At 35.1% G+C, this 72089-nt stretch overlaps 1 protein-coding gene and 1 pseudogene across 1 annotated transcript; both read left to right on the top strand.

The window, feature by feature from the left end:
• Positions 1-12937: 12937 nt before the first annotated feature.
• LOC132285125 (annexin D5-like) lies at positions 12938-20097 on the top strand. Its single transcript, XM_059787292.1, has 6 exons — positions 12938-13078; positions 16616-16761; positions 16933-17151; positions 18443-18658; positions 18741-18830; positions 19782-20097. Exons 1-6 carry the CDS (start codon positions 13003-13005, stop codon positions 19983-19985), a joined length of 951 nt encoding a protein of 316 aa, XP_059643275.1. The 5' UTR covers positions 12938-13002; the 3' UTR covers positions 19986-20097.
• A 17590-nt stretch (positions 20098-37687) lies between these two features.
• Positions 37688-42261, top strand: LOC132280963 (annexin D5-like; annotated as a pseudogene).
• Positions 42262-72089: the final 29828 nt, after the last annotated feature.

Genomic DNA, 72089 nt, shown 5'->3' with positions numbered 1-72089 from the left:
TCACTGATATGCAATAAAAATGTACAATGAATTCCACTAATGATAAGTGTAAATACACAATAGCAAGAAACTCCATAATAATCAACCACATATCCAACAACCATAAAATCTGTCTCGGTACAGTGAGTCTAAACTTATTAGTCAGTTCACGTGGTTCCATACATGCATATAAATAACCAACCACATACTTAACAACCATAAAATTTATCCCGATACAATGAGTCTAAACTTATTAGCCAACTCAGGTGGTTCTACACATGCATATAAAAGTAATAATGATTACAATTTAAACGCCGTAATAATTTCCATAAGATGCACACATCATAAAACATATTAATGATTAATATCAACAATGGCTTATAAGCTAATTAAATTTCAATTAACATCCGTTATATTTTAATAACAACTACGGCATGATTAGTATCATGAATAAATTTACAATTTAAAAATAGTCCATCATAAAGATATCCGAATACTCATGGTGATTAAAATCACTTAATAAAATAATAATAATGATTTATATCATTAATTAAAATAATATTACATTTATAATTACATAATAATCACAAAGATTATAAAACTACTTAACTATAGGTACCAAGCAAAACATCACTCAATTAATTTTAAATATCAACATTAGCATAATAAAATATTTTTCATAAATAATTCATCTCGTTTTAACAAATTTCACGACGCTATCTCACTAAAATAGAAATATCTCCTAGTAGGAAAGGAATCTAAAAATGAAATTTGTACCATTGAAAAGCTAACGAAAAATCCTTAAATTTCAACTCAAGAATGACCTAATTTGGAGTTAAAATGACTAAGTTATGTCTGTTTCAATTTTGTGTCACAAAACAAGCAAAATAATAGGCCCAAATAAAATTCTATAACACCTTTAAATCATTTAATTCCAAAACTTCTAAAAATATATATATAAAAAAATATAGTCTAAATAATAACATGATTTTTTTTTTGACTGCATAAATACATAGGCACAGATAAATAATAGCATTATTTATCTCACTCTTTCTACCTCTCCTAAATACTCCCCTCTTCTATTTAAACACAAATAACTTCCAACCTCATCATTTAATTCCCACATCATCATTTATTCTTCTTCCTCTTCCTCTTTTCCCTTTTCTTTCTTCTTTTTTTTTTTTTTTTTCCTTAATTCCTTTTGGTGCCTCAAATGGCTCACCAAGGCATCCATGAAAAAGAATACTAAGTCTAAACTTCTAAGCAACTTCCCAATAATTACAAACTTAACCCCAAAAGTTTATCTAATTACATAACACCCAAACTATAATAAAAATAAAACATTCAAGTGATAACTTTAAACTATATAAAACAAAATCTGAATAATTAAATAAATGTACCAAATAATTAATCGAAAGTCTATAAAATAAATTTTATAAAAATATGAGGTATTACAACACTGAATAGTAAGGCGCAATGGTATCTACAGATAGAAGAAGACGAAGCAGCACACCAACACAGATTTTTGACGGCCTTAGTTTTACAAACCCGGTGCGTCTAATGTGACCCGAAGGATGACCGGAAAACGGATCTGAAATGCGGAAGCGAAAAACAAAACCAAGGTCTCTAGAGATGCGCGTCATTCCTAAGACACAAAAGTGGCTTCCTATGAAACTGTGAACTCAGAAGAAAACAAAAGCGTAAACGAAGTTTTGAAAACGGTTAAGTTAACCCTAGGGGAAAAATTGTTTTTTAAAAATAGAAGTGAGTGCTAGTGAGTGCTACTGAGTACACCATTAGAAAGGCAATGAAAAATTAATAAAGTTAGACTCAAGAATTGCCCGATCCAAAGTCCGGATGAAGGAGATATGCCACCTCGAAGTTTTAAAAATAAAACTGAAAATTTAAAAGTGCCCAGGGGAAATGGCGATCGATCACAGCCTGCAGAGATTGATGCGCTGCACCAGATTTTTTTACGGCTGTGACTGATTTTTGATACATAAACGATTTTTTTTGAAAAAATGCTGTGAAATAACCCCCCTAAAATCATGTTTTCTACACAACCATGACAAAACCAATTCTTATTTTTTAAATGAAATGACCAAAATTCCCTTATATGTATATTTTACAAAAAAGGCTAAAATGCATGAAACTTAGAGTGTCCATTTCATCAAATATGATGTTGTGTGCAAAAGTGAACATGCACACAAACGTAATATGCATTTTTAGACGTGTTACAATGGCCTACAGCCTCAATACATGCCCAATACAAAATGTCACATGTCAAACCTCTAAATTCATAAAATTGCTTTCATAGGTAAAACTTGAAATCAAAATGCATAAGCGTAAACTATAAGGTGTTTGGCCCTTGGCCACACATCATACATATAAAAAGGATCTTGAATAGTGTGCTTAGGCACACTTTATATACTTTAAAGTAAAAAGGACATATCAAAACCAAACTATGTCTTACAACTTCAAAAACAAATTTTAAACATGATAACACTTGCATGTATACAAAATTATATAAGGGGTATCCAAAAGAGCATAAACCAACTAGGGATGTTGTGCATCCCAAAACAAAGTCTCTACCTAAAAAATATCTCAAACAATTAAGATGAGTAAACAAGTTACTCGTAGGAAGTGAACATACGTATAACCTAAACTTTTAATAGTTTTGCAAGTTTAGTATAAACCGATCCATGTGATTCATGCCACCTAACGTTTATGTCCAAAGTGAATCTATATGATCATCTTTAAACTATTTTAGAACATTTTAACGTAGACCACAATATTAATGCAATTTAAACAAATTGGAGAACCGAATATACAACAAGAAGTTACAACTTCGTAATGTTATCAACTTGAAATGAATTGCGAAATCAACAAAGTGGATATACTTGGACATCATGCACGCCGGAATAGAACCAACGAAATTGGTTACTTTTGGGTTACTAACGCATGGGTAACCTCCCTAAGTGCACACTAAATTTGGGGAGAACTCTTACCTCCCGCACTGGAGTCGTACTCTAGCCTTGTCACAACAACGACGCTCCAAGAATCCAAAATCAACAAGTAATACACAACGTATACTAAGTATACAATGCACTTAACCACTTACCATGCACAAACCAATTGGAATACACACAAATCATACCCTAAGTCCTCAACTAAAGTGGTGTGCAATATGCCAAATCATGATGTATATCAACATAAACTATAACTATGATATCAATGCATAAAATTCATATATATAAATATACAAGAAGTTCAAATTACATATCAAATTCATAATTTGTATTAACATAACTACAACAATGACATCAATACATAAAGTTCATTTATATAAATATACAATAAGTTCTAAATCCATGATTTAAACTTAAATACAACATCAAATACATTATTAAATCATCAACAAAAAAAAGGAATTTAATAATCAAATTAATGGAAATCACTAGATTTCAAAACATATCCAAATGAAGCAAGCTTAATATATGTTAAAGATCAAGTCAAGGCCTTAATTAATATCAAGTCTAAAGTTGATTTCATGCAAGATACAACTATATACAATCTTAAAATTTAGGGAAAAACATGCATACAAGTTATATAAACCCCAAGAACACATAAAACACTAAGGGTATAAAATGAAAACACCATTTACCTCACTAGAGAATTGAATTTCTAGAATCCACAGAAAGCAAAGGCAAAATGGAAAATCGGACAAGGTTTTGTAGAGTAAGATAAGGGGAAGCTTTTGTCTTCCAAGACTTAAGCTCTAAGGTGAGTGGAGAAGGTTCAAAAACAAGGTCAAAGGTCTAGGGTTTTAAGAACACTAATGGAGGCAAGGTTAGGTTTTAGAGAGAAAAGGTAGCAAAGAGACGAAGTTAGTAGGATTTCATGTACTTCTCCACTCACTAGGTGAACTAGCACTACCTCTCACACAAACGCAACGCATCACCACCCTCCACTTGTCAACTAATTAAGCCACCTCACTAGATCACATCTAAAGCCTACACTTGTCACCATCTTAAGCCTCCTCTCAAGGCTTAATCAAAACTCTACACTTGTTAACATCCAAAGCCAACAAGTGTACCAATTCTAGGGCAACAAGTGGGTGAATCCTCACCCTCCACATGTCATCATCCAAGGCTTCCAAATATCACCAATGAAATGATGACAAGTGGACCATTGACTTGTCACACTTTTTAAAAATTACAAAAAGGTCCCTACTCCAAATATCTCACAAAATAAATTACAAAATGGTTCCTAAGATGAAAAATAATTACAAAAGTTAATTACACATAACACCAATAAAGGCAAAATATTTACTAAGAAATTATGCATTCATACTCCTACGAAGAAAAGTAAATATCTAGTATACTTTTCTACAAAAGTAAAAATACGCATTTCATGAAAATCAAATGTAATGGATGCATGCAAAGTCAGAGTTGAATCTGAGCACAAACCGTGAGGTTACGCGAAAAGAAACGATAAACGGGAAAAGAATGAAAAAAGGAAAATGCCAAAAAACTAGAGAGAGAAGATGACACGGTCCTCACAAGAACAATACCAATCCCCAAAAGAAAGAGTGTTGGAAACTATTCCCGAGCACTTAAGACGACCCAAAGGGACAAAACTCAAACTTAGAAAAGAAACATCAACGGAAAAAGAAAATCCGTAAAAATGAGAAAAAGAACTAGTCATTACAGATCAATATTGATCAGTGTAAGCAGCCAAACACATATCATTGCCACCAAGCAACATGTGACACAGTAGCTCAAACCATATGTGATACCCACCAATTTCCGAACGAAGGTTGATCAAGTCATCGCTTAAAACTCGGGGGATATCAAATAATTAATATTTAAAACAAACACATACAAAATGAAATAAGAATAAAAAAATAATAATTGTTAAAAGGAAAACTAAATAATAAATATTAAATCCTTAAAATAAATCAAATAATAAATGAATCTCCACAAATAACGTAACCCTCCAAAAACAACCATAAATAAAATCCTCCAAAGTACAACTCGGGAATCCGAATATCATGGACCTCTAAATAAAATCCCATAATTGAAATACATAATAAAATCTAAATAATAAAGTCTAAACAATAAATGAAGTCTAAGATAATGTCCTACATCGACAATCCGGAAGAGTGAATATGGAAGTTCTCTGATCAGAACGAACGAACTCTAAGTCAGGAACTATCGTGGACCTAAAAAATAAATACTAGGTCAGACCCACAAACAAACTATTTCTACTACAACCCAATCAGAGAACCGATAAACGATACAATCTTATCTTGGTAAAGTCGGTTAGTGGTTTTCAGTGTGGGTTGTGATGGTTTTGGATTGAGGTCAGAACGACATTGCATTTTCACGACATTTTGCATACATGTTAGTTCATGGTTTTATAATTAATGTCGTTAAGAATGATGTGTATTGATTATGTTTTACGAAATTCCTAAAGAACGACTCCGTACTTACTATTTCCATATTATTTGGTTGTTGATTCAAGGGAGTCTAAAGTTGATGTTTTAAGCATTTCATATTGAGCTGTTGTGCTTACCCTTTTATTTAACGTACATTTTCAAGACACGGCAAGGAAGTAGTAGACGACGCGCCTCCATAATTGTAGTCGTAGACAAAGAACTCTTTTTTTGCAAACTTTTGTAATAATGTTTGACTTAGGATGATCCCTTTTTTTGTAAATTGACTATTATTCATTAACACTAAGTAAAGGCATTGTAATTATGGTCATGAGGTCCTATTTTGTAATCACTATTCTTTTGGACATCATTTTAGTGAATGACTTTAGCCACGGATATTATGAATGATAATTTGGCTATAAGTTTTATATATGAGGAAACAATGGATCAATGTAACTATTTTTTTTTTTTTACAAATTTGGTGTATGTCAAGGCTTGGATATATTTTATTATTCATGTTCGTGAGTTGGGACAGGGATAGAATGGTCAAAATGACCAATTTTGATCAGGGGGAACTTTTCGAGTAAAAAAGGGTGTGATCAATCACATGTTAGGATGCAATTGGTCGACATAGAGCCCATTTGGGTAGAAGTTGGGTGCGACCGATCACAAGTTAGGGTGTGATTAGACGACAAAGAGTCATTTTTGAGCATGAGGTGGATGCGATTGATCGCAAATTATGCGTTCGATCACATATAGGTAGTGATCGATCAACAAAGGGCAATATTTGGACTTTTTCAGGCTATTTTACATGACTTGTTCAAAAGGAGACTAATTTGGATTCAGAACCTCAATGCATTTTCTTCATTGATGTTATTAATAATTAAAGAACCGTAGTAGACCTAGAAATTGATATTATATTGCATAATGACTATGGTACCCTTAGATATCCTCGGGTTAGGGTAAAGACCCGATTAGCAATTCAGACCTACAGGTTTAGATCATTATATGAACATTGAGGTGAGAGCTCAATTCGAGCTCGAGCATAGTTCAAACATGCAATTTCATGGCCAAGTTGAGCTCAAACATACCACTACTCAGCTGTAATACCCCTAATTTTAAAAGGATATTTCTGGTATTTAATTTTTGCTTTAATTGCATTTTTATTTGATTAAATTGTTTAATTGTTTTATATTGTGGTGTTTTAAGTAATTATTTGTTTAAATTGAATTATTTGTTTATTTGAGTTATTTGTTTTATTTGGGTTATTTGTATTATTAAATTAATTATATTATTTATTTGTGATATTTGAATTAATTAAATTAAGTGCTTTAATATTATGTAATTTAAACTGTTTACATTAACTGTTTTGATAGCATTAAGGTTTTATTTTACACGGATGTCGCCGACTTGGTTAGAGAATGGATTTTAGGGTTATGTTTCCTGTTTCTAAAGGAATTAGAATTAGGTTAAAGTCTAGTGGTGCCTATATATATATTCATTATACGGTTGTTTAGGGTTACACACAAAATCATATTTACTTATACTATGAGACAGAAAGAAACAGAGAGCGAAAACTAGAAAGGTTACTAGATAGGTTCGAGGATAATTAGACGAGGTGTTTCTGGGTTGAACCAAAACATTGGAGGAGCAGACTTGCAGTTTAGGACACAAACGTATCATACAAAAACTGTGGAATTAGAGTTTCAAATTTGAGACTCAAAGGTAAGTCTCTGTTCTTCTCTTTCCCATGAATCTGTGTTCTGTGCATGCTTAGTTAGACTCCAGGAATTAAACTAAGTCTTAATTGCATCATTAATACATGTTAAATCAGTTTCTAGCATCATTGAATTAAATCTGTTTTTCAATTGTTACAAGTTCAGTTTATATATGGTTGTTGTTGCTTTAAACACTGATGTGCATGATTAATTAGACTCCAAGAATTAAACTAAGTCTTAATTACATCGTTTATACATGTTAAATCAGTTTCTAGCAACATTGAATTAAATCTGTTTCTCAATGTTACAAGTTCAGTTTTTTTATGGTTGTTGTTGCTTTAAACAATGATGTATAATTAGATCCTTAGTTGTATAACTCTGTCTTGTGATCAATCTGAGATGAGGATGAGACCTTTAAACATGTAATAAAACTGAATTTAAAGATTGGAAAGCACAGGAGTTAAAGCAGACGAAGCTAGAACGGACGAGGGCTGCTAAGAGGAGGGAGAGAAGGCTCCCAAACCTCTTGGAGCCGGCTCCCAAAGGGGAGAGCCGGCTCTTGGTGTCATGGAGCCAGCTCTAAGAGCCTAGAGCTGGCTCTAGGTGAAAAAACATGGAGCAGGCTCCCATTTTAAGAGCCTGCTCTTTCTTGAAAAGCACTGTAATGTGCATTTTTAAAACTGTTTGGGTTTTCAGGGTTTCTGCAATTAATTTAAATTGTTTTAAATGATGTGTGGGACTGTATAAGGCTGGTATTATGGTGAAAAAATATAAATTATAACTGGATTAAAGATTAGAGCAAGATGAACCTAAGAGAAGACAGGTAGTTTGTTCACTGTTTTATTAGTTTTATTTACTGGAACTGAGTAAGGTTTTTTATATATAATTTAATTATATATAATCATATATTATTCAGTGTTATAAGTATGGTGAATTAATTATATTTAACCATACTTAGTTGGATTTAATTGATACTTAAATTGCTAAAATTATATCGGTTTATCACTGTTTTTGGAGGATTTGAACGCTATGGATTATTTTGACAATTTAAATAATTGGAGCGTGATTTTTAGGTTTTGGAGGGAATACCTAATGCCATTATATTTGTATTGAACCATACAAATGCATGTTTCGGAGAACTGTTGATAAATTAGTTAAATATTATTTTTATCAATAATGTGGATTGGAGGACTGTATGCACCGGTATGGGACGGTAGTATACTAGGGATGGATTAGTTCAGATATTAAGTCCTACCTAAAATGGATTAAGGTGTGGAATAACCATAGAGGTTAAGTCCAACCCTTATTAGTGTTAGGTCAGTAGATAACTGAATGACATAACTTGGTTTTCTGGGATGGATCGTAATACATATACCAAGCCACTACAACAGTTGGATGATATCTTGTATTAGGATTGACACAGACTTTATATACTTATTGTATGGTACCATGGTATGAGTTTAAGTCTCAGGACCATGGTTAAGGTGTGTATATCGCCTAGGATGGATAGTTGGACAGAGGTGTTGTTTCCTGGTAGGTCTAGGTACACATGATCACGTAATGTGTGATTTGCATGGTATCTCTACTGAGACTGAGACAGACCTATTAGACTAGTGAGCGTTCTATAGTGTGTAATATATACATATATGGACTACTCTAGATATTGTTGAGTCTATCTAGGATGTATCTGCGTATCGGATTCTTGTTTGGATCGTAGTAGATCAGGACTTGCATGTGGGCTTGACCTACTCTTTTATTTTTCAAGTGCTCGTCAGTTCTAGGGTTAGAGCTTGGTCGTGCAGAGCAAATACAGACTTCTATTCCGCCGACTACGTAGGACTGCTTACTTTTTAGCTTTGGATCGTATTTCAGTTATTTCATTTGCAGTTGGGATTTGTATTAGGGGTCCACTAGATGGATTCCCGAGTTTTAAATTAATTGGAGATTTTGGAGTTTGGATTTTAATAATTATATTTTGAGGATTTTTCATTAGAATTCATTTTCTGCCATTATTATTTATTTCTTATTCTTTAAATTTTATATTCTGTGTTCATTAAAATATTAATTGTTTGATATTTCCTTCGGGTTTTGGGCCTGGGCCTGATCAACCCGTGTCTTGGATCCAAGGGGTATCACATCAGCTCATTTGCAAACCTACTCTTTGATCATTTAGATTTTTAGGCTTTACTGTTTGGGGTCGTTGTTGGAATAAAAAAAGCGCATTACGGTCAACAAAAAACACGCTAGGGGTTTGGTGACACATTATAATAACTACTTTTCATAATTAAATTGTTTTTTTTATTTATAGTAATATATATTTTTAAATATTTCTATTGTTAATTTTACAATAATATCCTTTAATATGATGTTACCATATTTGATAATAATAGCTTAGTTAAGGAAGGAGTGTAATTGTCTTTATAAAAAATAAAAAGGATAAAATTGTCTAATGAAAAAGAGTTATTTAAAATATTCAACCTCTACTCAGAACGCAGTTTTAAAAGCTCCAAATTCTAGCTTCATTCAAAAGCTTTATCGAGCTAAATTTAGTAACTATTTGGGTAAAATACAGTACCACCCCCTGAGGTTTGCCAAAAAGACATTCAGAGAAAAGTTTGCCTATTTTGGGACAATGATACCCCATGAAGTTTGATACATCTACCAAAGACACTCCAATGGTAATAAATTGACATTTTTACCCTTTGACTTTTATATTGACTAATTTAAATGTTGAAATGACCTTTCTAACCTCAAACGTCCCATAACAATTTCTTTCCTTCTCTCCTCTCTATTTTCTCTTCCTTGGCCCCCAACACCAACACACACTGTCACACATACTGTCACACACACACACACAAACATAAAAAATAAAAGTGGAGTATTTAAATATTGTTAGGGCATACTCATAACATATGTTCTAATGCATCCAACAACCAAAATCCATATTTTGTAGATATAATTTTCCTAATCTCTCAGAATTTGACAAACACAGTAGATAGGAGGGATTGGACATAAACATTGGAAAATTTAAAACCAAAGCCAGAAAAATTACATCTATAAAAACAATGAAAATTTCAAAACAACTTGCATCATTAAATCAACCCACCAAGTTATTTGGAGAATTGAATAACCATAAAATGGCCAAAAGTTAAAATTTGGTTCTGCTCACGGGACACATCAAAATTATTAAATTTATTAACCGAAAAAAAATCAAGTAATTGATGTACTGTATTATTTATTAAATAAGTATGAATGCATCATTTGACCATAATGGTCAAATGATGCATTCAAGACTATATTGACCATTATAAACAAATGATGCATTCATACTTATTTAATAAATAATATAGTACATCAATTACTTGGTATTTTTTTTGGTTAAAATTATATCTACAAAATATAAATTTTGGTTGTTGGATGCATTAGTACATTTGTTATGATTGTACCCTTGTAATATTTAAATATTCCACTTTCATTTTTTATGTGTGTGTGTGTATGTGTGACATTATGTGTGTGTATGTGTGACATTATGTGTGTTGGTGTTGGGGGCTGAGGAAGAGAAAATAGAGAGGAGCGAAGGAAAGAAATTGTTATGGGTATGAGGTTAAAAATGTCATTTCAGCATTTAAATTAGTCAATATAAAAGTCAAAGAGTGAAAATGTCAATTTATTACCATTATGGTGTCTTTGGTAGATGTATCAAACTTCAGGGGGTATCATTGTCCCAAAATAGACAAAATTTTCCCTGAGTGTCCTTTTGACAAACCTCAGGAGGTGTTAGTGTTAAAAGCACTTTTAATGGTTACCAAACGCATTTAAACACAATTTTTCAAAATAAAAGACATTTTAAGCAGTAGAGAAGCAAAATCCCAAACAGGCTCTAAGTTCGGATGATGAATTTTTGTCAAAATAGGGTAGCGAGGGAGAAATATGGTGTCCAAAAAAAAAAAAAAAAAAAGTAAAATGACTTGTAAAATTAAAACATCCCGATTTTGTCAAAATATTTATATTGGTATTGTCTTCTCTTGTCTATTTAATTCTGAACAAAATAAAAGGTGTTATTTGATAAAATAGAAAATCAACTATTAAAAATTTTAAGATCTGCAAGTTGTAAGTAGTAATTGTAAATTGAGATTTTTTTGATATTCTTCTTCTTCTTATTATTATTTTTCTTTTTGAGATTTTAATGTTAAGTGAAATTACTGTCATTTTAAATTGTATCTCATTTTAAGTGACACTTAATTTTTATTTTTTTTATAGGAATATTCATAATGCATTATCAAACTCATTTAATCATATAAGTAATAAATAAATTTAGAATTAAGTAAATAAAATTATCAAACGACAACAAATGCTATTATCTATAACTTAACAGTGTATTTACACCTTCCCAAAGCAAATGCTGTTAGTATATACTTATCTATAGAGAGCGAGCGGCGGCGGCGCCCCGGGGGGGGGGGGGGGGGGGGGGGGGGGGGTTGGTGGGGTAAAGACCTGTACCACATAGACTAATATTGCGTGTGTGTGTATTTTAGGGTAACATCTCTTTATTTTTGTCTGTACCCAATCAATTGTAAGTTGTGTTACATTTATCTTAGGTGAATTGTCTTTTCCCAAGTAGTGGAGAAAAGAAAATCAAATAAGAAGAACTGATTATCCATTATTTATTGCGGAGGGCAAGAAAGTGTTGTTAAAAAATCATATTCAATAACCAAGGCTGATAGCTCTGCCCAGTACATATAGTAAATAATGAGGGTTTACTTTCACTTAAAAAAATATATATATATATATATTCAGCATTTATAGAAAAGCCTATTATCTAATTATAATATTTAATAAATTTGCATATTATATAATAAGTGTAAATAAAATGAAATAAAATTTTAATTAAAAGAAAATTAATCACTACTCCCTCCATCTAAAAAATAAGTGTCATATTTTCTTTTTTTGACTGTCCCAAAATAAATGTCATACTTCAAAATCCAATACACTAATTTTTAAATATTCCTCATATACCCTTTGTCTTGAAATTATAAAAGTAATTAATAATAAATTTTAATTAAAAAAAAATTAATCACTACTCCCTCCATCCCAAAATAAGTATCCTATTGTTTTTTTTTTTTAGCTGTTCCAAAATAAGTGTTATATTTCAAAATCCAATACATTATTTTTTAAATATTCCTCATATACCCTTTGTCTTGAAATTATAAAAGTAATTAAAACTTCTTAAAAAAGATTTTATGGACCCCACAATTCAAATTTGAAAGTCCACTAGATTAAATGGTTGGGTGAAGACAAACAACTTTTGCATTGTACTCATAAATTGTTAAAAGGACATATTAGAAAATTCATCTCATGCTCTTATAAAAAAAAAAAAAAAACATAAAAAATAACACTCTTAAAAAGTTATATTCTAAAAAAAAAAAAATGACACTCTTTACGAGACAAAGGGAGCATATATTTAACTTTCAAAATTAAATTTTTTTTTTATATTTTATTTTATATTTACAAAAAATAAACTCACATAAATTTTTTTGAGTCCACACTCCAACTTAAAACTATTCCCTCCTTTTTAGAATGAAAATGAATTGGTTATGCCATAGGTCTCTCGGAATAAAGTATAGTTTTATGAAACTGCATTTAAAGTCTATCACGAGGACAAATGCCGTGTACTAACGCCTATATTGAAGTCAAATCGAATAATTTAAACAGTGGTTGGTTTCTTAGTTTTGGTGGTATATATATATATATATAATGCAATTCAAATAAGTAATCTGCCATCCTATTGACTTGCCAGACAAAAGACATCGGTGAGAGAGTTCAACACAAACACACACAGAGCGAGGGAGAGAAAAAGAAGAGAGAGAAATGGCTACTCTAACCGTTCCTCCTGTTCCTACTTCCCCACAGGATGATGCTATCCAACTTTACCGCGCTTTCAAGGGTATTTCTCTCGACTCTTCCTATCTTTAAGAAATTTTATGTTTCTATTTGTTGGGTTTATACCATTCTCTGATTCAGTTTCTTCTACTAAATGATTTTAATGGTTAGGCTTATTAATTTCTGTTTATCATTTCTTTGCGTTGCCTCTCTATCATCCATGTTTGGCAAAATTGCCGTTTTGTTAATTTTCTTCTGATCTGTGGTTCAATTTGATTAATAATTTTAAGAGTAAAGGGCAAAAAAAAAAAAAACTTAAACTATGTTTGAATTTGCAAATAACCCCATTGAAGTATATTTTGTGCATAATACCCTTTGAACTATTACATTTTGTTGCAAAATGCCCAATGCCTAGACTATATTATAATGCCCTTTATTATTGAATTACACTTAATTTTAATTTTTCTTATTGAAATAACTTATGAAAAAAAAAATCATATTAATTTGATAATACATTCTCTATTAAATTTACATAAATTTATCTTCAATTTTTGAAATTAATTATTTGATTAAAAAGCTTAAGTAGAAAATTTTGTAACAAGTTAATTAATTTCTCAACTTTTCCTGACTATATTGCATGAAAAAGATTGTATTTTTTTTTTTATTTTAGTTATATTTATTAATTTTTCATCAATATATTGTTTGAAAAAGAAAGTATTTTTCAACAATAAAAAGGTGTAACTGAGTATAATAAATTTTTTTTTAGATAAGAGAAAAGATAATAAAAATAATTTAATAATCAATGAGAAATGGTAAAATAGTCTTTTGGAATGAGTTTGTCTTTCATTGCAACAAATCTATAATTTAGGGGGTTATTTGCAAAATGGCAATAGTTGAAAGGAGGTTTTTGTAATTTACCCTAATTTTAAATAGATTGTAATAACTTCACTTTTTTCTTTTGCCCCTTTCCCCCTTTGCAATGATCTTAGCTACCAGGATTTTTCAGGAATGTCATGGTTTATGTCATAATTGTTTCCCATACTCGATTCATCTCCATTAATTATGTATATGTACCTATTGTGAAGCTTTACATATGTTTATGCATAATGGGGCGTGTTCAAGTTACACATGTAAGAAGAACTACTCTTGCATACTTCTTTTTTTTTTTTTTGTTGTTCAAGTCCAATCGTTAGATTACGTACCTAGTGAGTTGGGCATATGATGTCATTTTTATATCCTCCCAATGAAAATGCACCACATATATATATATATATATATATATATATATATATGTTTTACACAGGGATTTGAACCCTCAACTTTTTACTTAGGACGGTAAAAAAGTTTACCACTACGTTACAACCCATGATGAAAGATTAGTATTTGAAAATTGATCTTGAGCAATGTTATTGGGAGAAGGGTTTTGATAAGCTGTAAAATGTTTAGTCACGACTCTTTAATTCAGTGAGATGGACATCTTTTATTAAATTATTCAGATGATGAATATGAAATTATGTTGTCTCACCTTTTAACTCTATCTACTTTTTTTAACAATTATGAATGCCATGTCTGTTAAGAGTGCAATGATCTCCAAATACATAAACAATTGAAGACAAATTCTCTAATGCTTTATTGTAATCTTCGACATAGATACACACACACATAAACTTGTACTTGCGTTAGACATTTTGCATCTTGAGCCTCTTTTGGATATCCATTATTAAAGTTCTGAGCATATGTATTTTTCTTGGAATAGAATTTTTTGCATCGACTCTTTCATGTGTGTACAAGCTTGAATGAGAGCTTCTCATGTGAAGGATTTATAATTAAATCAGTCAGGATCCTAACTGTAAGTTCTTGTTCAAGTATTACAAGTGTGTGGAAAAATGAATAGTATTACTTTTGTTTGCAATGAGGTTAGGAGTGAATTAATTTAGTCCTATTTAGAAAATTTGTCATCGTGCCTTTGGAAGAGCATTTAAGATCATGGCAACAGGTTGGGCCATTTGTCTCAACTTTCCATGTATTACTTTTCTTTGTCTTCTTTCCTTTCTCTACATGCATTGGATTGAGCTTAAACAAATCAGTGGTATACTTGTTTAAGTTTTCTCTTTATCTATTTACTTATTTACTTTGTTCCTTTCCTCAACCTGAGGATTTATTTTCCTATACTAATAACATTACGGGCTGACCCCAAGTAGTTGGGGGAAAAGGCTTAGATTGTTGTTGTACCAATAACATTACGGATTGATTCTTATCCACCACCCCCACCCAAAAAAAAAAAGAATATATATATATATATATTTATGATGGGTTGGATATTAAACCCCTTGACATGCCACACGCGTGAATTGTTGACTAGTTCTATGTAAAAGATAGAGTTGTTTGTCTGGCTTGATCTCATTATAAAATTATTTTGTGATAGGATTTGTTGTTTGAGGGAAGTTACATCGTTGTTTCCCTTTAACCTCTCTTGGCAGATGCACTTAGTGATGTTGCTTAGTTGAAGTGGTATCAACTTACTAACGGGCTAGTGGTCTAGCGGTATTAGCCTCTTATTTCCCAAAGGGAGGTCATGGGTTCAAATCTCAGAGGAGACAAGTGTATGTGAGTACCAACTAAGAAAAAAAGAAAAGAAAAAAAGCGATATCAACTTCTCCTTCCAATGGAAGGTTGAGGTTTCGAGTCCCCAATGGGACAAATTTGGGTTTTTTCTGCACTATTTCGCCCTATATATAATAGAGTCTTGTTAGTGATGGGGTAAGAACCCTTGGCTTTGATATAAAGTTTGCCAAGGTCCGTCATCTAGACCTATAGAGGGAGTGTAAGTTCTTGATGGTAGCTTTAACAGATTTAATTACTCTTTGAATTTTAACTAAATAACCCAAAATTCAAATCTAAATTAACCGGCCAATCATTCAACCAGGGTAAAATAAACCATAATAAAGTGTGCACAATGGAGGACCTAGTCTAGCAGAACAAAATCCACTACACGAAAGACGTACTTAAACTAGGCTAACAACTCATATACCCCAAACTGCTAGTTATCTCTTGATACAGATTGATCTACCAAACTCTCCACTCAAGTCTCCAAGTACACAGCTCCACTCCATCAACATACATAGCTCCTTATGAATTTGCTTCTTCAATAGCAATTATGATCTCTAAACTAGTCGTCCATTCCAATCTTGGTTGATTGATTGTTTGGTTTTGAATAAGATTTTTTGGTGTTGAACTCTTCAGTAAGATTGACGAATGCTTAAAGAAAAATATGCACTGAAATATGCTCAAATACTATCTAGCTTATGCCTCTATGTCTATATATGGTTAATGAGATGAGAATTTCTGGACAAACCAAAGTTTGTAGAGAGAATGGGTTTTAGTGTTTTATTCTGAAAAAAAAAATTGAGGAACATGTCAGTCAACCACCATGAACCCAGCCAGCCTTCGATTGATAACTTGATACTAACTTATAAAACTCTATCTAAGCTAAAAAAAATATATACAGACTCTAGTTCTGATCAAGTCCTTTGACCTAACGGTTATATCATTTAATAACTTTTTCCTATTTATTTTTTATTTTATGTTTTAACTTCTGCAGGATTCGGCTGTGACACTGCAGCAGTGATCAATATTCTTGCCCATCGTGATTCAACACAGCGCTCACTCATCCAACAAGAATACAGAAAACTGTATTCTGATGACCTTCTTAAAAGGTTGTCTTCAGAGCTTAGTGGCAAACTAGAGGTATCAATATGACTTCTATTGCATGATTTAGGGGGAAAAACCCAATGTTTCTGCTCCAATACAAGTAATTATAGCGGTTACTTGTGCATTTTGTTCAGAACAAATTTATAAAGCCTGATTCTTTCCCCATCCCCGAAATCAGCATCTAATAAAATCTTTTCTACCTATAAGACTGCAGTTTTACACTGGATGCATGATCCAGCGGGACGCGATGCAATTATATTAAAGCAGGCATTAAGTGGGGACTTCTTGAATCTTGAAGCTGCCACTGACGTGATATGTTCTCGGACTCCGTCCCAGATACAGATTTTTAAGCAAGTCTACTATTCGATGTTTAGAGTTTACCTTGAACATGATATTGAAAGACAGGCCTCTGGGGATCATAAAAAGGTAACCTACCCTCTTCTGGATTAATAAAAAGGTATCACTAAACTTCATATTGGATTAATACAGCCTTGTTGCTAAACCTCTGCACATATATATAATAATTAGATAATTTATTTACTCATGTTTGCCTTTGTGGTTCACACTTTGGGTTTAAAAAAATTTACTGGCTCCTTTTCTTCTTCTTTTTTGTCTGTTTAAGAGAAGGTAAGACACATGGATGTGTATGGATTTCTAAGAAACTAATAGGCTATAAGCTAACCTGTTATTCGTTGAAACACACGTGTCATTTCTCCAACAGGGATATAGCTTGAACATGGTGAGTTCACAAAATATATACATGGGGACGCAGTTGTATGCATGTGCTTTTGAGTTTACATTATTGAATATGTGCGTGCGCGCGCGTGTTCATTTTGTTTGCACATGCATGTACAACCATAGAGTAATATGATGATATATACAATAGGCAAGTACCCGAGGCCTAACTGGTTTTGTATAGGTACTGCATAGAAACTAGTAAGCTATGTTCTACTTTTATCATTAAAATTTATTGGTAATTTCATTCACTTCTAAGCAGTCCCCATTTTCAATTGAAGACAATTATCTTGTGTTATAATCCTGCTAATTTGGAATTATTTGCACGAAATAGTCGCTCTTAAGGTTTGGCACATCGAGTTTCTTGCATTTCTCACAGTTGCCACTATCCTGTAACATAATTTTGTAATAAACCTGTAACTTATATAAAACACTGTTTAATTCTGTGTAGTTTTGGTTATAATGATGAAATCATTCTCAATATCTCACCATCTCCGCTTAATTTCTGAACTCCACCGTAATCTTTTGTCTATAAATTACTTACTAACCAAATGTCTTATGCCGTGTAAACCATGTGATGCACATATCATACCATTTAACTCTCCATTTTTTGGCCAAAAAACAATTTGCAATAGCACCATTGCCACCCCACCTCTGACAACAGCTAACATCCTCATCACAGCCACTCTGCAGCTGTTACTACCATTACCACTACAAGCACTAACCCCGTGCATGTCAATTTCAACTTCTCATTCCTACCATCACTGCCTCCACCATCAATTACTACTAATTATTTGTACTCTGTTTCAATTTTAGTGTCTTCTTCTTGTCAGCAATGGTTGTATATGAAAAAAAAGGTGAACTACAACACTGGTCACTATTTTGATTAATTTTTAGTGTCTCTTGTTTTAGAATTTGACCTTCTTTGTGTTCTTGGAAAAAAGATGAAGTTCAGTGATATCTTCAAGTGAAATACTTGTAGCTTTTGCTTGCATATGTGAGCACGTCACGTTATGAAGGCACTGAAGTTGATAAGGAGATGGCTGAAAAGGATGCAAAGGCTCTCTTTAAAGCAGGGGAGAAAAAAATTGGAACGGATGAGAAAACTTTTATCCGCATTTTTAGTGAACGGAGCCGAGCACATTTGGTTGCTATCAACTCTGCTTACCATAACATGTATGGGAACACGCTGAAAAAGGTGTATATCCTTGTCGTCCTTGCATCATTCATTGCATATGAAATTCTTTTTATGATGCTTAAACACGTTGAAATTATGATAGGCAGTGAAGAGCGAAACTTCAGGGAAATTCGAGCTTGCCCTTTTGACCATCCTAAAGTGTGCAGAGAATCCTGCAAAGCATTTTGCAAAGGTACTTTTCACACATTCTTAAAGTGTTTTTTTTCTTCCCGCATTTGGATACTATGAATGTATATTCAGAATTGATCTGGAAAACTGGCAGTACTTATGAGTATTTGGAGGGTAAAATAAAATGGCCTTGTATTTCTAGGGCGCCATTTGTTGCCATGAAAATGTTTTCTAGGTTGTGAAAGAAAAGCTTTAAACAGTGGTACCAGTTGAGACTGATGCATCTTAATTTATTGATTAGTAGTGGTCAGACAATTACCAATCTTGGGTTTATCAAATATCAATAAAGAGTGCAAATAATTATTCAGAAAACAATTTCCTGTGACATGTAGACCTACAATCAGCAGGTTTAGTGAGGTTACCATTAAGAACGTAATTTGCTTACAAAATAATGATCCAATATAAACAAAGGATTGAGTTTAAGCCAAAAGGAAATAGGTAAAAGAAAAAGCATTTTTGACTTTCGGGAAGAAGATAAATGATTTTTTTTCTTTTTATTATATCCTCCCCCAACTGAAAGCTCTAGTAATTGAAAATTAGGCTGGTTATTTAAGCTTTGGTCCTCTCGTATAGTTCTCTATTTCTAAGTAGCTTGAAGGATCAGCATTTGCCTTATCTATAGATAAATGTTTATTTTTCCCTTTCTTCTTCTCTACCGGTCTCAAACCTTGACCTAGAGCTTGGGAGTTAAGACCCAAAGTCAGTATGACATGGTAGACCAGAATTTGACTGATATTTTCATCAAACAGCAATGGTGCAACCATGCAACACTGTTTCTCAACTTTAAATTGGTTGAAACAATAAGCTTAATGTCTTACTTTAGCTAATGTGTCGAGATTATAATTGTGAACTTGAGGAGGATACATGCACTCTCTCTTCCAATATTTGGAGTTTGTTTTATAACCATAACTAAACGAAAAGTTGCATGCATCTTATCTCTTCCGAAACTTTGCAGGTACTACACAAGGCAATGAAAGGCTTGGGCACTGATGACACGACACTCATAAGGGTAATCGTAACGAGGACTGAGATTGATATGCAGTATATAAAAGCCGAGTACCACAAGAAATACAGGAAGCCATTGAATGATGCAGTTCACTCAGAAACATCGGGCCATTACAGGACATTCCTTCTCTCCCTTCTGGGTCCGAACCATTAAACGTCACATGATAGTTATGTGCTGCTTACAGAGGACAGCAATGTGCCACTCCATGGAGTTAACTTTCAATTTGAATACACAAGTTATTACAGACTCGTTGCTTTGTTATGCATTTGTGGGAACTTTGTGTAGTTGTCTACTGCTTATAAAGGACAACAAAATGCAACTCATTGGAGTTGTGACCTTTTAAATTCAAAACAAGAAGTTTTTTTAACAAACTCAATTCTGGTTTAGGATTTTAGTTCCTTCAAATGTTTCAATGCTCAAACTATGCTTTTTGCCGCGAAAAGAACTATATTGGCCACGAAATTTTCTTGTGCCGGAAAACCATACCTTTTGCCATAAAAATATTTTGTTGAACAAGAGCCATAGTTTTATCACAAATATTGTCGTGGCAACAAATTCTCAATTTTACTACAAATTATTTTTTAATTATTTTATATTATTTTTTTGTGATGTAAAAAACTTAACGTTAGTTGCAAACAAGTCTTTGTGGTAATAAGGTTTTTGTATTTTTGTTTTTTGTTCACCGAGTAGAAAGAGAAAATGCTCAATTTGTTTCGAAGTAAAATATTTTTCTCAGAAAAGATTTTCTCTTTTCAAGTAAAATGTTTTTTATTTTTTATTTTTTGGTGTTTGATAAAGGTTTAGGTCGAGATTGAGACCGATTTCATTAGGTGGGACATGTAAAATAACTTGTAAAAAATTAATGGGCAAATTATTTTTGTTAAATTTCAAATTTTTTTTTTGGAAATATTTTACGACAAAAAAAAAAAAAAAAAAAAAAAAATTACATCAAAACAAACAGAACTAATTAAGAATCAAATTTATTTGCATTCCACCAAATGAACTTCATGTTTCACATTTTTAAAGCAAACAAAAAATTATGTTTCAGAATCACGCCTTCACTAAGAAATGTCATAAAATCATCACTAAATGCAAGTATTGTATGTTGTCCATAATCTAGAGTTGAACTAAAATCATAAAATTCTCTACTGCTACAGTTCTCCTCCTACTTTGCTAAGTTTTAGCATTAAAAACTTCGTATTTTTATTTTCTTCCAGATGTAAATTAACCCAGCTTCTCTCTGCTTCCAGTATAATTCTCTTTCTCTAGACCCCCACAATTGATGAAGCTTGAATTCCAACAATTTGTAGTTACCAAATCAAAATTAGTTGTATTTTTGTTGATCCTAAAATCGGCTGGCTAAAGCCAATTCAGAAATTGTATAATGCGGGTGTGCCAGAACCAACAATGTGGTTCGAGTGTGTGTAGTCAACGGTAGTCTCTTTGAGAAATTGACTTTCAGGCGATTATAGGAGAAAGAGAACGTAAAACTCCTTCATGAGTTCAATGTGTCGTAATTAAAAGAACCTTAACAATGTGAATGAAATAGCAACAATTGTGAGAATAGAAAGGGGATAAGAAATAGATATAGATGGAGATAGAGAGAAAGAGATAGAGAGAAGGACAGCTAGAGAAAGAGATAGACAGAAGAGATGAAGAATAGCAAGATTGCTAAATGGGGAAAGTAGAGTTAGAGAGGGAGAGCTTGAGAAAGCAAAAATAATATTAATTTAAAGATTCTGAGGGTGCTGGACCTTTTACAACGAATACTTCTACAATTATTTATAAAAATCAGAAAGTCCTAAAATGGGTGAAAAATCACCTCCAGTGAAATAGTGCAATCATTTCTTCCATTTTTGTGAATGAACAATACTTACTGTGGTGGGTAAAAAATTGTATTTGCTTTATACAGAATTTTCGAATATATATATGTGTGTGTGTGTGCGCGTGCGCGCGCGCACGCGTGTGTGTATACACTGTTCAAATATACTTTTCTTTCCTACCTTATTTCTTCTTCCCTCCCTCCTTCATTTCAGCAACCCATTTGAAATAAATTGAAATCCTGCCACCCAGCTAGCCTTCTTCTCTCCCAAAATATCAATTAACCCAGTTTAGAATTTGATTTATTTCCAAATAGATTTTGATTGAAATCTCACCACCCAGCTAGCCTTCTTCTCTCCCAAAATATCAATTAACCCAGTTTAGAATTTGATTTATTTCCAAATAGATTTTGATTGAAATCCCACCACCCAGCTAGCCTTTTTCTCTCCCAAAATATCAATCAACCCAGTTTAGAATTTGATTTCTTTCCAAATAGAAGTAGGAAGTAGGCTTTATTCCCTCCCAAAATTTAGATTCTACAATTTGTTTCGAAATAGAATAAGCGATTCTATTTCCAAATTGAAGGTCATCTCAGACTTTTCAAAATCAAAGCAAGAGGTATGATTTCTTTGTTTCTATTTTTGCCATTCATTTCTTATGGAAATAAGAGGATTTTCTTAAAAATAAAATCTGAAAATTATAGGTGTATCCCAAATTATCCTCATTTGCTGCATCACAATATTTTCCTAACATATATCCCAACGTATTTGTAAAGTGGTGCATCACAACATTTTCATAAGGTATATCCCAACATTTTAGTACATCCCAACTTATTTGTAAAGTGCATTCTAACATTTTCCTACCACTTATTTGTAAGGTGCATTCCAACATTTTCCTAAGGTGAATCCCAACATTTTCCTAAGGTGCATCCCAACTTTTCCAACCTAGCCTTAAACCTTCTTCCATTCTTCTTCGTTTTCCCTTCCCTTCTTTTTCATATTCGTTTATTTGAAATTCAAACCCTAAGCCTCAGACCTTCCTTCTTCCCTTCTTCTTTGCCTCAGACCTCCTTCTTCCCTTCTTCTTCTTCGCGTCAGACCTTCCTTCTTCCCTTCTTCTTTGCCTCAGACCTTCGACCTTCACTTCTTCTTCTTCGCCTCAGAACGCCATTCTTCACTTCTTCTTCTTCGCTTCAGACCGCCGTTAGTACTATTTTCTTCCCTTTTAGAGAGAGAAAGTAAGACAGCCGTGCATAACGTATTTGAAAAAAATAATATTTAAAGTTTATATATATATATATATATGAAATACAGTATTTAAAGCTTTAAAAAGGGGTGGTAAAAAATTAGTTACCTAATTTTTTTAATTGATGTGGCACATTCTCAGCCACTTATTTCAAATGGAGGAAATTGTTGCACTATGCAACTGGAGGTGAACCTGGTCCTCCTAAAATGAAAAACTTCCTAAATATAAGCTACTGGATTACAATTGATTACCAAATTTATTCCATGTATACGCTTTCTTCTCCACAAATTCACCATTGTTAGTTTGAAAAATATGATGATATATCTCCTCCTTTATCTCCCGCAAGATAAGGATAATAACACTTTTACTTGATCCAAAACTCTTATCTCTCCACATAATAAATCCTTAATTATCTCCTTTAATAATTTCAATTATCCCTTCGTAACCCAAATCGCGTATGTAGCTGCTACATCATCATTCAAATACATAGCACAAATAAGCAATTAATATGTGTAGTAATTAAAAGAGATAAACAGTGTTAGGAATTTAGCAATTCTAATATTGTAAGTGGTAAATTTCATAAAACAAAACTTACTCTTATAAGTTAATGATTATATGCTTAGTGAGTGATATAGAAATAAAATAGGTATATGAATTGAATCTGAAGACAAGATTACTTGAAGAAAGTTACATTAAAAGGGCAAAAGGTCCAAGATCTTCTACAAATAGCAAATCAATCAAAGAACTTCTACAAAGGGCAATTCAGTGCAGAGTTCCTTTACAAAGGGTAAAATAGTTCAAGAACTTCTACAAAGGGCAGAATAGTTCGGAGTTCTATCTAAAATGGAAAAATATTTCAAGAACTATCATAAGGGCAAAATGATCTAGTGTTCTACTATGAGGGTCATATTAGTCCGATGATCAATTACAAAGGGTAATGATGTAATCTTCTCAAGTATGAGCTTCAAATGTAAGAATCATACTTGAACTTTATTTATCACCATTTAGGTTCATGCATACATATTATTCATGATCATATGCTATTAGGTGCATGGTATTCCTATGGTATTTTGTTTATTTAATTTAGATATACATTTTGAAAAAATGATTTTCATGATAAAAATATATATGATATTTATTTTAAGTTTCTAGATGATAGGGAAAAATAAACCTAACCTACCTTGACCTAATAATAGAGGCAACTAAGTGTTGACCAGCCACTAGACCTCCTCCGAGGTTCAAACGATGATATTTCCATTGGATAAGAATGATAATATTTCATTATCAAGGATAATGAAAGATGACGTGGTTCAACAGGGTAAGGATAACCTTGGCACAATTTGAGGAAGTCAAAAGGGTTAAATCATATTCCCGACAAATCTGGCAATAAACGGATCTCTCTGATCTTGCACAAGCGGATCTCCTCTGATCCCGCAAATGAACTGAAGGAGAGCAACTATAAGAATGAAATCCTACCAATCAATAAAGGTACGACAAGAAAACTATTATTAAATCCATGCCTTTTGTTTTAGACTTCCGGTGACTGACTTGATCATCGGAGAGCTCTTGGCAGGCACTACACCGATGCCGTCAAGATTCATCGATCTTCTACTCTCTTCTTTGTAGGAAAACGGTGTTGTATCAGACCACGTGGATTTCTCCCCCAACAGTTGGAGTCGTCTGTGGGAAATGATGATTCCCTTAAATCAATAAATTACTCGGTTGGGTATATGCACTTGCGGTCCGGTATGGTAACTGGAAAAGAAACATTGTTACAGGGATTCAGTCAAAGAGAAGGGTCGGGTGAAAACCCAGACGTCCCGAATGACCAGGAACGGCTTGCAGCGTTAAAAGTACAGGTCTAAACTCTGAATCAGGGTATGGACCAGTTGATCCAGCAAAATGCAGAGATCCTACAACACTTATCCCTGCGGGACCACCACCTCAACAAGAATTGTTCGACCCAAATCTTCCCAATCTGAATGATGGGGGACAACACGAGGAGGACCGAGAAAATGATCCTCCTTACAAGTTCGAGGCAGAATAAAGCCAAGTTGGAAACCGACACAGAGAACCTCCTTCCCCGCCTCCGCGGAATCTCCAGCTTCAAACAGGCACGATCTTCTGTGTTAAGGAAAAGATAGAGAAAGTTACCTATTTTGACCTACAGATCGAGGATCTCAAGGTAAAAATGGAAGATGTAATGCAGGCTATAAAAGGGAAAGGTTCTGCCGCCGTAGATGACCTAGTGTAGAGGACCAACTTGCCGTTCAGCCCCGCCGTTATGAAATGCCCCCTGCGTAGCAAGTTTAGGATGCCCTCGTTCGACAGCTTCGATGGGACCAAAGATCCCCTCGATCACCTGGAGACCTTTTAATCTCTTATGTATTTACACGCCGTGCCAGATGAAATCATATGCCGAGCTTTTCCCACTACACTTAAGGGATTGGCAAGAGTTTGGTTCAACAAGCTGAAGCCAGGAACCATCAACACCTTCGAAGAACTGAGTAAGCAATTTGTGAGCCACTTCATTACAGGTCAGAGGCATAGGAGGCCGGCCACCTACCTGCTTACCGTGAAGCAACATAAGGGAGAGTCGATTCGGGAATACATCACCTGATTCAACACAGAGATGTTATAGGTAGAAGAAGTGGACGACAAGGTGGCTTTGACCACTTTCATAAGAGGACTCCAAACCTCCAGATTCTTGTTCGCATTATCAAAAGAACCTCCCACCAACATAGCAGAGTTGTTAATTAGAGCGCAAAAACACATGAACGCTGAAGACGCCATGAATGTACGGAAGGGAAATGAAGGAGAGGACAAGAAAAGGTCAGCCCCTCTCACCAGGGATGAAAAGGATACCAACTATAAGAGATCATTCTTCAGCCAAAGCGATATAACATATTATGAGAAGGACTCAGATAAGTATACCGACTAATAATTGTCTCACAGTTGGAATTAGCCTTATCAAGTCATTCAAAATAAAGACTGGGGACATCTCAGTTCATCATTTTAAATGAAGGGTAGCTCTCTCACGTGTTATTTTGTTTTCTAATAAAGTCACCATCACCAATGAGATGGATGACCCTCAGGTTTTACGTAATAAAATATTTCGTTTTCAGTTACCTACCTGTGTGATAATATTAAGCTCATAGTAATCTACTTATCTTATTAAAGAGACAAGCTGAGTGAAACTCGTATTAATCTACTTCCCTTATTAAAAGGACGAGAGATCGACTACACCTTATTAAAGGTTTTCTCGTTAAAGGGACCAAGGGCCAACAACACATTTTTTCCTCATTAAAGGGACAAGAATCCGACTACTCCTTCTACACAGAAAGGTGAGATCATTAAAGCTTCCTTCATTTATTAGAGAGACGAGACGACTACCTCTCGTATTAAAAAGGTCACCCTCCTTCAGACTACACCTTTTTCCCCCATAAAGGAACGAAGGGTCAACTTCATCTTCTTTTCTCGGTAAAGGGACGAGGAGTTAACTACTTCCTTATTAAAGGGTGAGCTCACAACGCTCGAGCAAATCTACTTCCCTTAGTAAAAGGGGCAAGAATGTAATCATCAAGTATGCTTAGCTTAGTAGGACTTAGCATTCCCGACGCTTGACAAAAATCTAATTCCCTTACTAAAAGGGCGAGCTGAGTGAAGCTCGTCAAAACTAATTCCCTTACTAAAGGGATGAGCTGGTTGAAACTCGTAAAACCTAATTCCCTTATTAAAGGGACGAGCTGAGTGAAACTCGTAAAATTTAATTCTCTTACTAAAGGGACGAGCTGAGTAAAGCTCGTTCCATTATTAAAGGAGTAACGAGCTGAGTGAAGTTAGTAAAATTTATTCCCATGTCAAAGGGATGGGCTGACTGAAACCCATAAAGTTTCCAACTAGTATATTGAATTTTCAAAAGAAAAATTCAGTTTTCCATCATTAAGAGTCATTGACTATGTGTTTGAATCCATGCCTTTCCAAAATAGAACCTTGATTTGGTATCTGTACTAATTCCACCATTGGGAACAGTACCCAAGGGAAGATTACCCAAGGGAAGAATACCCTAGGGAAGAGTACCCAATGAAACATTACCCATTGAAAAATTATTTAAGGGAATAGTACCTAAGGGAACATTACCCAAGGGAAGAGTACTCAAAGGAAGAGTACCCAAGGGAAGATTATCCAAGGGAAGAGTACCCAAGGAAACATTACCCAAGGGAAGAGTACCCAAGGGAAGGTTATCCAAGGGAAGAGTACCTAAGGGAAGATTACCCAAGGGAACATTACCCAAGGGAAGAGTACCAAAGGAAACATTACCCAAGGGAAGAGTATCTAAGGGTACCAAAAAAAAAAATAAATAAATAAATAAATATTCCCTAGGGAACAGTACCCGCGGTACGATTCCTGAGGGAACAGTACCAAGGGCAAAAAAAAAAAAATACTATTCCCGAGGGAACAATACCCGTGGCACTATTCCCGAGAGAACAGTGCCAAGGGCAAAATAAAAATAAAAAAAATACTATTCCCAATGGAACAGTACCAGCTGCACTATTCCCGAGGGAACAGTGACAAGGGCAAAATAAAAATAATAATAATAATTTCACATTCTCAAAGCTAGACGAGCAATGTGATGGCCTAAGTTTTTCAACCCGGTGCGTTAGTGATGATCCGAAAGTTGACCCGATGACGGATCCGAAATGTGAAAGCAAAAGATAAAACCAAAGTCTATAAAGATATACATCATCCCCAAGACACCAATGTGACCTTCCATGAAGTCACGGAACTCAAAGAAAGGCGGATGAGCAAACGAGAGTCAAAACCTGTAAAATTTGTTAATAAAGGGCAAAATGGTTGATTTAGAAATAAAAAGAGAAACTTGACTCTAAACAAGTCAAACAAGGTGAATATAACCTAATCTAGTTATTTCACAACATTCTAAGAGGCTCTAAGAACTTTGGCCAAGAATTCCACAAGATACCCATTCCCGGTTTAAACAAAAGCTGACACTATGTCACTAAAATATGAATAACTCTCACTGTAATTTGAATATAAGAATAGCATGGGTACCATTGGAAATCTGACTCAAAATCTTTGAGTTTAGGCTCAAGAATCACTCCATTTGGATTAGAAATGAAGAAGTTATTACTGTTTGAAGTCGGAACAACGATGTTGAATCAAAATCTGGAAGGCTGATGAGTGAAGGCTATTTCGGTCGACCGAAATGGAGTTTCGGATGACTGAACTGGACAGAAACTTTCCTGAAAACATATCTTTGAGGGGAGGTTACTTCGGTAAACCGAAATAAGGCATCAGTCAACCGAAATGACCCTAAACAGTGATTTTGGCCACTGGAATGAGTATTTACTGTGCAATGAAGTTTTCAAAAGCCATCAGTCGACCGAAATGGTATTTTAGACAACCAAAATGACTTGAAAAGTTGCTGTAAGACTTGTTATGCACAAGAAATGTTGAGGCTTCACCCAAGCCTCAAACCCCAACATGAATTTGGTCCAAAAACAAGATTTTAAGCCATGTAAGCATGCCAACAAATGTATTTTAAGTATTGAAGTGTGTTACTATGGCCCATGGCCTCATTATATAACATTTACTCCAAATCACATGCCAAAACTTCAAAGTTAGGAAAAATTACATCACAAAGGCAAGACTTGGAATTTAAATGCATACACTTGAACTTTAAGGTTTATGGCCTTTGGCCTCATGTCATACATATCAAATAGGTTCCAAATAGTGTATCTAAGTACACTTTACATATCATAAGGCAAAAAATGCATAATTGAACCTAATTAAGCATTACATCTTTATAACAAAACTTAAACATGCTAACACTTGCATATGAACAAGAATACTTTAAAAGAAACTTCAAATCTCCAAATCACCCAAGGCAAGTGCAAATCTCAAAATCTTGAATCATGTACCTGAACAATACCCCCGGTAACTTTGGGGTGAGTGACGTAAAGCTACTTATAGCATGCAAAGACCCAATGTTTTACAAGTTTATCACATTAAAGTAAAACAATTCAAGGGATCATGCCTCTTAACGTCTATGTCATGAGTGAGACTCAGGAATCATCCTAAGCTACCTTATATCATTTATAGCATAAAACACATCCTTCATTCAATTTCAACAACATAGGAGCATGTTATACAAAGTAACAAGATATAGATTCTCAAAGTTATCAACTTAAAATCTAAAAGTATGAAAACAACTAAATATAACAATTTAGTATAATTAGAATTTCTAATGCCACACATTAAGACATAGATTCTCAAAGTTATCAACTTGAAATCTAAAAGTGCGAAAATAACTAAATATAACAATTTAGCATAATTAGAATTTCTAATATCACACATCAAGACATAGATTCTTAAAGTTATTAACTTGAAATCTAAAAGTGCAAAATTAGCAAAAGTGGATATACTTGGACATCATTCGGATCAGACCGACATAGGGCTACTTTTGGGCTACTAACTCTTGGGCAGCCTACCCAATGCGCGAATAATTGACTTAGAGGACTCTTGTCCCCGTACTAGAGCCAAACCCTAGCCACCAATTCTAAACAATGTCCCAAGCGATTCCAAAATCAATAAGTAAGTTCATAATTTATACACAATTTAGATAATGCACGAAATCACCTTCCATGCACAAGTAGGTTAAAACTACACAATCCATGCCTTAGAGTTTCAATTCTAAAATGGCATATATAATGTCAAATTTAAAGTGTGCAATTCATTACACAAGACGACAATATATTCAGTATTAGAAACATGCTCTCATGAATATAAACATAACAACCATGTTATTTAATGCTTAAGACATAATCAAGTGAAAACACAACAAGTCTAAATCCATGATTTATACATAGAAATAACTTCTAAAACATAATTCAATCCATGGAACAATTAAATAGAATTTAATTAAATCATGATAATTAAATCTCTAATTTCTAAAACAACTCTAAATGGCCCCAAATTAATATATGCTAGTAAATAAGTCCTAGTCATTACAAATATCAAGTTAAAAACTTAATTAAGCCAATAGAACCACTAAATAGATTTTAATTAATCCTTTTAATTAAAATCTCTAGATTTTCAACTCTCAAATTAAAGTATGTTAAAAGACATGTCAAGACTTAATTTAAAAGCATATCACAAGTTAATTTCATGCAAGGTACGTCCATGATAATTAAACTTTCACAAAAGATAATTATTAAATAAAAAGTGCAATTCCTATTAAAATAATTTCAATTTCATATGTGAACAAACATATCAAAACATAATTTATCATCATACCACAATTCAATTCTAAGCTATATACATCTTTGTAAATTAAATCTTATATAAAATAATAAATATTAATAATTTTCTAGATTTGATACAAGGCATGCAAACAAGTTGTAAAACTTTCTAAAATCATCAATACAACATTAATATGAAACTATAACATATCCTACCTCCATTTGAGATGAAATCTCAAATCCCCACCAAAATGAAACCGCTCCGAATCCGACGATACTTCGGGGTTTTGTTAGGGACAACATGATGAACATAAAACTCCAAAGAGAACATACCAAAATCCTAACTTGGCCTCAAACCCAAACTCAAAAATGGCCAAAAACGGATTCTAATAAGGGAAAAAGATGCGCGTAGTCAAGACAAACATAAAACACAAATGCATTACGACTTTTTAACAAAGGGAGGAAATCCAAAAGAAGCGAGAGAAGGTGGCAGCCCATGGCTGCCATGGAATCCGCCCAAGAGAGGGAGGAAGAAGGTGAAAAAGTGATTTTTCACTTTAAGGCATTTTATTTATAGTAAAACTCTAAAAGTATCCCGAACGGGCCCCGCTGGGTCTGGAAAAGTGAAATTTGAGCAGACCCGCTCAAACGACAAAACTTCGTGAATAAAAAAGAACCGAAATGAGAAAATATAAACAACGAAAGAAACGGCGTCAAAAACTGAGTCTCAAGCAGAAAGTTATGTCCGAACAAGTTCAGATGTAACCATAGCCAGAAACTCTGAAATTGGAGAAAAATGACCAGAAAGGAATTCTAAGAGTACACGACTCGACGAAAAGTAAAAATGAATCTCATATGAGGATCCAGGCTCAAAACAAGGCATTTAGCAATAACTTTCATTAATTGCATAATGATCTTTCTAAAAAGTGAAAACTGCACAACTAGCCCAGAATGAAAATATCTTCTAAAAATATTTTCTTAAAAACTCCTGAAATAAAATATCTTCAAAAGATATTTACGAAAAACACCCCAATAAAAGAAAAAGTTTTTGAAAAACTATGTATCCATGCCCCTATAGACACCGAGAGCAATCAGAGTACTTTTCTGCAAACGTAAAGATACGTATTTCGTGGAAACCACTTAGAATGAAGATATATGAAGTCAGAAACCAACTCCGAACACAAAAAGTGAGGCTATGCCAATAAAGTGACAAACGAGGAAAAGTCAGAATAGGGAAAAAGACAAAAAGTGAATAGTGTCCCAAAAGTGAAAATATGGAAATGACTCGATTCTCAGAGGAAGTTGTCAATCCAAAGAAAAAAGTTTCAAATACCATTAGAGAAAAGATCAACGGAACAAAAATATTCGAAAAAATTTGAGAAAAGAAAAGGAAGGAAAATGACCGGGTCATTACAAGCAAGCTTGGGAATGAGGGGCAATTGATAGGGAAAAATAAACCTAACCTACCTTAACCTAACGATAGAGGCAACTAAGTGTTGACCAACCGCTAGACCTCCTCCGAGATTCGAACGATGATATTTCCATTAGATAAGAATGATAATATTTCATTATCAAGGATAATGAAATATGACGTGATTTAACAGGGTAAGGATAACCTTAGCACAATTTGAGGAAGTCAAAAGGGTTAAATCATATCCCCGATAAATCTGGCAACAAACAGATCTCCTCTGATCTTGCACAAACGGATCTCCTCTGGTCCTGCAAATGAATTGAGGGAGAACGACTATAAAAATGAGATCCTACCAGTCAATAAAGGTAAGACAAAAAAACAATTATTAAATCCCTACTTTTCTTTTAGACCTTCGGTGACTAGCTTGATCGTCGGAGAGCTCTTAGCAGGCACCACACCGGTGCCGTCAAGATTTATCGATCTTCTACTCTCTTCTTTGCAGGAAAACGGTGTCGTATCGGAAGGCGTGAATTTTTCCCCCAACACTAGAGATTTGTACTAAATATATAGTAATAAATATATATACATATATGTCCTCTTAAAAATATATAGAAGGTAAATATTGCTTAAGATTAGTTTTGCTAAGAATGCTAATACTTTTCATATTGATATTTTAGCATTTTCTTAAGCATGAAGGAAAAGTTTTCTGAAAGATTGCATCCATACTATTTTGTTAAGTTCTAAGTTACCTTATACACTAAATATAAGTATGCATGAAGAAAATATATTTCTAGAACCTTCTAGCACGTTACACAATCTATTATTAAAACACGTGCTAAATTATTTTAGTCGATCTCAAGTCAAAGAAGTCAAAAATAGCAATTTGAAATTGTCTCAATCGAACCCCTGCACTTCTCGATAGACTAACACCTTCACAACTTTGATCGACAGACTATCCCGAGGACATCGATCAAACTATGCACACTTTCGATCAATCGAATGCTTAAACAATAAGATCGACAGAAACATTTTAAGTATTAAACTTAATTTCCTAATTGAGTTTACTTTATCTTTTTCTAATATTTTACTAGGTCAAGATTAAAATATTTTCCAGAAGAAAAGATACGTACATGATAAATTCCTCTAGAATTATATTTTCTTATATTGTATTTTATTTTCAATTTGTATCTAATATGACTTGAAAAATAAGTGTACTTGGAGACCAAGACATTTGAGTGGGAAGCAAGTATTGTTCTCTATATATACAAGGTTTGAGAATACAGACTATGTGCTAAAAAAATATACCTACGACCCTAGAGTGCTTACTATCGCAAAAAACGTTTGTTTGTTTGTTTATTTATCCACAAGTATTCCGTGTGAGAGTTCTACTTGTGTGCATCCATAAGAGAGTTTGTATGAGAGATATTTCTTATGCTAGTTGACGGCACCACATTAGATATATAATTTACACCATATATATTTTGTGATTTTATTTTTGCATCAATCATATATATCATACACATTGCATTACATATATGGTGATTGTGATGTATTCATTATGTTGATAATTATTGTTGCAGTATGACCTGAAAGTTCAACATTAACACAAGGCCGAGAAGTGCATATTCTCATAGCTAAATCATACTAAAAACAAGTGATGGATAGATTGGTTGACGGAACAAGTCCGAGGTGAGGAAGCTATGTGTGATGGGATTGATGTGGATCAATGGGATCATGTAGCGGTTAGATGAGTTGGCTGGAGGATACTTGAAGATTTTCTAAAGTGCTTTGGTAAGAGCCAGGTTGGATGAGACAGGTGGAGTAGTCAACTGCAATATGTATGAAAATTGAAGGTTTGGTATCTTGTTGAATATGGAGGTTAGCTGGTGTTCATTATGTTGAACTGGACTAGTTATAATCTCCTTCTTTATAGTGATTTTCTTGGCTGTGCTAAGTCCCGGGATTTTTTAATCTACCGTTAGGATAAGTTTTTCTTCATAAATCTTGTGTGCAAGTCTCAATCTCTATTTACTTTATCGTCCATATTAATTGCTTATATATTCAATGTGAATAATATATGCTTGAATGTTCAATATGATGAAATCATCACATACATGTGCTTAAGGGATAAAAGCAAGTAAACTTATTTGAATAAATAGATTATTTATTTAAATCTGATTTATATATTTAAGGGTTGAATATTGAATATAAAGAATTCACCAATTTACATTTGAATTAATATATTTGTGATATATTATTTTCCGCATTCAATAGATAATAATAGAATTGTGTGAATTTATAGGCGAAGTCAACATGTGATTTATGTATTTAAGGGTTGCTTATTTAATTGAATATTGAATACAAAGAATTCACTAACTTACATTTGAATTAATATATTTGTGATATATTATCTTCGCATTCAATGGATAATAATAGAATTGTGTTTATTTATAACCAAGTCAAAACATAAGCAAAAAAGTGAAAACTGACCTATTATTAATATATAGACTAAAGTCATTTCTGTGTCAAAAGGATAATATTAATATATAGATTAAAGTCCTGTACCTGTATCTGTACCTGTACATGTACCAAATAGACTAATATTATGTGTATATTGATAACAATAGAATTGTGTGTATTTATAACCAAGTCAAAACATAAGCAAAAAAGTGAAAACAGACCTATTATTAATATATAGACTAAAGTCCTGTACCTGTACCTGTACCTGTACCAAATAGACTAATATTATGTGTATATTGTGTTGCTTAATGGATGTTATGTGTTGCTTAATGTACTCCCTTTTCTTTTTTTCTTTCTTTTTTTTTTTTTTAGGGTAACATCTCTTTATTTTTGTCTGTACCCAATCAATTGTAAGTTGTGTCACATTTATCGTAGGTGACTTGTCTTCTCCCAAGGCAAGGAAGTATTGTTCAAAAATCATATTCAATAACCAAGACCAATGACCCCTTTCCAAAACAATTGCGGATCTTTACTTGTTGTAAATAATGAGCGTGTTTACCTAAAAATATAAGGAAAAAAAAGGTTGTACTCAACATTAATAGAAAAAGCTATTATCTAATTTATTGTATTTAATAAATTTGCGTATTATATAAGTGTAATATAAAATGAAGTAAAATAGTAATTAAAAAAGATTAATTACTATATATTTAACTTTCAAATTTTAAAAAATAATTTTTATTTTATTTTAAGTTAACAAAAAATAAACTTACACAATTTTTTTTTTTTTCAACTTAAAACTCTTCCCTCTGGTTAAAGTGGAGAAGTAATACCATAGTTAAGTGATCGGAATAAAATATCACCTCCATGTTATGGGAAGGTGGGAGTATAGTTTTATGAAACTGCATTTAAAAAAGTAGTTGGTTTCTTTATAGAAGTCAAATCGAATAATTAAAAAAGTTGTTGGTTTCTTTGTTTTGGTGGCATCTACATGAAATATATATATATATATAATGCAATTCAAATAAATAATCTGCCATCCTATTGACTTGCCAGACAAAAGACATCGGTGAGATAATTCAAAACCAACACAGAGGGAGAGAGAGAGAGAGAAGAGAGAGAGAGAAGAGAGAAAAAAAAACCTGAACTATGTTTGAATTTGTAAATAACCCATTGAAATATATTTTGTGCATGATACCCTTGAACTATTACATTTTGTTGCAAAATACCTAACGCCTAAACTATATTTCATTAAAGAATCATAATACCCTTTATTATTGAATTACACTTAATCTAATTTTCATATTGAAATAAATTATGAAAAAAAAAATCATATTATTTGATGGCACATTTTCTATTAAATTTGCATAAATTTACCTTTAATTTATGAAATTAATTGTTTGAATAAAAAGGTTAAGTAGAAAATTTTAAAACAATTTAATTAATTTCTTAACTTTAAATGACTATATTGCATGAAAAGATTGTATTTTTTAGTTTAGTTATATTTATTAATTTTTCATCAATATATTGTTTGAAAAGGAGGTATTTTTTGATAATAAAAAGGTTTAACTGAGTATAATAAGTTTTATTATAAATAATAAAGTTTAATAATAAGTTAATCATTTTAGAAAATCGAAGTTACCAAATTTTATTTATTTTTACATTTTTATGATAAATTGGTACTAATAATAAAATTAAGGTAAATTATATAATAACAGTCTTTAAAATTAGATAAGAGAAAAAATAATAAAAATAATTTAATAATCAATGAGAAATGGTAAAATAGTCTTTTGCAATGAGTTTGTCCTTAATTGCAACAAATCTATACTTTAGGGGGTTATTTGCAAAATGACAATAGTTGAAAGGGGTTTTTTTTTGTACTTTACCCTAATTTTAAATAGATTGTAATAAATTCACTTTTTTCTTATGCCTCCTTTTCTTCCTTTGCAATGATCTTAACTACGAGGATTTTTCAGGAATGTCATGGCTTATGTGGTAATTGTTTCCCATACTCGATTCATCTCCATTAATTATGTATATGTACCTATTGTGAAGCTTTACATATGTTTATGCATAATGGGGCGTGTTCAAGTTACACATATAAGAAGAACTACTCTTGCATACTTTTTTTTTTTTTTTTTTTTTTTTTTTAAATCCAATCATTAGATTACGTACCTAGTGAGTTGGGTATACGACGTCATTTTTATATCCACCCAATGAAAATGCACCATATATATATATATATATATATATATATATATATATTACACAGGGATTTGAACCCTCGACCATTTACTTGGGATGGTAAAAAAATTTACCACTATGTTACAACCCATGATGAAAGATTTGTATTTGAAAATTGATTTTGAGCAATGTTTTTGGGAGAAGGGTTTTGATAAGCTGTAAAATGTTTAGTCACTACTCTTTAATTCAGTGAGATGGACATCTTTTATTAAATTATTCAGATGATGAATATGAAACTATGTTGTCTCACCTTTTAACTCCATCTACTTTTTTTTAACAATTATGTTATGTATAAAAATGAAAACTAAACATATGAATGCCATGTCTGTTAAGAGTGCAATGATCTCCAAATACATAAACAATTGTGCAGCTCTGTAATACAGTGAAACATTTATGTTTAATCCACTTGAAGACAAATTCTCTAATGCTTTATTGTAATCTTCGACATATATATACACACACATAAACTTGTACTTACGTTAGACATTTTGCATCTTGAGCCTCTTTTGGATATCCATTATTAAAGTTCTGAGCATATGTATTTTTCTTGGAATAGAATTTTTTTGCATTGACTCTTTCATGTGTGTACAAGTTTGAATGAGAGCTTCTTATGTGAAGGATTTATAATTAAATCAGCCAGGATCCTAACTTTAAGTTCTTGTTCAAGTATTACAAGTGTGTGTGGAAAAACGAATAGTATTACTTTTGTTTGCAATGATGTTAGGAGTGAATTAATTTAGTCTTGTTTAGAAAATTTGTCATCGTGCCTTTGGAAGAGCATTTAAGATCATGGCAATAGGTTGGGCCATTTGTCTCAACTTTCCATGTATTACTTTTCTCTGTCTTCTTTTCTTTCTCCACATGTATCAGATTGAGCTTAAACTAACATGTTCAAGTTTTCTCTTTATCAATTTACTTATTTTCTTTGTTCCTTTCCTCCACCCGAGGATTTATTTCCCTATACTAATAACATTACGGGCTGACCCCAAGTAGTAGGGGAGAAGGCTTAGATTGTTGTTGTACTAATAACATTACGGATTGATTCTTATCCCCCACCCCCACCAAAAAAAAAAAAAAAAAAAAAAAAAAAAGCTATATATATATGATGGGTTGGTTATTAAACCCCTTGACATGCTATGCATGTGAATCGTTGACTAGCTCTATGTAAAATGTAAAGTTATTTGTCTGGCCTGTTGTCATTGTAAAATTAGTTTTGTGATAGGATTTGTTGTTTGAGGGAATTTACAATCTTTGTTTCCCTTTAATCTCTCTTGGCAGATGCGCTTAGTGATGTTGCTTAGTTGAGGTGGTATCAACTTCTCCTTCCAATGGAAGGTTGAAGGTTCGAGTCTCTAATGGGACAAATTTGAGTTTTTGCTGCACTATTTCGCCCTATGTGTAATAGAGTTTTGTTAGTGATGGGTAAGGATTGAAACCCTTGGCTCTGATATAAAGTTTGCTCAAGGTCCGTGATCTAGACCTACAGGGGGAGTGAAAGTACTTGATGGTAGCTTTAACAATGAGGACCTAGTCTAGCAGAACAAAATCCACTATACCAAAGAGATACTTAAACTAGGCTAACAACTCATGTTGAAGGATTTAAACATTAAAGTTACACTCTCTCTAATAGCTTAAGCTTTGGGTTTAAATGGTTGTTAACATAGTATCACAGGGTCTCGAGTTCAAACCTCACCATCACCATGTGTTGGACCAAAAAGAAGGCCACAAGTGAGGGGTTGTGTTGAAGGATTTAAATATTAAAGTTACTCCCCCTCCAACAGCCTCCGTTGCAGAGATGAAGTATACACATCTCTACGATCTTGGTTTCTAGTGGAGCGATGTTCAGAAACCGTTCACCATCATCTTAGAAACCACTCCCGTATAGATGAGAGCTTCAATCACCTAACCTTGAACAAGATCCATCAACATACATCGCTCGTTATGAATGTGCTTCTTCAAAGCAATTCTGATCTCCAAACTAGTCGTCCATTCCAATCTTGGTTGATTGATTGTTTGGTCTTGAAAAAGATTGTTTGGTGTTGAACTCTTCAATAAGATTGATGAGTGCTTAAAGAAAAATATGCTCTGAAATATGCTCAAATACTCTCTAGCTTATGTCTCTATGTCTATATAGGGTTAATGAGATGATAGGATTTCTAGACAAACCAAAGTTTGTATAGAGAATGGGGTTTGTGTTTTATTCTGAAAACAATTGAGGAACATGTTAATCAATCAACATGAACCCAGCGGACTTCTATTGATAACTTGATAATGACTTATAAAACTCTATCTAAACTAAAAACAAAAAAATTAAATAGACTCTACTTCTAATCAAGTCCTATGACCTAACAGTTAGTATTATTTAATAGATTTTCCCTATTTTTTATTTATTTTATGTTTTATCATCTCCAGGATTCGGCTGTGACACTGCAGCAGTGATCAATATTCTTGCCCATCGTGATTCAACACAGCGTGCACTCATCCAACAAGAATACAGAAAACTGTATTCTGATGACCTTCTTAAACGGTTGTCTTCAGAGCTTAGTGGCAAACTAGAGGTATCAATATGATTTCTATTGCATGATTTCTCATGGGCTATTAATCCATTGACAACCTATAGATTTATAGTTTAGAGGAAAAAAACCCAATGTTTCTGCTCCACTACAAGCAATCATAGCGGTTACTTATTCATTTTGTTCAGAACAAATTTATAAAGCCTGATTCTTACCCCATCCCCGAAATCAGAATTTGATAAAATCTTCTCTACCAATAAGACTGCAGTTTTACTCTGGATGCATGATCCAGCGGGACGGGATGCAATTATATTAAAGCAGGCATTAAGTGGGGACTCCATGAATCTTGAAGCTGCCACTGACGTGATATGTTCTCGGACTCCATCCCAGATACAGATTTTTAAGCAAGTCTACCATTCTCTTCTGTCTGAGTTTACCTTGAACATGATATTGAAAGACAGGCCTCTGGGGATCATAAAAAGGTAACCTACCTCTCTCTTCTGTCTCAGTTAATCTTCATTGAGATTCAGGCTATGATAGGTGATAGGGGTGCTTTGGATAAATACAGCCTTGTTTATTATTGAAAGACAGGCCTCTGGGGATCATAAAAAGGTAACCTACCTCTCTCTTCTGTCTCAGTTAATCTTCATTGAGATTCAGGCTATGATAGGTGATAGGGGTGCTTTGGATAAATACAGCCTTGTTGCTGAACCTCTTCTCGCATAATACTCTTACTAGATAATTTACTCATATTTGGATTTCTAAGAAACTAATAGGCTATAAGCTAACCTGTTATTTGTTAAAACACACTAGTGTCATTTCTCTATTGGGACATAGTTTGAACATGGTGAGTTCACAAAATATATACATGGGACGCAGTTGTATGCGTGTGCTTTTGAGTTTACATTATTGAATGTGTGTGCGAGCGTGCGTGTTCATTTTGTTTGCACATGCATGTGCAATCATAGAGTAATATGATGATATATACAATAAGCAAGTACCCGAGGGCTTCTGCACAAGGGAACTGATTTTGTATAGGTACTGCAAACTAGTAAGCTATGTTCTACTTTTACCATAAAAAATTATTGGTAATTTCATTTGCTTTTAAGCAGTCCTCATTGGCAATTGAAGCCAATTATCTTGTGTTATAATCTGGCTAATTTGGCATTATTTGCACGAAATAGTTGCTCTTAGACTTGAATTAGCATTCTTAAGGTTTAGCACGTTGAGTTTCTTGCTTTTCTCACAGTTGCCACTATCCTATAACATAATTTTGTAATAAACTTGTAACTTATATAAAACACTGTTTATTTCTGTGTAGTTTTTGTTATAATGATGAAATCATTCTCAATATCTCAACATCTCCGCTTAATTTCTGAACTCCACCATAATCTTTTGTCTATAAATTATTTACTAACCAAATGTTTTATGCCTTGTAAACCAAGTCGTGCACATATCATACCATTAACTCTCCATTTTTGGCCGAGAAACAATTGACAATGGCACCACTGCCACCCCACCTCTGACAACAGCTAACATCCTCGTCACAGCCACTCTGCAGCTGTTACTACCATTACCACTACTAGCACTACCCCTTACATGTCAATTTCAACGTCTCATTCACCATCACTGCCTCCACCATCAATTATTTCTTATTATTTGTGCTGTGTTTCAATTTTAGTGTCTTCTTCTTGTCAGCAATGGTTGTATATGAAAAAATGGTGAACTACAACACTGGTCACTATTTTGATTAATTTTTAGTATCTCTTGTTTTAGAATTTGACCTTCTTTGTGTTCTTGGAAAAAGATGAAGTTCAGTGATATCTTGAAGTGAAATACTTGTAGCTTTTGCTTGCATATGTGAGCACGTCACGTTATGAAGGCACTGAAGTTGACAAGGAGATGGCTGAAAAGGATGCAAAGGCTCTCTTTAAAGCGGGGGAGAAAAAAATTGGAACGGATGAGAAAACTTTTATCCGCATTTTTAGTGAACGGAGCCGAGCACATTTGGTTGCTATCAACTCTGCTTACCATAACATGAATGGGAACTCACTGAAAAAGGTGTATATCCCCTTGATGTCCTTGTCATCTCTCACTGCATATGAAATTCTCTTTATGATGCTTAAACACGTTGAAATTATGATAGGCAGTGAAGAGCGAAACTTCAGGGATATTCGAGCTTGCCCTTTTGACCATCCTATAGTGTGCAGAGAATCCTGCAAAGCATTTTGCAAAGGTACTTTTCACACATTCTCAAGTATTTTTTTTCTTCCCGCATTTGGATACTATGAATATATATTCAGAAATGATCTGGAAAACTGGCAGTACTTGTGAGTATTTGGAGGGTAAAATAAAATGGCCTTGTATTTCTAGGGCGCCATTTGTTGCCATGAAAATGTTTTCTATGTTGTGAAAAGAAAAGCTTTATACAGTGGTACCAGTTGTGACTGACGTATCTTTATTGATTAATAGTGGTCAGACAATTACCGATCTTGAATTTATCAAATACTCCGTATCAATAAAGAGTGCAAATAATTATTCAGAAAACAATTTCCTGTGAGATGTGGACCTACAATCAGCAGGTTTAGTGAGGTTACCATTTAGAACATAATTTGCTTACAAAATAATGATCCAATATGAACAAAGGATGAGTTTAAGCCAAAAGGAAATAGGTAAAAGAAAAAGTATTTTTGACTTTCGGGAACAAGATAAATGATTTTTTTTTTTTCCTAACGGAAAGCTCTAGTAATTGAAAACTAGGCTGGTTATTTAAGCTTTGGTCCTCTCATATAGTCCTCTATTTCTAAGTAGCTTGAAGGATCAGCATTTGCCTTATCTATAGATATATGTTTTTTTTCCTTTCTTTTTCTCTACCGGTCTCGAACCTTGACCTAGTGCTTGGGAGTTAAGACCCAAAGTCAGTATGACATGGTAGACCATTGCCTGATATTTTCGTCAAACAGCAATGGTGCACTATTTCTCAACTTTACTTGGTGGAAACAAATAAGCTAAACCAAAGGGCCTTTGGCCTAATGGTATAACCTCCTCATCTTCAAAGAAGAGGGGAGGGGCCGGGGTTCGAGCCTGGTCGTGGGCAAAAAAGTGTGTGTGTGTTGCTTTACCATCCAAAAAAATAACAAATAAGCTAATGTGTCGAGATTATAATTGTGAACTTGAGGAGGATACATGCACTCTCTTTCAATATTTGGAGTTTGTTTTATAACCATAACTAAACGAAAAGTTGCATGCATCTTATCTCTTCGGAAACTTTGTAGGTACTACACAAGGCAATGAAAGGCTTGGGCACCGATGACACGACACTCATAAGGGTAATCGCGACGAGGTCTGAGATTGATATGCAGTATATAAAGGCGGAGTACCACAAGAAATACGGGAAGCCATTGAATGATGCAGTTCACTCAGAAACATCGGGCCATTACAGGACATTCCTTCTCTTCCTTCTGGGTCCGAACCATTAAACGTCACATGATACTTATGTGCTGCTTACAGAGGACAACAATGTGCAACTCTATGGAGTTGACAACTTTCAATTTGAATACACAAGTTATTACAGACTCGTTGCTTTGTTATGCATTTGTGGGAACTTTGTATAGTTGTCTACTGCTTATAAAGGACAACAAAATGCAACTCAATGGAGTTGCAACCTTTTAAATTCAAAACAAGAAGTTTTTTTAACAAACTCAACTCAGGTTTAGGATTTGAGTGAGTCCATATGTTTCAATGCTCAAACTATGCTTTTTCCCGCGAAAAGAACTATATTGGCCACGAATTTTCTTGTGCCAGAAAACCATACCTTCTGCCATAAAATTATTTTGTTGAACTTGAGCCATAGTTTTGTCACAAATATTGTCGTGGCAACAAATTCTCAATTTTACTACAAATTATTTTTTTATTATGTTTTTTGTGATATAAAAAACTTACATTAGCCGCAAACAAGTCTTTGTGGTAATAAGGTTTTTGGTTTTTTTCCTCACAGTGATCACAGAGAAGAAAGAGAAAATGCTAAAATAATTTTCTCAGAAAAGATTTTCCAGTCTTAGGTAAAATATTTTTTATTTTTAAGTATTTAGCAAAGGTTTAGGTCGAGATTGAGATCGAGTCTACCGGGTGAGGCATATAAAATAACTTGCCAAAAATTGATAAGTAAGTTATTTTTGTTAAATTTTAATATTTTTTTTTAGTAAATATTTTACGACAATCAAATACCAAAAAATAAAAAATATTTTATATCAAAACAAACAGAACTAATTAAAATCAAATTTATTTGCATTCCACCAAATGAACTTCATGTTTCACATTTTTAAAGCAAACAAAACGTTATGTTTCACAATCACCGCTCTCACTAAGAAATGTCATAAAACGATCACCTAAATGAAAGTATTGTATGTTGTCCATAATCTAGAGTTGAACTAAAATCACAAAATTCTCTAGTGCTACAGTTCTCCTCCTACTTTGCTAAGTTTTAGCATAAAAAACTTCGTATTTTTATTTTCTTCCAGTTGTAAATTAACCCTACTCTCTGCTTCCAATATAATTCTCTTTCTCTAGACCCCCACAATTGATGAAACTTGGCTTTCAACAATTTGTAGTTACCAAATCAAAATTAGTTGTATTTTATGACATTTGTTTCAACTCCACTTCCAAAATTTAAATCTTTCTTTTTCTTTCCCAACATCTTTACACATCTGAATTTTTGGATGGGAGAGAGAAGAGGGGAGTGTAATGTTCCGGATTTTTCAGAATTTTTTTTCGTATTTTATATTTTTATTCATTTCCCGTGCATTATTTTGTTTGTCGTGGGGGACTGGTACATTTTTATTGCATTTGGTTATTTATTTATGGGGACATTGAGGTGTCATGTGTAGATGTGGGTATATGTGTACATACATATGTGTGTGTGTGTGTTTTTTTTTTTTTTTTGGGGGGGGGGGGGGGGATGGTTAATGGGTATATGTGTACATATATGGGGGGATGTGTACATATACATATATATAGGGGGGTGTTAATGGATACATACATATAAGGGGGTGTTAATATGGGGGGATGTGTACATATACATATATATAGGGGGGTGTTAATGGATACATATATATAGGGGGGTGTTAATATGGGGGGATGTGTACATATACATATATATAAAGGGGTGTTAATGGATACATATATATAGGGGGGTGTTAAAGGGTGCACATATATGGGGGGGATGTGTACACATACATATATATAGGGGGGTGTTAATGGATACATATATATAGGGGGGTGTTAATATGGGGGTGTTAATATGGGGGTGTTAATATGGGGGGGGGGGGGGGGGGTGTGTGGGATGTGTACATATACATATATATAAGGGGGTGTTAATGGATACATATATATAGGGGGGTGTTAATATGGGGGGATGTGTACATATACATATATATAAGGGGGTGTTAATGGATACATATATATAGGGGGTATATGTGTACATATACATATATGTACACATATACCCATTAACACCCCCCCTCCACCCAATATGTATATATTCTTGGCAAAGCAACCCAAAGGAAAAGGAAACACAAACACCACAAACACACCCACCCCGAACACAACAAAACAGAACTAAGAAACATAACCGATGGTATCCACTTGAGCACCCAAAGTATCCAGCCGAGCAAGATCAACAACCTGAGGCGAAATATGATCCAACACTCTATCAATATCATAGCAAGTTCATGTGCCACCCGATTTCCAGAATGCCGAATAAACCGCAAAGAGGCCACAGAGAAGGTCTGAAGCTCCATCTGAATATCAAAACAAAGTGACGCAATCACCGTGGGACAAACTGAAGCATCCGCCACTACATCAACAACAACCTTAGCATCCGATTTGAAACTTAAACACCGAAAGCCCAAAGAAGATGCCCAAAATAAAGCATGTTGGCAAGTGATCATTTCAGCCATCATCATTGACGAAGCATAAAAGGGCCGAAACACAACAACATGAAGAATAGTGCCCTAGAAATCACGAAACACAGCACCCCCACAACCACGGGACAACTGCGGAGAGAAACCGGCATCAAAATTACATTTAATCACCCCTTGGTTAGGCGGAACCCAACAAGCCAAAGAAGGTGAGGAAACAGTCAAATTCAATTTGTTACTTTAGGATTTCGCCTCCTTAAATTCCCAAAAGCTAGCAATAGCTTTTTCCACCACCTTCCCCGGCTGCCACAAAACACCCTCAAACACCATGTGATTCTTAGCTTTCCAAATATACCACGCATAAAACGAGAGCAAACCAAGAACATCCGATTGATCCGGCGTCAAAGCAGCCCGAAGCACCAAAAAAGGCCACCCATTCAAAAAAGACTGAAAATAACAAGTCGAAAATCAAGTCGAAGCGGAAAAAGCTTTCAAACTTGAATAGAGTGAGTGCAAGAAAAAAATAGATGCACCATCGATTCCTCCTCCAACCCATACCTGGGGTACACAGGACAAGTCACACAACCCCTCACCACCAACAACAATCTAGTAGGCAAAGCATTATGACAACACCTCTAAAGAAAATGCTGTATCTTGGAAAGAGTATTATAACACCATACCGAATTCCAATTAAAAGGCACCACAGAAAAAGAATCAGGCAACGCCCGAGCTAGAGCATACGCAGACCGAACAAAAAAAATACCCGTTTGTTAAGGCGTCCAGATTTGAGTATCTGGTTTGTCCCAATGACTAATATGCACCTGTAAAATTTCCTGAATGACGGACTATGAAAAAAGCTGATGCAAAACATCCACATTCCATGTTATAGAATGCGGAGAAAACAAATCCGTAACAAAGCGGTAAGACCCCCTAGCTTGCGGACGCGGAAGCTTGAAAGGAAAAGCCTGATGCCAATGGTCGTTCCAAATGTGAATAGATTTCCCATTACCCACTAACCATCGTAAACCTTTACGCAGAAGAGGCTAGGTAGACCTGTTGGACCAAGAGGGGGGCTGAATTGGTCCTTTTAAATCTTTCCAAGCAAATCAAAATAAATCAATTAAACACAAATCAGACTCATAACACAAGATATACAAGGAAACCTTTTCAATAGGGAAAAACCTTGGTTCTTGGCCTCAGCCAATAGAGTATCCACTAGTTGCAAGCACCTTGTTACACACTCAGTTGTCTCACTCTCTGCACACACCCTTGTACAAGAATAGACACTAGTTTTCACGACCAACGCTCACACACTAGCTCACCAATGTGCACACATGCACTCCCCCTATCCTAAGCAACCCTACTTGGACTCACAAGCTCTCAATAGCTATATCAACAATGAGGTGAGGTATCACAGCCTCACTACCACTTACAATAAGTGTTAATACACCAATCACAATAAACTTAAGCTGCAACAACAAAGAGGATTGAAAAACATAGCCTTAAGTTAGAACAAAATAAAACCCTAGCTTTTATCCAACTGCAATCAATGAGTTTGTCTTCCCGCAGCACAATGCAACTTCACCTGAAGTACACACTATATTCCCTCTGCCTTGTCTTAGCCAAATAAGCTTGTTCAAATCAATCTAGGACCACACACAACAATTGCAAAACAGATTGCTGCTTATAAGGCTTCAAACCCTGTCCAAAGGGTAAATATGTCAACTCACATAAAACCTTCTTCAAGAACCCCTTTCTCTGTCTTCACAGCTTTATAATATTATATCACACTTGCTCAAATGATGGATACATGAGTCACAGCAAGATAGAACAATGTCAGCCCCAAAACAGATATTTTGCAAATAAGATTCTTCTGTCAGCAACACGATACTCAACCAATGTAGCTCCTCTGTTCAGTTCAGACCTCAACAATATTTACTCCCAAACTCTACTTTATACTTGCTCAACATATTAGATTCAAGAACTAAACAAGTTACAATAGTTCAATACTCAATTCAAGAGCTTACAGCACTCAGCAGACTATTTAAGGCTGAAAAACAACAGCACCACAATTTCAAGGGCAAATCTGGAATTTTGACTTTGCTTAGGGCTTGTTCAGCATCTCACACTATTGTTTAAACTTTATATTCATGTTCAAATGAAGATCACAGTGATAGAAACATGATATCAAACTTTCAGTTCTCAAATCTCAGTAAATAAGGTTAACATTTATAAGGTCAGAACATAAACAAGCCAAATTTCTGAGATACAACCAACTTTAACAGCTTCAAATCATCCAAGTAAATATGTTCAGTTGTTAACTGGAAGCTCCATAGCAGTTAAATCAAATTATATCACTGCAGCAGCAATTTCACTTCAAAATACTTAAACAGCAAGCTCTTAGGTACCAAATTCTGTGGTTATGAGTGTTTGGGTTAATAACTGACTTTAACAACTGTAAATAGGTGATTTAGACTTGCTTCAACCTTCACTAAGCACCTCAAGGCATTAGAACCAAACTTGACCGCTCAAACCAGCCTTGACAGCAGCTTTAATTCAGCAATGGCATCAGTATAGCAGGTCCTCACAATTTCAGTTTAAACATGGTCTTTTCTAAGATTAAAATGAGCTTACATAGATGAATCAACACTCATTTAACATCTCTTCACGTTTCCCTTCAAGAGCAGCCTCTCACATAGCTTTAGAAATGAATATTTTGGCACCTTCCCTAGCAGCAGCTATAACATTGTATTTATACTCAATATACTTGCTGATGCAGCCCTAAAACAGTGGATAAGATTGACCATAAGTCCTTTAATCCGTGAGGAGAGTATTTCTAGCATTGTAGAGCTGATAGTACCTTTATACCCTTGCCAACTCACCTTCTTTTGGCCTGCAACTGACAGCTTTGTTAGTCCTCAAATATATGTATATGTAAATACACCAGCTGCAATATTACACTCACACACTGTGTAGCTGTCAATACACTCTCTCACAGGGACCACACTCCACTTGCCCACACCTGGTAGCCTCTTTACAAAATTACCAAAAACCCCTTTTACAAAACACATGTCAATGATATAAAATACAGCCCTTAATACCATGATTCTGTTGTAATGAGTATTCTTTAGAGAATAAAGCCTTCTCCAAAAATGTTGTGCACACCATAACACCTTTGAGGGTCATAGTGAAGTTACATAAATGCCCCTGATCATGACACTTTGTAGTTATACCAGAATTACCCCTTTCTTTAGCATAGAGAGTTAAAGTTGCTGGTACAATGATGCTGCTATTAACATTTCTGAAATGGCCATGGCCAATGAAGCTGCTGGATTGCCCTCAGAAGACAGTATATCCCTCTTTTTGTCATTAAAAGAGCAAATCTCAAGATAGATAGCTTGAGACCAACAATCTCCCTCTTTTGCCTTTTAATGACAAAACTCTGACATTCTCCCCTTTTTTGACATTAAAAGTCAAAAGGGGCAAGGAGCCAACAATTATGAACACTTGTGGCCAATAACTTCTTGAGTATACCCTTGGCAATTGGAGGACAATATTAGAGCTGAAGATTTCAGTAATAAATAACTTGGATTCAAGATTTTAAGTGAAGGGGTGACTCTGCCACAGTTTAGAAATCATCACACATTGCCCCAAAATTTTAGAATGCTCTTAATTCACTTGATAAACATGATAAGTACAGTTGAGTAATGGATTATGATGGCCAAACCAGAAGATATACACTAGAAAAACTTGCCTTCGGAAGATTTGAATGCATATAGCTCTAAGACAGATCCATTGACACTTTTTATGGTCTTCATTCAACATGATAAACATCTTTAAAACATCAACCAAGACTGTTGGCATGATAAACATGGAATTCAACCCAAAAACCCCAAACTTAGGTATAGAAGGGTGAAACTGTAAAAATAACTTTAGGAATAACTTGAACTTCATTCCCCCAGTTTTCAATAGATTACATACACTTGCTCAGTTGATAGGAACAATACAGATAGCAAGGTATAGCTTAAGACAAACTGGAAACACTTAAACCCCAAATAAACCCTAGCTTGGGAGCTTAGAAGGGTAACTCAGCAATGTAGCTTCAATTGGAGCTTAAACTTCACTTTCACATGATTGAATAGACAGAATATACTTGCTTAATAGTTAAACACAATGAGACAAGCAAGATACATCAATTTCAGATGCACACAAGCCTTAAGAACTGTAACAGCCAAGGTTTCAGGCACACAAGGGTAAATCTGTAATTCCTCTGGAATCTTGAGCACAAGAGGCTTCCCACAGACATAATATAGCTACCCAATCTTGCTTAAATGATTTGTCACAATGGAACAACAAGATATCAACAATAATAGCTCACAACAGTAACTTCAGGTTTTAACACTTGTTCTCAGCATATTCAATACACAGCCAAATTAAAATTTGAGTTCATATCAATCAACAGCTCTCTCTCATATTGAAATGATGAATTAAACTTAGTCTGTACCTGGGATAAGGTACACACATAAGGATATAACACTGCAGCTTACAAAATCAGCAAACAAATCCTTCACAGCAGATGGATTTGCTGCACCTATAACTTTCTTGTTTGAGGCAAAAACTGTCAAAATCACTTTTACTAAAGGTTCTTTTAGCTTGAGATTAGTGAAATATACTTGGACAGAGGCTTGGACATGGTACAACAGTAATGAATCAACAATATATAGCTCAAAAGGCAGCAAAATAATTGCTGACAGCAGGTTTGTTTTTCTGCTATTGTAAATTTCAGGTTTTAGAGAAACTCTTATAATTTCGTGGTTGGTCCTTGTTGAATCATGTTTCCATAGTTGTATTTCAACATATAACACTTGCTCACATTACAACTTCTCAGGTTCTAGCAAGATGTTTCCAATTTAAAGTCTAAGATCAGCAAATAAACTAGTTTTCAGCTGCAACACAGTTTTTAGGGACAGAAGTGGAATTTCACAACAACTTGGTCTTGAACTCATCACCCTCAGATATATTTCAGATGTATATTGGTGCTTTGATGATTATCACAATAGTACAAGCACCATTGATCCATTTTAGTTCACATGTTATGCTTATTTCAACACAAAACCCTAAACCCCAAGGGTTTTAGAGTTCAAAATAGGTTTGGTCAATTCTTAGAGTTGTATAAAAGAATTCAATGCTTTAGATCATTATTTCAAAGCATGCTCACATATCAAACATCAATGTAAGAGCAAGATATTCTGTTTAAAATACCATTATAGTAGCTTTGCATCAGAAAATGAAGATTGATGTAGGATTGAGATATGAAAATCTATACCAGTCTCAATATGTGGTTTCAGATACCATCAGTAGTTGCAAACCACCAAGATATTGTTGCTCAAGCCTTGTTTCAGCTCCAGAAGAGATCACAGCATAATTGAACCATCACAACCTCCCTTTTCACCAGAAAATCAGCACCAAATACCCTCATTGATCTTCACTATAACTGTACTTCCTTTTGGTAATTTGTGAGATACATTTAAGCTTAAATCATCATGAAAAGTCTCAGAACACTTTAATTATTCTCAACCCTCGAAGAAGCCCTTCATAGCAAGCATCAGAGTTAGCAAGCAACATCAAGAGACATTTAAAGAACAAGAAACAGCTTATCTCTATGAGGGGGTGGCCTTGTAGAAATTTGAAGCTGACATCCAATGATAAGACATTGATTGTAGGAGACCTTGTCTCTGAGAGGAGGTGGTCTTGAAGAGCATTAAAGTTGACAATTAAGAATAATAGAATGACGATCCTGATAAGTCTTGCCTTTAATAACACTGTCAGATTTGAAACCCTTTTTAAGACCAAGTAATGAGTGTCTTTTGATAATTTCAAACTTGAGGGTCCTTGAATAAATAGAGAACTAAATCCAGAGCTTCCTTGAGTGTGAACCTTCAGTTTTTGACATCTTTGAGCTTCCTTCACCAATGTATTGAGTTTGACCTTCTATCCTTATCTTCAAACAATGTAACCAATTGTCATCCCAAATTCTTTCAATATTTAAGACACAGATCCTAGTAGATCTACAAGTAGTTATATTCATTAAGACTAACCTCAAGAGAAGCTTCAACATTTTGATTTTGGAGTGGGATTTCTTGTCTTTGCATTTCAGAAACCAGAATTTGCTTAACTTCTTCATAATACAACCTTGAATAGAACTTGAGTGATAGATATAAATGGTAGAAGAGTGCTGCTTATTAAACCTTAGAGCAGAATTGGGATTGTCTTCAATTTTATAGTTGTTCTTCAACAGCTTTCTGACAGAAACATCCCTCAACACTTTTTGTATCTTCATTGAACTTTCTGGTGAGGTGAGTAATGTCACAGGCACTGAGCTGCTTTCATTTTCAATTTTCCTTTTCTTCAAGATATCTTTGATCTGAGCTTCAATATGCTGAATACAACAAGTTAGAATGAAACCAAACTTGAAATCTCAAACTTGAACAATTCAATGCAAACATCTTTTTGAGTTTTGGTGCAATGAGTGGACACAACATCTTTTGAAATCTTTGATGCTTTAGGTTCTTCAAAGTCTTCATTTGCTTCATAAACAGTCTTAAGAGTGTCCCACACATCCTTGGATGATTTACAATTCCTTACTTTAAAGAAATCTAATTGGTTAAGCCCACTTACCAATACTTGTCTTGCTTTAAGATTATTACTGAAGAACTCTTCTGTGCTTTGAACATTTGTACCTTTGATAACTGCGTTCCACACATCATAAGATAGAAACATCAAGTAAGCCTCTATTCTAATTTTCCAGTCTTCATAGCCAGAACCAGCTAAAACAAGTGCACTAATTGGATCTTGGCCTTCTTCCATTGATAGGATCTTTGTTGCAGGTATGTTAAACCTTAAGATAGCAGACCACAGGCTCTGATACCAATTGTTGGACCGAGAGGGGGGGGGGGGGGTGAATTGGTCCTTTTAAATCTTTCCAAGCAAATCAAAGTAAATCAATTAAACACAAATCAGGCTCATAACACAAGATATACAAGGAAACCCTTTCAATAGGGAAAAACCTTGGTTCTTGGCCTCAACCAATAAAGCATCCACTAGTTGCAAGCACCTTGTTACACACTCAGCAGTCTCACTTTCTGCACACACCCTTGTACAAGAATAAACACTAGTTTTCACAACCAATGCTCACACACTAGCTCACCAATGTGCACACATGCACTCCCCCTGTCCTAAGCAACCCTGCTTGGACTCACAAGCTCTCAATAGCTATATCAACAATGGGGTGAGGTATCACAACCTCACTACCACTTACAATAAGTGTTAATACACCAATCACAATAAACTTAAGCTGCAACAACAAAGAGGAATGCAAAACACAGCCTTAAGTTAGAACAAAATGAAACCCTAGCTTTTATCCAACTGTAATCAATGAGTTTGTCTTCCCACAACACAATGCAGCTTCACCTGAAGTACACACTATGTTCCCTCTGCCTTGTTTTAGCTAAATAAGCTTGTTCAAATCAATCTAGGACCACACACAGCAATTGCAAAACAGATTGCTGCTTATAAGGCTTCAAACCCTCTTCAAAGGGTAAATATGTCAACTCACATAAAACCATCTTCAAGAACCCCTTTCTCTATCTTCATAGCTTTATAATATTATACCACACTTGCTCAAATGATGGATACATTAATCACAGCAAGATAGAACAATGCCAGCCCCAAAACAGATTATATTTTACAAATAAGATTCTTCTGTCAGCAACACAATACTCAACCAATGTAGCTCCTCTGTTCAGTTCAAACCTTAGCAATATTTACTCCCAAACTCTACTTTATACTTGCTCAACATATTAGATTCAAGAACCAAACAAGTTACAACAGTTCAATACTCAATTCAGGAGCTTACAACACTCAGCAGACTATTTAAGGCTGAAAAACAACAGCACCACAATTTCAAGGGCAAATCTGGAATTTTGAATTTGCTTAGGGCTTGTTCAGCATCTCACACTATTGTTTAAACTTTATATTCATGTTCAAATAAAGATCACAATGACAGAAACATGATATCAAACTTTCAATTCTCAAATCGCAGTAAACAAGGTTAAAAACCCTAGCTGAAGTGTGGTTTATAAGGTCAGAACATAAACAAGCCAAATTTCTGAGATACAACCAACTTTAACAACTTCAAATCATCCAAGTAAATATGTTCAGTTGTTAACCACAAGCTCCATAGCAGTTAAATCAAATTATATCACCACAGCAGCAATTTCACATCAAAATACTTAAACAACAGGCTCTTAGGTACCAAATTCTGTGGTTGTGAGTGTTTGGGTTAATACCTAATTTCAGCAACTGTAAATAGGTGATTTAGACTTGCTTCAACCTTCATTATGCACCTCAAGCCATTAGAACCAAACTTGACCCCTCAAACCAGCCTTGACAGCAGCCTTAATTCAACAATGGCATCAGTATAGCAGGTCCTCACAATTTCAGCTTAAACATGGTATTTTCTGAGATTAAAATGAGCTTACATAGATGAATCAACACTCAGAAACACTCATTTAACATCTCTTCATGTTTCCCTTCAGGAGCAGCCTCTCACATAGCTTTAGAAATGAATATTTTGGCACCTTCCCTAGCAGCAGCTATAACATTGTATTTATACTCAATATACTTGCTGATGCAGCCCTAAAACAGTGGATAAGATTGACCAGAAGTCCTCCAATCCGCGAGGAGAGTATTTCTGGCATTGTAGAGCTAATAGTACCTTTATACCCTTGCCAACTCACCTTTTTTTGGCCTGCAGCTAACAGCTTTGTTAGTCCTTAAATATATGTATATGTAAATACACCAGCTGCAATATTACACTCATACACTGTGTAGCTGTTAATACACTTTCTCACAGGGACCACACTCCACGTGCCCACACCTGGTAGCCTCTTTACAAAATTACCAAAAACCCCTTTTACACAACACATGTCAAGGATATAAAATACAACCCTTAATACCATGATTCTATTGTAATGAGTATTCTTTAGAGAATAAAGCCTTCTCCCAAAATGTTGTGCACACCATAACACCTTTGAGGGTCATAGTGAAGTTACATAAATGCCCCTGATTATGTCGCTTTGCAGTTTTACCAGAATTACCCTTTTCTTTAGCATAAAGAGTTAAAGTTGCTGGTACAATGATGTTGCTATTAACATTTCTGAAATGGCCAAGGTAAATAAAGCTGCTGGATTGCCCTCAGAAGATAGTACATCCCTCCTTTTGTCATCAAAAGAGCAAACCTCAAGATAGATAGCTTGAGACCAATAAGACCAAATACTCTGCCATCCCTGGGACGGGCTAGAACCCAACGAAGCATCCAAGAATGAAGTCAAAAGAAAATATTTGGCCTTAAGAAGATCGAAAGCCAAACCCTTCTGGCGCACTGAGAAATTTTACGCATGCTTCGCCAAAAGTGCCAAATTAAACGCCTCTAAATCCCTAAAACCAAGTCCTCCCCTTTGCTTCCTCCGACAGAAAAAATCCCAATGAATCCAATGAATTGATCTAATTTTACCTTTATTGCACCACCAAAAGAATGAATATATTTCATTAACTCAAGACACAATGTACAAGGAAGCTTGAAAGAAGACATAACATAAGTAGGCAAGGCACTCAACACTGTCTTGATAAGCACCTCTTTCCGACCAGCAGATAGCATATAAGCTTTCCACGAAGACAAACGGTCTTATAGCTTAGACAATAAGAACTGAAAAACATCCCGCTTAGACTGACCCCCAATAGCCAGCACACCTAGATATCGACTATGCAAACTTTCCACTTGCAATCCCAAAAAATGACTGAGAAAACGGCACAAGGATACTGGAGTATTCTTTGAGAAAAAAATAGATGATTTTGTAAAATTCACTTGTTGCCCAGATGCCTTCTCATTGTCATCCAAAATTCTTTTCACAAGGCGGACTTCAGATTCCACAACTGCATAAAATATAATAGAATCATCCGCAAAAAAAAGATGAGAGATAGACTGAGCAGCCCTACAAATTTTGATACCAGACAACAAACGAGCTTACTGAGCTCTAAGAAAAGATAAAGTCAAGGCTTCTGCACAGAGAATAAATAGATATGGGGATAACGGATCACCCTATTGCAGACCTTGAGAGGGATGAAAAAAACCAACAAACAGCCAATTAATTTTCAGAGAATACTAGACTATAGAAACATAAGCCGAAATCAACTTGATCCAATGTGAATTCATCCCTAGTCGATGCAATATCTGGAACAAAAACTCCTATTCCACCCGATCATAGGCTTTACTCATGTCGAGTTTTAGTGCCAAAAAAAGCTTTCCTCCCCTTACGTTTATTCTTAAGATAATGCAATAGTTCATGAATATTATCCGTGATATGTCTACCTGTAACAAACGCACTTTGGGACTCGCTGATTAGGGATCCAATAATCCCTTTCAATCGGTTAGTCATAACCTTAGCAATAATTCTATAAGAAACATTACATAGCGAGATAGGCCTATAATGGGAAACAAGGGTAGGAGTCTGTACTTTAGGAATCAACACAATATTAGTGTGGTTAAAAATTGATTACAGATTCCCAGTGTAAAAAAAAATAGAAATAACACGTATAATATCAACTTTAAGTACCTCCCAATATTTCTGATAGAACAGTAGCGTCATGCCATCAGGTTCTAGGGCCTTCATTGGTGCCATAGAAAACACCGTCTGCTTCACTTCCAATTCAAAAGGAACTGCGAGCAAATTAGAATTCATCTCATCCGAAATTTGACTAGGAACATAACACAAGAATTGCTCAATATTTGTAGGGTTTTGAGATGTGAATAAATTTTGAAAATAGCTCAAAAACACCCCCTGAACCTCGTCTTCCTCAGCCACCCACCTATTCTTGGCATCATAAACACCCGATATCATATTCTGGACTCGTCTCCTTCTAGTAGTGGCATGGAAAAATTTGGTATTCCGATTACCGTCTTGTAACCACTGAACTCTAGATTTCTGTTTCCAATGGAGCTCCTCCACCAACCAACAAGAACTTAAGAATTTTTTAGCCTGAACAACCTCCAAATGATTATAATCATAAAGGCGAGCTTTAAGTTCCTGAAGTCTTTGTTCCGCACAAAAAATATGAGCTTGGGAGTTAGGGATATGTGATACCCCCGGATTTCCGGATGCGGGTTGGCCAGGCCCACGCCCGATTACCCGAGGATATCAAACCAATTAGCAATAAAATGAACACAGAATATAATTAAGATAACAAGAATAAATAAAATTTGCTGAAAAGGAACTAGAATGATAAACCAAAACTGAAGACCTCAAAATAAAATTTTATAAATAAAGTATTAATTTGATACATTCAACCTCTCCCATTCTATTATAACTCAGGAATCCATCTGGTGGACCCTAATAAAACCAACACTGAGAAATGAACCACCGGAAAGGAATCCAATGCTAAACCATGTAGGAACTGCTTACGTCGTTGGTAGAGTGAGTAGTCGTCTCTGTTCAACACGAACAAGCTCTAAGACCTGATACCATCCGTTACTTGAAAATAATAGTGGGTTAGGCCCACGAACAAGTTCTATCCTAACTACAATCCAAACAGAGACCCGATACACAGATACATCCTAGATGTCTCAACCATATCTATGTAGTCCGTAATAGATAAATACATATAACCACACTACAGGACTCTCACTAGACTATGCTGAGGGTCTCAACCTGAATAGAAGGCAACATGCAAAAACGCACCTGAGTGGGCATGACTACCTAAGCCTAACAGGGTACACCTCAACTAACATAGCTAGCTACACGTCCTACTGCATATACGCTCCCTAACCGTCGACTATGAGACTCAAGCTCAGACCGCGGTATCATAATTATATATATAAATTGCCATCCAAACCAATGTAGTGCCGGTCAACTGTTCGTCGCTCAAGACACAACATTTAATCAGGATTTAAATGTTTTAGTTAAATCCCTATCCTTCCTAATACAGAAATATAAACCATCCAATATGTCGTTCAACTGTTTTAGTTGACAGGACATAAAACCACGTAGGATTTAACTGTTTTAGTTAATCCATTCCATATGTATGAATGGGTAGGGATTAGCGTTTTGATCCAATCCATCCCTCTGTATGCCACCGTCCCATACCGGTGCACACCATGCAAATGATCCGTAAATGATGCAACATTTTAAGCAGTTCATCAAGTAATGTCCACATAATCCAAACAGTTGACAAATACAAAATTTAAATAGTTCATCAACTAAAAAGCGAGAATCCATCCATGTACTAATGAGATAAAGTTTAATAAATTATCCAGTTAAATTCCAGCATCCATCCAGGTAATTGACAGAAAATATATAATTAATTCTGCAATTAATTCCAGGCCATCATACAATTAGATTAACCGAACCTAAGTATTAGTTCAACAATTTAAGTCCAAACCATAATCCAAATAACTTCAGGGTGGTGCTTATCAATACTGTAATTAACCTCTAAGTCTAAACCCCTGTATTGCAGAAGTAATTTTAATAGTCTAGCAATTAAAATCCAAGTCAATAACCCAAGTATTGGCAGAATAATAACGCATATTTCAGCGATTAAAATTGAAATCATAATCTATTTAATTGCAGAACGAGTCTTAATGTTTCAGCAATTAAAATCCTAACCTTAATCCATGTAATTACAGAAACAAGTGTAATATTTTGGCACTTATCTTTCAGGACATACCTAGCCAAATCTGATAAATAAATAGCTTTACTTTGTATCTCAATCCAGATTTATAATCATGTTATAACATGATAAGTTGCTAAAATTAAGTCAAGCATTTGATTTTCTTCCATCCGTTAAACACATACAAAGTTGTTTATTTTCTTACCAATTTAAACCTATTAGCTTGCAAGTATAATTTGGACCATACAAGATGTTAAACCCACATAAACCAGTATCAAAGAACTCCCAGTATACTCCCAAACATTCCAGACTACTCAATCCATCCAAACAGCACCCAAGAAAAACTTAGAATGCGTAGAATTAACCAAAATAGGAGAGAGCCTGCTCTTAGAATGCAAGAGCAGGCTCTTGCAAGCATAGAGCCGGCTCCATGCTTTCTTGGAGCCGGCTCTTGAATGATGGGAGCCGGCTCTTCAATTCCCAGAGCTGGACCAGCCACTTCCACTCCTTCAGTTTGTTTTTAAAACTGTTCCTAAGAGTCCTAAGTATGTCCAGAATCATCCTAAACCCTTGCTTAATTCAATTTGCATCAAATAACAACCTTAGAACATTTACCGATCAAACATGCTTAGAAAGAGCGAACACTGTAGCCAAACCAAACTTGCATGAACTGTAACAAAATTAATTTACGCATACATACAGATAATTTATTTAGCAAATACTAAGCATCTAAGATTCAATTTAATAGCCAATTAAAGCCCTAGAGACTATCTACGGATGCACAGAACACAGGTAACGGGAGAGAGAAAGAACAGAACTTGCCTCTGTAATTTTGGTTTGCCCTCCAATGTCCAGACTTTCTGGCGACCTTTTGACTGTCGTCCACTCCATTGTTGCCCTAGGTTTAACCCATGAGCAGCACCCCTTCCTCCTCTCCTTGGTTCAGCCTTAATTCTTGGTCAAAACCCTTGTTTCCTCCTCTGTTTTCCTCACCATCTCTCTCTGTTCTCTCTATATTATACTATACGTGTATAAGGTTCTCAACCATTTGAAGACCATAACAGTATATATATATATAAGCACTAAGAAACCCTAAACCAAATCCTACTCCACGATGGAAAACTTAATTCTAGTCGGCGTGAGACATACCAAACTCAAACCCTAATTATCATTATAATTTATTTCATTAATAATTTAAACCTAATTAACTCCTTTAAATAAAATAACACAGCATTTAATCAATTTAAAATGAATTTAATTCAATTACAGAAAAATAAAATACAATTAAATTAAATAGAACAAATAACCAAATAAGGCAACTTCAAATACAATTAACAATTAAATCAAATAAAAATAAAACAATTAACAAATCAATTTAATTCATAAACATTTAAATTCACCCAACACTTAATTTAATTCACAAAAACACCTAGCCACGTAAATACCAAAAGCAAATAAAATAAATAATAAAAACAATAAAATAAATATTAAAATTCCAATTATAACCCTTTTAAAACTAGGGGTATTACAGGATAGTAGTTTTAGCCCAATGTATGAGATCAGCTTTACATTGGCGCAATTTCTGAGCCCATCAAAATTGGCAAGAGCCACGAATTGAAGTAGACCAAACACTATCAATAATACGAGCACAGTCATCATACAAAGTCCAACGAGCATCAAAATGGAACTAACATTTCCGCGGATGAAACATAGGTTGAAGCTCCAAAAATAAGGCAGAATGATCAGAGCCCAACACTGTGAGATAAGATAATTTAGCTTTAGGGAATAAAAAAAGCCAATCCTTTATCCCGAGAGCCCTATCAAGCCATTCTTGGATTTTAGCATGGCCATCTCGTTGATTAGACCAGGTGAAAAGAAAACCGACGAAACCAATATCCAATAAAGTACAACGATCCATCAGTGATCGAAACGATTTAAGCTGCCAACCCTGTTTAATCTTGCCGGTACACTTCTTTTTAGAGGCATGGAGAATGTCGTTAAAATCCCCAATAAGCACCTAACGCCCAGACCAGGAACTAGCCCGTTGCTCTAAATATTGCTATTGTAAGAATCACAATCTGTCAACTGTACTCGCATAAATAATAGACAAAATCCAAGAGGCCTGATTAGGCGAAGAAATAACAGCGGTAATATAGAACCTCGTTTGTTCCAAAACATGCAAATGAACGTGATCCTTCCACTAAAGAGCCAAACCCCAACAAGACCTTCAGGCTCCACGTAACAGCCATTAGAAAAACCCAATAAATGTTGCACAGAAACAAGACGATGCGTACAATTTTTTGTTTTAATAAGACCAACAATATCCGGAGAAAACTTAACTTGAAGACGGCTAAGTTGTTGAACCGTCGGGCAAGAGCCCAATCCTTGATAATTCCAAACCAGAATGTTGGGATGCCTAGTAGATGGATCAGTGGGAGCCGCAGCCCGATTCGCTTCCAACTGCTACCCCGGACTCAACCCCGAAGCCGCCAATTAAGGTAAGTAATTCGTCCCCGTAGAAATCATCGACTCTAGAAAACCCAGGCCCAAATGCGTGCTCTCCTGTTGTCTCAGAGTCCAACATCCTTGGGCTGAGTTATTATGGCCCATTAGCCTCAACTGTGGGCTAAAAAAAAAACCCGTATAGACAAAAAAAGCCTGATCCACAAAAGGATTAACGTATCTTAGACACTTCACCTCGGGATTGTTGTTGCAGACTACCCCCGGAGGACTATCGCCAGATCGAAAACTGGATCAACACCCTCACAACCCTAACAAGACAGTATTCTGATAGTACCAAATCGGATAACAGACAAAACCCCCACCACAACAGAACCAAGAAAGAGAAAAAAGAAAGACAGCAACCAAACCCTCAATCGCATAGACCGCCCGAGTAGGAGACACAATTCCAATAAGGAAGGAAACAACGAAGAAGAACAAATGCTGAATGGTAGACGGACCCCCAGGAGCATAAAAAGAGAACCAGGTACCACCCAAACTCAAGGAAACAAAACATAAAGACAAGAAAAACAAAAAGAGCAACAACACAATATCCACCACATAGGTGGGAGCCCAAAAAACCCAACAGAGAGACAAAACAATGAAACTGCTAAGTTTTCCACCCCTGAGAAACCAGGGAACCTCTACATAGAGAAGGATATTCAACATGCCTCCATATATATATGTATGTGTAGGGTTAGAGAGAGATATTTAATGTGGCATGTTTGTGATTTTGGTGGGGATGGAGGCTAGTTTGGTCACTTGGTGATATTAGTGGAGGGCATCTTTGACCCTTTGACTTGGAAGACTTTGAGACCAATTTCGGGCCACTCATTTGAAAGGCTAGCATTGAGCTTTGCATAACCCACTCACTCTCTCCCTTCCTTTCATTTCGGCCACACCTCACTACTCTCTTCTTTTTTCAATTTTTTTTTTTCTTTCCCTCTCTCTATATCTCTCCACCTTATTTCTAAATTTTCTCTATAAAGGAGAAGGATTCGTAAGAGGTCATGTGTAATACCCCTAATTTTAAAAGGATAGTTCTGGTATTTATTTAATTGTTTAATTGCGATTTAATTTATTTAATTGTGAATTTGGTGATTAAATTATGAATTGGTTGTGAATTATTTAATGACTTATTTTATTTAATTGTTTATTTAATTGGATTTATTTTATTCTATTTAACTTAATTATATCTTTCGTTAGTTGTTTTCTGATAATGGGTTAAATGTGTTTTTGTTAAATTAGGTTTTTAGACGTCACGTATGTAGCCGACATAGTTAAACATTAATTAGGTTTTCTATGGGCCGACTAAGGATTAGTGTAGGGCTTGAATTAAATTAGGGTTTTGTGTAAACCTGTAAACCTATAAATATATGTATTGAGCATCTGCCTAGGGTTTTAGAACCCTATTCACGGCATACTGGAAGCAAGGAAACGTATAGAGAAGTCTGGAACAAAACTGAAGGATTTCTGGGAAAAACTTAGGAGAAAGACGCTGAGATTTTTTAAGCGAATCTCACAGGCAAGTTCTATAACTAACTCTATCTCTTTGGCCTATGTTCTTTGCATTCCTAATATAGTCCCAGGAAGAAATCAAGATAAATTAATTTGGTTTGCCCGTTATTGATTTCAAAATAGTATGTTTTCCTTTATGTGTATGCTAATCGTTTTTAAACTGTTTTGTTTAATTTTTGCTCCAATTGAACTTGATTAATGATCAATGAATTTAAATTAACTCTGGAACACCTTAGGACTTAGTTTTAATCAGTCATAAACTTGGTTTGGAGGAACATAGTTGCCGGACACCGCCGGAATTGAAGAAGATGACGCACAGAGGAAGAGCCTGCTCTATTTCAAGAAGAGCAGGCTCACCAAAATGTAGAGCAGGCTTTACCTTAGGTAGAGCCGACTCTTTAGGCTTTAGAGTCGGTTCCACCATGTGTGTAGCCGACTCTACAATGTTGTGGAGGCGGCTCCACCTTGGGTGGAGCCGGCTCCTTTTAAGGTTTTGCAGTTTTTAATTTTTCTACGAGACCTGGGCTACTGGGATTAAATTTTTAAAGTTCTAGGCTAAAATAGGAGCTGTCCTAGAGGTATTCAGTAATGTCTAAACCTGTAGTAAATTTTTAGAAGGCATGGGAATACATAAAGCACCATAAGGAGCTAAGATAAGGAATAGTCTGGAAATTTTAAGAAAGTTTGTGTGACGGCTAGGATGCAGATGATTCATGTTGCTTATTGTTAAATTAGCAATTGAATTAGGAGTTTTATGATTAAATCGTGTAACAGTGGTATAAGTTTAAGCATGTCAGTTTATATAAATTCTGTTATCGCTTAATAAGAAATTAGTTGATGTTTACAAAGATTTCTTTATATCAACTTATTGGATGTTGTGGAGTAGGTACCAATAAGCATGTTAATTCTGTTATTATTATTATTATGCTTATTATGGGTTACAGAATGGTTATATTTATTTCTCTGTGTTTTTAAATTGTTAGAGAATTAAGTACTGGTAGTATTAAACAAGCATGCTATTTACACATTTTTGTTATACTTGTATTGGATATGTTGATATTGATATGTTTACTGTTATTTATATTATCAACACTAGATGGATGGTTTGTATGCACCGGTATGAGACGATGACATACTAGGGGGATTAGCCCAATACGCTAAGTCCTACCTACTTTGGGATTAAGGAATCGATTAACTACAAAAGTTAAGTCCTATCTGTATTTTGTGTCAGATCACTAAACAGTTGAGTGACATATTGGTTTAGAATGGATTTTAAATATATTTTTATGGTTCCACGATATGAGCCTGAGTCTCAGAGTCGTTGGTTAGGGAGCGTATATGCATTAGGATGCATAGCTGGCTATGATGGTTAGATGTGTACCCTGCTAGGTCTAGGTAGTCATGCCTACCTCAGGTGCGTTTTGCATAGTGCCTACTAGTCAGGTTGAGACGGGCCTGTAGTCCAGTGAGAGTCCTGTAGTGTGAATATATATATATCTACGGACTATTTAGTTACTGTTGGATTAGTTAGGATGTACATGCGTATCGGGTCTCTGCTTGGATTGTAGTAGTATAGAACTTACTCGTGGGTCTGACCTACTTATCATTTTTCAGGTATCGGACGTTTCCAGTCTTAGGACTTGTTCAGGCTGAGCAGAGACGATCTTCCATTCTACCGACGACGTAGGATTTCGTTCCATATGTTAGATTTGGATTTTATCTTCAGTTATTTAATTACATTCAGTTTGGGATTGTTATTAGGGGTCCACTAGAGATGGATTCCCGAGTTGTAAAATTATTGGAGGATTCTTTTTAAGAAGGTTTTGGATAATTGGATCTCAAGTGTTTTAATTTCAAGGATTATGTTTTAGTATTCTTTTCAACTTTTAAACTTTTATTTATTAAATTCATTTTGTATTCTATGTTTGATTAAATATTAATTGTCTGATATTCCTCGGGTTTTGGCCTGGGCCTGATCAACCCGTGTCTCGGATCCGAGGGGTATTAGATCATGGTTCGAAAAAATGTACATCTTGGCAAGAGGAATGTTTTGACAATGGTCTTGTGTGCATTTGGTAGATTATGAGTTTGGATCTTGAGATTGGGTTGCTTGATTTGAGTAGGAAGCCTAAACTACAATGTCTTTGGTATTTGTGAGTTTTCTACTATGTGTATTTGTTGGAAAGTATGATATATGGGAAGGTATTGTTAATTGCAAATTAATGTTCTTGAGATGGATTTGCTTCACATGATTTTATGCTATTTATGTATGTGATGATGTGTAATTTAGGCTAAAACATGTTATAAGGTTGATTTATATACATTTGTTGATTTCTTGAAAAATTATGATGATGGTACATGTATATATTTGTTTTCTTGAGGAATGCTATAATGATGATGATGATGAAGTATATTAACTTCTTGAGAAATATTGATGATGGAAATAACATGCATTTCATGGACATTGGTTGGGTTCATGGGTTGAAAATGATGTTTAATTGGTTTCCAACGATTTGTAAATAGTTGATTTTGAAAGTTTTGAAATTGATTTTATTCGAAAAGGTTTTGTGAAAACGAACGTCATGGAGTTGCCAATTGATATGAGGTTAACCAATCTAGAAGTGGGCACGAGACGGATTGGACGTATATAATTGAACTGCCTAGGCCCCAAATGACGCTAAGGAGACGCCCTAGGTCAGGGATAGCTAGTCAATTCCTTTCGTGACGCCTAGAAGACTAGGGTCGGGTTGTGTTAACATTTTCATATTTGTTGTATTTCATATATGCATATTAGTGACCATGGTTGGGGAAAGTCCGACCCCAAGTTACTAAAATACATCGTTATTGGATTTGGGAGATAGTTTTGTTATTAACTCTAGGATGACCATAACAAGAAAATCATCAGAAGTAGAGACGTGATTTTCAATGAGAATGTGATGTATAAGGATAGGGATGTAGTACATATAATTAATTAGTCCTTTACAAAGGAAGCCTGAGTATGCTGAGTTGGATAATAGTTTGGAGAGTTTTATTGCATAGTAGATAATTAAGCGTTCATATCATAATTCATACAATATAGTGCACTGTAGAGTCCAATTCTTACACCCATGCCCAAAAGGTCCACACATCCTTATGTACCAAATCAGAGGTATATGAATTATATGTTTCTCACAGATGGTGGTGAGCCTGAATGCTATGAAGAAGCACCAAGCATCCTAAGCGTCGAATCACTCTCTCTCCTCTCGGATCTGACTCGAATCTCACCCCCTTCGCATCTCCACTTCTCTCTTAATTCCGGTGAGATTCGAATCCCACTCTAATGATTTCAAGCTTTAATTTCATGAACACATGCTCTAAATGTTAGATCTAAGTTGTTTCCATGATGAATAACTCCATTAATGAAGCTTTGAGCTTTTTGTATATATATGTATATATGTTTTTGTATTTTTCGTGATTTTGACTTGATTTTGGAGTTTTGGGCCGAACTAAGTGACCCAATAGGTTGATTTGTTGTGTTGATGGGCCCACGACCATGTTCGTGAAGGCCCCGTGCCATCCACGTCACAGATATGTGACTTTTCGAATTTCACTTCACAGTTCGATCGATCAAACTTTTTATTCGATCGATCTGTAACAAATCATTCTCACTCATTCTTGATCGATCGAACTTGAATCGCTCTCATATTTTTGTGATCGATCGAACTTCACAGATTTGTTTCACACATTTCACACACCATCTCTTATATTTCATGCCATCTCATACATGCCCAATGCCTGTATTTTCCACATTGGATGCATTCTATACTTATACTGTCTAGCATGTTTTACATTATGTCACTTATTCCTTGTCACTTAAATAGATTCATGTTCTCTATTTGTTTTGTCTATCCTATTTGATATACATGATTCTATGAATTGTGCTTTAAATATTTATATCAGCACTGATTTCCTTTGCAAGTTTTTCTTTTTATTTTGCAGACCATGGCTAGGGTCAAGACTGTAGCCCGCAGACACTATCACCGCAGGGGCAGGCAGAGTTTGGATGACGAGGCCAGTCCATCTCATGCCTAGGAGCCCACTCCACCTCAGTCTCCAGTTGACAGCCGCCTACAGTCTTCAGACGGAGCATCTTCTTCATAGGGTGATGCTGAGGCTGAGCCCATGCCATCTCCACCACCACAGCTAGCTCAGCCAGCCTAGGAGTTAGACCAGCCATTACATAGATACTCATGCCTTCGAGTGGCGCATGAGTCGGTCTTAGACACAGACTTCTTTTCCCGATCGGTGCTTACCTGGTCAGCATATGATGATATCTTCAGACGGAGCATCTCAGCCATACTAGCCCTTGTCTCATACCCAGTGTACCTGAGGTTGGTCCAGATGTTCTACCAGAACCTCCGGCCTGCCTCGAGTAACCTAGCGGAGCTGCGGACCACCATTGATGGCTACCCAATCCGCATCACTGTGGACACATTGTCTAGATCTTTCCAGTATCCACACGTCTGCCCTCCAGAGCTACAGGACACATATCCCACTCTCTAGAGGCCCACATATGTAGACATGGCCATTTTACTCACAGGTCACTATACCGGTGGCGAAACCCATGCCACCCGGACCTATCTTCCAAATGACCTGTGGTTTTTAGACTCTGTTATGTTCCGTAACATCTTCATGGCCGGCCATAAGACACAGAGGCGCGGTGACTATTTGACAGCTCTGTACGCATTCTATACAGGGCATTGGCTATCTATCCCAGCGCTCATCTAGAGCGTCATGATGAAACTGTATGTCGACCACATTAGCAAGGCCAAGTGCAAAGGGGCTAAGTATTTTCCATTTGGCCACCTCATCACCCAGATTCTACGAGAATAGCGCTATCCCTTCCAGCCACGGCAGTAGACTAAGTCTGGGGCCTGTTCTTTCAAGAAGAAGGACTAGGATAAGAGCTCAATGCTCTTATCAAGAGTCTGAGGGACAATATTGTAGAGGCAGCTGAGGAGTTAGAAGCAGAGGAGCAGGCAGCAGCAACAGCAGACCCAGCAGCGGACGATATACTAATTGATCTGGTTGCCATACATATGGACATCGATTTGGAGCAGCTTGCAGAGGACGTAGAGCAGCACTCTCCAGTTAGGTCACCCATTCATGATGTAGAGCAGGCTCAGGATCATCATTCTCCCACTCCAGCGGTACCTGAGGCTTCAGCACAGACACCCGGCTTTGGAGAGCGACTCCAGGCTTTGGAGGATGCTGTAGTATCCATCCGAGAGGATGCTGTCTCCATTAGAGCTGATATTGTTTCCCTCCATACGAATGTCATGACCGCATTCAGAAATCTATCCTGAAACATCCGCGGAGCGCAACCTGCCCGTCCTACCTTTTCTTCCTGATCTTTCTATCTCTTTTCTTCTGTCATCTCATATATCTGTGATCTCTGCATATTTTTGATACTGTTATATTATTTTTGTAGTCGTGTCTGTCAGCCTTGATACTGGATGTACAGTACTTTATTTTTTTTATTATTTATATATGTTTTCTGTATGGATGTCATATTTTCATATTCTTATAGCTATCTGTTTGACTCCATCAGGTGCATCCCAGTGACTTTAGTGAGAGAGAGTATTGCCCAAAATTTTCAAGACCACCCTTTTACCTCTCTCTATTTTCAGTTGCTATCCCATTTACACTTATATGTCCATTTTGCACTGTTATTATCCCTTTTGTTATCTGATGAGTTTATCCAAGTGCCAAATTTCAGGACCACAGTTAATCCCAAGTTTAGGGGGGCTATGCCACCCACTTTGGATACTTCTGTCCCAGCCATTCTTGCATTTATGGTCCACATCATCTTGATTTTGTGATTGTTTTGAGATTCACTCTAGGATTCTACACTAGCACAGGCGCACACTAGCATTCATTTGTGTGGTGCATGCTTTGTTGATTATTAAATTGGTTATATCCCAGTTGAGCTAGTAGTGCATTGAAAGCTTTCATTTTTGATAAAGGTGGATAACAACCCCTTTTCACTAAGTAACTGGGATTCTAGCCTCATCAAGCACTGAACTTCTCGCACCGAAATGTGGAGGGCCCAAACTCTAGGTTAATAATTGAAATTATTCAAAAAAAAAAAAAAAAAAAAAAAAAAAAAGTCTCAAAAAGCAATAAAAAAAAGTGAGGACTTCTTCCAAAAGGTAAGAAGTGGGAAATGATTTGATGGATATTGTTTTGATTTATAGCCTAGTTGATTTGAGCTTGTAAGTCCGTAGGGGTGTTTGAATGCCTAATGCCCTAAAACCGTCTGGTTTGGGAGTCATTGACCTAACGCTCGACTTCATGGATAGCTAGAAAGCTTACTAGATCAACACATTGCACTATGCTTCCATCTTTGATCCTTAAAAAAAAAAAAAAAAAAAAAAAATTAAAAAGAATAAGCGCACCTAGAATAATAAAGCTTAAATCAAAGGTCCACTATTTTTTTTTTTTTTTTTTTTTTTTTTTTTTTTTTTTGTCTTGATGACCAGTAGTAGATTTGTGTGCTAATTTGAGGGTAAGAATGTGATTAATTCTTTAGTTGGCTAAGATAGTAACATATTTGATGCCGGTCCACTCAAAAAGGATTCTAGTGTTGATTTGATTTTCATGATCATTTTCTTGATGTGTGGAGGACCATACTTGCTTGCTTGATGTTGAGATTTTGGGAAATTGCTTAGAAATGTTTGAAAAATTGCATACTTGAGGTAGTTTTCTCCCAATGCTTGTTTGCAATATTGGTGCCTCTTTTGAAAGAATGAGCTTAATGTTTGTGGGTATCATTTCTGGAAACCGTCACGAGATTTCACTCATCCACTAGGGGTAACCTAGGGGTTTAAAAGGCTTGTTGCATATGCTAAATGCAATCGTGTTCCTTAAGAAAGTGGCATTATCTATTTATTGCTTTCTAGTTCATAGTTGTATAGTTGTTAATTTCATTCCTTTACTTTGAAGTTCATTGCTAGGATTAGCAATATTAAAGTTTGGGGGTGTGATGAGCGCTGAAAAGTGCGTATTTAAACCCCTTAAGCTTAGGCATTCTAGAACCTTTACCTATCTTATTTTACCGTTTTGTATTGATTTCGTGTTATTTCCATTTTCAGGTACTTATCCCCAAAATAAGCTAACTCAACCAAATAAGAGCATAATTGAAGCAATTCTGGGATGAATCAAAGAAAGGGGCAAAGTAGAGAAAAAGGAAGCAAAGGCTGGAATTTCAGCAACTTCGATCGATCTAAAGAAAAGTTCGATCGATCCAACTTCCATCGATCTCAGCACTTCGAGATAGATCCAGGCCATGATGTCATCTTCAGATATCCCAAAAGTTCGATCAATCCAACATCATTCTCTGATCGATCGAACTTTCTTGTCCTTATCCACATGCCAGATCTCATCCAGCAGTACCTACCAACCACTTTTGTCCTTTTCCCAAAAATATCTTCAAAATATCTCAGATTTTTTTTTTATCCAAAAAGGTATCACCATTGAGGATCGATCCAGCTTCAATTCGATAGATCTCAGCCATGTTCGATCGATCGAACTTCCCAAATCCCGAGAAAAAATTCAAATTCCAGCTCATTAAAAGTTGTCTCATATCCAATCATTAAAGGATTATTGGTGTACGAGCCCAACTCATTTGAGGTGATTTTTGACCTACCTATATAATGAATATGAGCCACTTTTACACAGATACACATACTTAGAAAAGATAATACTTAGTAAGGAAGCAAAGGAGGAAGAGGCTAGAGACACCATTGGAGACTCTTCATCAACCAAGGAGCAGATTTCTTCCATAGAGCTTACCCTTAAGGGTTAGAGGACATCGTCCATGAGTGGCTAGACATCCTCTTAGGGCTAGAGTTAGCCCTAAGCATGCTTTATACTTCTTGATTTATGTATTTTTTAGGGGATTTGTATTGTGATTCATGTCTTGACACTTTTATATATATTTCTTGTTTATTCAATGATTTATATAGTTTAATGCTTTCAATTGATCATTTCATTCTATCTATATGTCTATGTATGCTAAAATAGATGTTCATGTGTTTGTCTCTATTTCTTGTGTTATTGATGCATGTGTATGTGTATTGATGCTATAGATCTAGAGATTGTCAAGACATAGTGCTTAATGGCATGTTCTTGTGGTTTATTTAATGGTTCATACTCATTTCTTGATGGATTGTATCTCTCCCTTAGTTTAATTAGTTTAATTTCATGTCATTAGCTTAGTTGTAGTGTAGTTGTTAAATGGGAAGGTAATCCATGCTTGTTGTTGATGTTCCATACTTATGAAAGCAAGTAACATATATCTCTAACCTTGTAATGTGTTTGGATTGTGCGCTTAAAGAAAGGATTAATGACTTAATTTGATATGTTGTGCTATCCACCATGTTGTTTAGACAATATATGCTTAATTTATCATCCATGCTTGTTGGAACAACCACACACACACACGTTGTTGGAATACATGTTTTTGCGCTCATTAATCATTCATTAAGGGTGTAGAAAAGTATGCTTAGTGGTGATCTCTAAACCCCAAGATCTCTCTCTCTTTCATTCTCTTTATTGCATTATTATTTACTTTAGTTCAATTTGTATCTAGTTTAATTCAACCAACCAACCACTATTTTGATCACTTGACCTACTAACCCTAATCTTGATTCCTCAACCTAGTACGACCCTCAATCCCTTGGGACGATCCTTCTCACTCATCATACATAGTATAGGTGTTAAACGGTTTTTAAATTTAAACTATGATGCCCACTTGACAATAATTTTCCAAACTCAAAGTCTTGTGCATTATTTTGTACACACGCTCGAGAAGACACCAGTTTCCATTAAGAAGGAGGTCATTCCTACCATGGAGATTGCCCTTGAGGGTTGGATGACTATTTCAATGAGTGGCTAAACATCTTCTTGGAACTAGAGTTAGCCCTATCATGGCTTCTAGACTCTAATGCTTTGTATTTTGAGGGGATTTGTGTTGCAATCTTGTCTTGACACTTATTTTTTATATGAATCTTGTTTATTCAATGATTTGTGTGGTTTAATACTTTCAATTGATCATTTCATTTTATCCATATGTCTATGTATGTTAAAATAGATGTTCTTGTGTTTATCTCTAGTTTTTTGTGTTATTGATGCATGTCTATGTGTGTTGATGCTGTGGATCTAAAGATTATCAAGGCATAGTGCTTAATAGAATACTATTGTGGTTTATTTGATGGTTTATACTCATGTCTTGATGAATTCTGTCTCTCCCTTAGTTTCTTTAGTTTAATTTTCATGCCTTTAGCTTAGTTGTAATGTAGTTGCCTTAGCTGTTAGATGGGAGGACAATCCATACTTGTTGTTTGATGTTCCATGCTTATGAATGCAAGTAGTATTATTCTCTAACCATGTGATGTGTTTGGATTGTGAGCTTAAAGGAAGGATTAATGGCGTAGTTTGATGTATTGTGATATTCACTAGGATGCTTAGACAATATATGCTTAATTGGTCATCCATGCTTGTTGAAACAATCGATCACACACTCTCAAATTGCAACATATGTTTCCCCTCATTAATATATACATTGAATGTCTAGAATGGTGATGTTTAGTGGTGACCTCTAGACCCCATGACCTCACTCTCTTGTTTTCTCTAAATTTCATTTAAATTGCTTATTTTACATTGAACTTGTTTAGTTTAGTTTGTAGTCTAATTAACCAAACAATCCACATTTGATCACTCGACCTACTAACCCTATACATTATTTCTATTGCTAGTGCACCAAAAATCCCTTGGGACGATCCCTACTCACCCTAGTTATATTTTTAGTCAGTGGAAGTAGTGGCATTTATAAATTTAAAACTTGGCCACACTATTTTGCACAAATTTGGTTGTACCCCACGACACGCACACCAAGTTTTTTGCGCCGTTGCCGGGGATTTGAATTGGCAACGCCGTGTTTTGAAAACAAATAGTAATTAGTACTCTTTTGATCGTGTCTTTACTTTATTTTCATTTTTTTTAGTTATTTATTGTGTTTGTTCTTATTTGGCTAGGTGGATTGAGCAACGGAAGTCGAGTAAAGGAAGCAAGGGAGCCAAGTGAAGCTAAGAAAAAACTAAAAGAGCTAAAATCTAAAAAATTGCAAAGCATAACAAGGCTTGAAACTTAAAAGTTTAATTGAAGTTCTTTAAGGACCCTTTGTGAGATCTTTGCAACTCAATCTCTAATTAAGTTCATTGCTAGGGACTAGCAATATTTAAGTTCGGGGGTGTGATGAGCGCTAAAAAGTGTGTATTTAAACCCCTTAAGCTTAGGCATTCTAGTACCTTTATCTATCTTACTTTACCATTTTAGATTGATTTCAAATTATTTCCATTTTCAGTCACTTATCCCGAAAATAAGCTAACTCAGCCAAATAAGAGCTTAATTGAAGCAATTCTGGGATTAAACAAAGAAAAGAGCACAGTGGAGAAAGAAAGAAGCAAATGAAGCCAAAGGTGGGAAGTAGCAAAGTTCGATCGATCCAACTTCAAGGTTCGATTGATCGAACACTGATCGATCTCAGCACTTCAAGATAGATCCAAACCTTGACCCAAAACAGAAAGCAACAAAGTTCGATCGATCCA

The sequence above is a fragment of the Cornus florida genome, unplaced genomic scaffold, assembly GCF_030987335.1.
Source record: "Cornus florida cultivar Cherokee Brave unplaced genomic scaffold, ASM3098733v1 CherokeeBrave_3.0.0_Hap2_Chr11, whole genome shotgun sequence".
Lineage (NCBI taxonomy): Eukaryota > Viridiplantae > Streptophyta > Magnoliopsida > Cornales > Cornaceae > Cornus > Cornus florida.
Note: the sequence above shows the minus strand (reverse complement) of the source record. Positions and strands in the feature narration are given on the sequence as shown.

What these genes read in the sequence shown, in the direction of transcription:
- LOC132285125 (XM_059787292.1), top strand. Translation starts at nt 13,003, where the DNA reads ATGGCTACTCTAACCGTTCCTCCTGTTCCTACTTCCCCACAGGATGAT. An exon ending in AGCTTAGTGGCAAACTAGAG is followed by an intron (nt 16,762 to 16,932) that starts GTATCAATATGA and finishes TCTACCTATAAG; the next exon opens with ACTGCAGTTTTACACTGGAT. An exon ending in ATGGGAACACGCTGAAAAAG is followed by an intron (nt 18,659 to 18,740) that starts GTGTATATCCTT and finishes AAATTATGATAG; the next exon opens with GCAGTGAAGAGCGAAACTTC.